The sequence below is a fragment of the Aotus nancymaae genome, unplaced genomic scaffold (assembly GCF_030222135.1).
Source record: "Aotus nancymaae isolate 86718 unplaced genomic scaffold, 86718_ANA_hifiasm-v0.15.2.pri h1tg000007l, whole genome shotgun sequence".
Classification (NCBI taxonomy): domain Eukaryota; kingdom Metazoa; phylum Chordata; class Mammalia; order Primates; family Aotidae; genus Aotus; species Aotus nancymaae.
The window spans coordinates 339,079-406,301 of NW_026988418.1; the positions used below are offsets into that span (position 1 = coordinate 339,079).

At 47.6% G+C, this 67,223-nt stretch overlaps 1 pseudogene; it reads left to right on the plus strand.

Moving 5' to 3' along the window:
- Window positions 1–37,993: 37,993 nt before the first annotated feature.
- On the plus strand, window positions 37,994–38,998 carry LOC105708126 (glyceraldehyde-3-phosphate dehydrogenase-like; annotated as a pseudogene).
- The last annotated feature ends 28,225 nt before the right edge of the window (window positions 38,999–67,223 follow it).

Here is a 67,223-nt window from a genome sequence, read left to right on the forward strand (position 1 = left end):
AAGGAAAGCTTACAGGAAAGCCACTGTAAGCCAAAAATATCAGTAAGTATCTGACTCACTGTAACAGTAGTAGGCCAATGGCTTCCTTGAATGGTATAAAGGACAGGCCAGGGGCCCCCAGTGCCTGCTGACCAGTGTCCTGGGCTCCAACCCACCCTTGTTTCTGAATCTCCCCCTTTGCTTTGGAGAGAACCTGGCCCATTTGGGATTTGCATTCGCTGCCTGACCACCACCCCACCCCATTTCTATTCCCGCCTCTCCCCTTGCCCTCCCTTTCTCATCTTCCCTCCATCCGTCTTGCTCACTGATGGATGTGTTTCCGTTGCTGCCAACATTCACATTAAAACTCTCTGACCTTTATGTCACTTTTCTTCTGTTCTTTCCAGAGAACTTTTACTTACATGAATGCTTCTTCAACTGAATACACACAAGCCTTGGCGCCTCCCACCCGTGGGCCAGGGAGGACACAGAGCCACATGACAAACACAGCCCATCTTGCTGGTATAGAAATGACCCAATGGTAAGTAACTTAAAACACCATCTTCATGTTAAAAGAAACAACATGGACACATTATGGAGCAGAATGCAAAATGCACATGAATTTTTAAGCTATAGTAAGACTTCAAATAAATTCTGAGCTTGTGGCGATCTGCTTTAAGCTACACCCTCAAACCCCCAGGATACCAGCTTATACTCTCTTTTGCCATTAGGTTTTGTTTTAGTGGAAAAGTTGGAGAAGCTCTCCAGTTTTATCACATAAAATTCTCAAAATAGGCTGGGCGTGGTGGCTCACACCTGTAATCCCAGCACTTTGGTAGGCCAAGGCAGGTGGATCACCTGAGGTCAGGAGTTCAAGCCAACATAGCGAAACCCCATCTCTACTAAAACACAAAAATTAGCCGGGCATGGGGGGCACCTGTGGTCCCAGCTACTCAGGAAGCTGAGGCAGGAGAATCACTTGAACCTGGGAGGCAGAGGCTACAGTGAACGGAGATCGCGCCATTGCACTCTAGCCTGGGTGACAGAGTGAGACTCTGTCTCAGAAATAAAAGAAAAAAGAAAGATAAAGAAAGAACTGCACCGGGCAAGAGAAGGTAGGCTGGCCCCGGGGACCCTTCCTGCCCTTGCAGCAATGCATCTGACTGGCGGATAGGAGGGCCGCCCATGCACCGCCACCCCTTTTTCTGGCTCTTGGTATGTCAGACTTAGATGGCTGCCCAGAGTCATCTGCCACTTCCTGTCTTTCCAAGACCCAAGGATTGAGTGGGAAAAGCGTCCATGAGAAATCTCCAAGGCCCACGCCCTCCTCAGCACCCCCTCCCAGGTGCCATTCCTCAGCCACCCAACCCCCAAGTCCCACAGCTGAGCATTCATTCAACAATGATTTCATGAGCATCTACTCTGGCCCAGACATTGGCTGGGGCATGGAGGATAGCAGGGTGAGCAAAAGCAGCCACAGTTCCCGTACTCACAGACTCAGAGTCTAGAGGACAGACAATAAACAAATACAGTGGGATGACGGGCAGTGATAGTACACTCTCAGGGTAAACGAGGGGAAGGGGAGGGGAGGGGAGGGGAGAGATGGTTTAGATAAGATGGTTAGGGGAAGCCTCACTAATAAGAAATAGGAAAATATGTCTTATTTATAAATAACGCTAATGTTATAACTTTATAAATAATATTTAATATTATACATGATATTTATTAAGAAATAAAGAAGCTGCCTGTAGGATTATCTGAGTGAACGGTATTCCTGGAAGAGGGACCAGCGCATTCAAAGGCCATGAGAATGGAACAGGCTGAGGACTTTGGCTTTTATTCTCAGTGTGAGAGGTAGATTGCTCTTTCCAGCAGACAGAATAGATGTCAATTGCCGTATGAAATTCAAACATGATAATCCAGAGTGCAAAGGAGTCCAGAGTGTCCAAGGTCGCTGACCACCCCAAAGTCCCTTCCAACTCTATTGAGATAGGAAAAAAAAAAAAAAAACAATAGATTGCACAGTAGCCCAAAGGATGTTAAAAGCTCTATTTTTATTATTAGAAAGAAAAAAACAAAAAGCCTGAATGAATGAACACTGCCCCCTCCTCACACTGAACAGTTGTATTTAATGTACAGATCACAGAGCCAGGTAACTCATACATGGTTAGTAGCAAATGGAGAAATCAAAGCAAAGTAAGTTAAAAAGAGACACAGGAAAGAGGAGAATGTTCCCCCCAAATCAGCCTTTTTAAACTGCTGCAGGGCACCCTGGAGGGTCCCCTGAAATGCCAGGCACATGCTTGCCAGGATTTCTGATGCAGGTGTGGTCCCACCAGGGGCATCCATGGGTTCGCCTCTGCCTCCTGGGAGCTTAAATTATCACAACTCAGAGATGGGCCACTCATGAAGTGCTTACCATGAGCTGGGCGTCACACTACATACCTCATCTGCGTTATCTTAATTCCCAAAAAATTCTGGGAAGTAGGGATTATTTTCCCCACTTTAAAGATAAGAATACTGAGTCCCAGGGAATTTAAGAAGCTTGCCTGGGCCAGGCACAGTGGCTCACACCTGTAATCCCAGCACTTTGGGAGGCTGAGGCGGGCGGATCACGAGGTCAAGAGATCGAGACCAGCCTGGCCAACACAGTGAAACCCTATCTCTACTAAAAATACAAAAAAATTAGCCGGGCATGGTGGCACACGCCTGTGGTCCCAGCTACTCAGGAGGCTGAGGTGGAAGAATCGCTTGAACCTCAGAGGCGGAGGTTGCAGTGAGCCAAGATTGCGCCACTGCACTCAAGCCTGGTGACAGAGCGAGACTCTGTCTCAAAAAATAAAAAAAATAAATAAATATACAAATATACATATATTTATATATACAGGTTTTTATATATTTATATATAAACATATTTATAAATACATAAATATATATTTGTATATATATTTATAAATATACAAATATATTTATATTTATATATTTTATATATATTATATATATTTTATATATATAATATATATTTATATATATATTTATAAATATACAAATATATTTATATACTTATAAATATGTAAAAATATAAATATATAAAATATATATATATATAAAGAAGCTTGTCTGAAGATATGCAGTTTAAGGTAACTCAAAACCTGGCCATTTCAGAAGACTTTGTAAGATCTTGGTTAAAAGCGAAAAGATCAGCCCTGAAATGGGAGATTGGGAATGTGGAGGCCAAGCTTTGAAGAGAGGAAGTGAGAAGAGAAGCAAAACATTCCCTGAGCACTTACTATGGGCTGGGTGCGAAACACGGCACCTTTCTACCGGGTCCTGTTCAGTCCTCACAGTTATGCTGTAAGACGAGGACTACTCGTTTTACCGGAAGGGTGAGGACACTGAAGCTCAGAGGGGAGGTAGTGATGCACTTGCCCAAGGTTGCCAGCTGGTAAGCATCAGAGCCCAGATCTGAGCCAGGTGCATCCGGTTCCAGAACCCATGGCTACGGCTGCAGCTGGTCACAGTACCAGCCTGTGAGCTGGAACCGGCCTGTCCCAGGAATCCCAGTGTCTGGGATGTGACCCCAGCTTTTCCAGTGACTTGCTATGTGACTTTGGGCCCATTACTTCCCTCTCTGGGTCTCAGTTTCCTCATCCATAAAATGAAGGGGTGAACTCCAATGGCCCCTTGATAGTGAGCCTCTGAGTCTATGAGGGTCCAAAAAGAAAACACACCTTTTCCTTTTGCTTCGCTGCACTTCTGAAAGCAAGGCAGGTCACCAGCAGCTCTACTGGAGCCACCAACAAAAATTCAGCCAGGGTTGTTGCTCTTGTCACATTGCTCAAACCAGCTGGGTCTGGTCCAGAAATACAGCCTCCATGTGTGCAGCTGTTTCTGCTGGAGGAGTTGGAGAATATAGGTAGGCTTCATGAAGCTGGGCTTGAGTAGATTAGCCAAGGCACCCACTCCAGGAAATAAACCATGCCAGTTCTTTGTACATAGATTTTTTTTTTTTTTTTGAGATGGAGTCTTGCTCTGTCACCCAGGATGGAGTACAGTGACGTGATCTCAGTTCACTGTAACCTCTGCCTCCTGGGTTCAAGAAATTCTCCTGCCTCAGCCTCCCGAGCAGCTGGGACTACAGGTGCACACCACCACACCCAGCTAATTTTTTGTATTTTTAGTAGAGATGGGATTTCACCATATTGGCTAGGCTGGTCTCAAACTCCTGACCTTGTGATCCACCCGCCTTGGCCTCCCAAAATAATGGGATTACAGGCATGAGCCACTGTGCCCAGCCACAAAATAATTTTTTTAAAAAAAGCAAAACACAAACCAAGACTGGCCATTTGCTGACTCCTACCACCCCAGGTAGAGCATGAGAGAGAACAGCAAAATCCCTGCTGCCCTGTCACTGGAACACCAATCAGCAATCTCTCAGTTCAAGGAGCCTCCCATACTAGAAAATCAAAAATCTGTCCTGCCTGGATCCCTCCATCCCTCTCTCTGCCTCCAACATCGGCTCAGTCACCGAAACCAGTCCACTCTATCTCACTATGTCCTCATATATTGGCCCTATTTTCTCTACCCTCAAGGCATGTGCCTGGGTTCCAATCCTTCACTCTCTCCCTAGAGCCATGCGGACCCATGAGCCTGGTCCACCGGCCCCAGGCTCCTCCCTTCAACCATCTTCCATGTGAGTGGCAAGAGGGATCGCATCTTTTGCATGCTCCAAATCCTTCAAAGTCTCCCTAAGGCCAACAGAATAAATCCCTTAGCATGACATTTAAAGCCCTCCTAGACTTGGTCCTAATCAGCCCAAATTGATTAACTGCCATCCACCACTCTCCTCCTCACCCTCACCCACATGTCTGTCATGAGTTCTGCTTTTCCATCTAACTGCCAATCTAGGCTGGTCTTCTAGTCTGGAATTTCCAGCCCTCTCCACTCCACACCTTCCTTCAAATGCTCTCCTCCCTAAAACCCCAGGGAGGTCACAATTCATCCCTTCTCTCCATTCCCATGCGGCACTTTGCACAGACCGTGATTTATTCGATTCCATATCTCTGGCGCCTGGCGCCGAGCCTGGATGGATGTAGATGCATATTTGATGGATGAAGCGAAGTTTGGCATCTCATTCCCTCATGGCCCAGGAATTTTTTTCATCTAGAATGTCAAGTTGCCCAAGAAAGCCCGGGCATCGCCCCAGCTCTGCTGCCCACTCAAGTAACGCCTCCCAATGTCCCCCTCGCCTACGCCCAGTCATCCTGCCAGCTGGGTGCTTGGAATACTCTCTCATTATCCCACTCCCCTGCTCAGTGAAGACATTGAGCCTCTCCCTCCTCTCTTTGTCCATCTCGAACCCTGGAGACCCCTATCCAGGGACAGTTCAGAGAGGAGGAGGATGAAACGTGTGGGGCTGGAGGACATGAGTAGTTTCCATACCAAGCTCCTTGAAACACATACATCTGTATTTTAGATCCAATAAGATCTAAATAAACAACGATGCATCCAAAAATGGAAGCCCGTACACCATGGAATGACAAGGTATATCGACAGATACTGCTGGGACAATCACAGTCTGTTGCAAAGTGAGAAGTTAGGATGGAATCCAGTTTGTATGATCTGACACCATTCTGGCAAACAGGGAAAGTCTGAATGACTGCACACTCAAATGCCATGGGGCCTATTTCTGGATGGTGGGGAGTATAGATTATTTTTACATCTGTCTTTCAACTATTATACTGTCTGGGGTTTTTCTTACAAAGAGCATGAACTTTTATGTTCAGAAAAACAATATTTCCATATTGAAAGAAGAGAAGGAGGAAGAAGAGAGCAGAGAGGAGAACAGAAGGAGAAAGAAAAGCTAAATCAGAAACATGAAGATGAAGATAACAAGATGCTCTGAGCTGCTCCTCCAACCTGGAATCTGTAAGCCCTTATCCATGCCTACTGCCCCAGAGAGACCCCTGACTGTGATTCCAGGACTCACCTCAGACTCTGCTCTCCTGCCTGCGGCTCACTCCCCTAGGACCCCAGCTTCCTTCTGGTGTCTAAGGCTCAGTTAAACCTCTGGATCACAATCCCACCCTGCCTCTGGCTGAAGGGTAGAGTAACCATCAAGGCTCTTGGCTCAGACCAACCTCTTTCACTCATCTTTCTTTGAACAAAACACCAAGGCAAGAACCCAATCCCTTACTCCTGGTCCCTGTAAGGGGAGACTCACGCAGAAACACTACACCAATGGCCAGCTTGGTGCCATCTGCAAACAGATTTCTTTAAGGCAACTGATGAGAACCCACCATGGAGGGTTTGAATTGGTTAAAGCCTCTGTGTGAATCTATAGAGCACTGGGCTTCCATACAGCAAGGCGACATGACCAGTGCAGATCCTGACCCGCTTGCTGGTAGCAGCATCACCTTGGCCTCATTACTTAACTTCCTTGCACCTCTCTTTCCTCACCTATGAAGTGGGAGTGCTGATCATTGTAATACAAATGTTGCAGGACTATCAAGAAGACCAAACCAGGTCACCAACGTAAAATACTGAGCACAGTGCCTGGCACGCAGTGGGCGCTCGAGAAATAAGAACTTTTTCATTGCTGGCAGAATTGTTCTGATCGTGCAGCGGCAGGTCACAGACACAGCCAGGGCCATCAGCAGTCCCACTAACAACAGGAGCCCAGTGTGTCCTCAGCGGTTACCATTAGGAGGCTGGCAACGCCTGAGGGATTCTGATGACGGGAAAATCGATTGGGGTTCATGTACAGGGGAAAGAGCTGTATTTGTCAGGGGAGGATTTTTGCACAAGAGAAATGTGAAGGGCGTCTTTCAGCTCATCCTCTTTCCTCCTCGTGAACATCTAGTCTTATTAAGGATATAACAAAGAGGGTGGTTCTCACCTTCATCAGGGCTGGCTAGGGAGAGAAGATGCCAAGGCAAAAGAGAAGAAGGAGGAAGTCATCTGTCTGTTGGGGCCAAGACCGCAGGACACCCCTAAGGAGCTCCAAGGACAGAAACCCATGCATGTGCATGTGAAAATCAGCAAGAGTGCTCCAGCCTGTGCTCAGCTGCAGGAGGCCCACGTCAGCCCCAGACGACAGGGTTTCCAAGCTCTCCACCATCTTTTGGTTCCAGACTCCTTTTCTCCCTCATGTCCCAGCTCATGGCTCTTAACTCATAGTCACACTCATGTTTTCAGCCCACATTGGACAGTCCCATCCATGGGTCAGGACCCGATTCTTCATCCAGTCTACAAGTCTGCGCAGTTGACTGCTGTGTGCTGGGAGAGATAGAGGTGAAACCGATGTAGACCCTGAGGGGAGTCAGAGATCGGGATGCACACGTCCTCTAGGCAGTGAGATGTGGCACGTGCACAAATAAACCTAAGTCATATCAATCCGTCATGTCATTCTTCTGCTGAACAACCTTCAGGGGCTCCCTACAACCTGTGTGATAGTGTTCAAATCCCCGAGCATAGCATCCAGGTCCTCTCCCCATCAGCCATAACTGACCTGCTCCATCTCACTGCTGCCCCATTTATCCTTCTCTCCCATCACTCTGCCTTCTCCATTCCAGCCATTCTGAACATCAGCGTGTTCATGCCTCTGGGTCTTTGCCCATACTCTGAATTCTTCCCCATTTGACAGACTCCTACATTTCCCTCAGTACCCTGTTCAAATGCCCATTCCTCCACCTATCTTTTTAAGCAACCCCAGAAATTTTTGGTCTTTTTGATTTCTGTGTTCCCAGAACAGTGGCTGCAAATGTGTATTTCAGCAATTATGATATTTCATATATTTTTATATGTTCATCTTTCCATTAAGCATTGAGGGCAAGGTCCGTGTCTTAGTAATATGTCAATTATATAACAGTACCTGGCACACAGTAAGGGCTTAACAAATGTTTGTCTAATAAAATATAGTTGGACACCAACCCAAATGCCCATCAGTGATAGACTGGATAAAGAAAATATGGTACACATACACCATAGAATACTTTGCAGCCATAAAAAAGGAATGAGATCATGTCCTTTGCAGGGACATGGATGAAGCTGGAAGCCATTATCCTTAGCAAACTAACAGGAAGAGAAAACCAGACACCTCATGTTCTCACTCATAAGTGGGAACTGAACGTTGAGAACGCATGGACACAGAGAGAGGAACAACACACACCACAGCCTGTTGGGGGGTGGGGGGCAAGGAGAGGAAACTTAGAAGATGGGTCAATAGGTACAGCAAACCACCATGGCGCACGTATACCTGTGAACAAAACCTGCACGTTCTGCACATGGATCCTGTTTTCTTTTTTTAGAAAAAGAAAAACAGATATATATATATATATATATATATATATTTGGACTATATATATATGGACAAAAAATACAAGAAAATAATTGTTGTCCATCTCTCTATGCTCCCAATGCTCAACTTCCCTAGTAGTAAGGGAAATTCAAACTACAACAATGGTAAGGTGTCATGAAACCCACTGGATTAGCAAAAAGTATAAAAGATTGATAATATTCTGTTTTGAGGAAGATGTAAAGGCATGAACCGGTGAAAATAGGAATTGCTAACATTTTTGGAAGGAAATATCATGCCATCTGTTAATAGAATACATATACCTGTTGACTCTTCAATCCCACTGTTATGAATTTTTCCTATAGAAATAAAAGCACCAGCATACAAGATATATTAGTAATCTATTGTTGCTTAATAAATCACACCAGGCCTGGCGTGGTGGCTCACACCTGTAATTCCATCACTTTGGAGACTGAGGCGGGAGGATCACTTGAGCACAGGAGTTTGCGACCAGCCTGGGCAACATAGTGAAACCCTGTCTCTACCCAAAAAAATACAAAAATTAGCCAGGCATGGTGGCAGATGCCTGTAGTCCCAGCTATCTGGGAGGCCGAGGTGGGAGGATCTCTTGAACCTAGGAGGAAGAGGTTGAAGTGAGTCGAGATCACACCACCGCACTCCAGCCTGGGTGACAGAGTGAGACTCTATCACACACACATGGAAAAAAAACGCACAAAGCTTGGCAGCTTGGAACAACACACATTTATTATCTCCTGGCTTCTGTGGGTAAGGAATCTAGGAACAACTTAGCTGAGTCCCCTGGCTCAGGGTCTCTCACAGGCTGCATTCAACATGTCTGCTGGGACTGCAGTCATCTGAAGGCTGGAATGGGGAAGGATCTGATTCCAAGCTCACTCGTGTGGTTGTTGGCAGGATTCAGCTCCTCAAGGGCCTTTGGATGGAAGTACTCAGTTCCTTGCTGATGGTTGGCTTGGGGACCCCCTCAGCTCCACGCCAAGTAGCCCTCTCTGTCAGAGTAAGCACATGAGAAGAGCCAGGGAGAAGATACCAAGATGACAGAAGTCACAGTTTTTTGTAACCTAATCACCGTGGTGATATCCTGTCAATTTTGCAGTGTTCGGCTCATCAGAAGCAAGTTACTAGGTCCAGCTTACATGCATGAAGAGGAGATAACACAAGGGAATGGATACCAGGAGGTGGGGATCACTAGGAGCAATCAGAGGCTGCTGGCCACTGTGTGTGTGTCCACAAGCGTGTGCACATGCATGTGAATCATGGAGAAAGATATGTAAGAAACACTCAAAATCCTTAATAAGGGTACCGGGGACTTGGGTGAGGTGTGGGGAATTGAAGAGGCAGGAAAAGTGGGAGGAGAAAATGTATTGTATAAATCTCTATTTTGTTTGACTTTTTTAATAAGTAGGCATTAATTTTATAACTTAAAAACATAGGTAGATTTGAGGTCACAAATACCCAAAGTGTAGTCTCCTAAGAACTGATAGAAGGAAGAAACCTATCCCAGTCTGGGTAGAGAGGTAGGGAAATCAGGGAAGACCTTCACAGTGGAGACTGTTTGAAGTGGGTCTTAAAATATGAGCGGATTAGGACGCGCAGAAATGGCAGGAATGATCTGGAAGGGAAGAGCACACCAGATGGCAAGCTCACTGTCCCAGGGCCAAAGAAGCTGACAGAGCACAGGCATTCAGGCAAGGTGTCCAGAGCAACCTGGGGTGTGCCTACCTGGCTTTCTCCAGACCCATGTAAGACCCATGTAAGAGGGGCTGTAGGGGAGGAGTCAGCTGCAACTGAGCCCTCAGGGTCTCTGGCAGAAAGTTCTAGACCTTTGCAGCTCTTCACACTGCTTCCAAACTCCAGAGTCACAAGCACAAGTCCCATTCTAAGGTCCAGGGCAACCAGGAGCCTGAGCCCCGCCCAGCTGAGTCTACCCAGAGGCAATGGGAGGAGAAACACCAACATTTCCTTTCTCTCCCCACGCTCCACTGAAGGGGGCCCTCCATTCGTCACAGAGACACAGAGTCCACACTCCAGTTGTACTGTGGAGCAAAGCCCTTTATATCTCCCTGGCCATTAACTTCTCTAAATTTACCCCAATCCATCTCCAGAAAAAACTGGCTTCATCAGAGCCACAGGGCTGGGGCTGGCCTTAGCTCAGCGGTCCCTCCAACAAAATGAAAATTAGAACTACGGGGCAGAACCCAACAAGGTTTTTGGTAAGTATGTAAACATAAACCTCAAGAAAATTAGTCCTTCAAAGGCTCTCCATGATCATCTCCTCTAGGTTGGCTCCAAGCTGGGGAAGGGAAGAGGCTTAGACCCAGCTCCCTGCCTTGGAGCAGCCCCTGGCCAAGTGGGGATCAAGAGATCTGTATCGGACCATTCCAGAACAGGATAGTATGGGGCCTAAGGGAGGTGGAGAATGGTTTCACAAAGAGGAGGAGACACATGGACTGGGTTTTGAAGAGTGAGTAGGAGTTTGATGAAAAGGGAGGACAGGCATTTTAAGCAGAGGCAACAGCACGTGCAAAGACACAGCATCTGGAACAGCAGTTCGAGGTAGCTGGAACTTGAAGGAGGAGGAGGAGAAGGGAGGGGACAGGATTGGCAGGAGGTGAGAGAGGAAAGGTAGGCCAGGGCCAGAGGTGAGGGAGTTTATGAGGTAAAGTGTAGCAAGGTTCTCTGACAGTCACCAAGGGGTTTGTGGCTCATTAAAGATGATTTAAGAAGTGTAACCTCTGGAGAGGCATGCAGAGAGAGGTGGGTGGATAAGAAAAGACAAGACGGGGGTGAGACTTTTACTTATGTCCTCCGGGTATCTTTTACAGCAAGTCTGTACTTTTATTATAATATAGTTTTTAGTATTTTAAGGCATCTCTCTTGGCAAGGCTCATAAATCACTGACAAGAGCTGCCATTTACTGAACACTTACTCTAAAGGCTTCAAACAGGTTATCTCATTTAATCTCGCACAAACCCTCCGGGAAAGGTAGCATTACCCCCATTTCCCAGACGACGAACTGAAGGCCCGGGGTCATACACACAAAGAGGTGGGCAAGCCAAAATCTGAACTAGGGTCTGCCTGACCCCAAAGCCCATGCTCCTAACCACTGTGCCCTGCGGCCTTCTGGTTAGCACAGATGACAGGGAGGCAAGTTCATCACTTTCACAGATGCCATGAGGCTGGAAGATAAAGCAAATACTCAGGACAGTCGAGCTGATTCAAGCCATCTGGATAGGCTGGTGCCCTGGGCATGGGGCCAGCATGCCAGGGCAGAATGTATCAGGCACAGATGTGAAGTCCTGGACTTGGGAGAAAAGCCTTGCCCAAAGACAGGCAGGAAATGTGTGGCTTACCCAGGGTCTTGAGCACTCTGCGGCTTCCAGAGCCTGGGCCTGCCCGCCCTGGCCCTGGGCCAGGAGAATGAGGTTAATAAGTCCTCATCCCACCTGGGGGCTGGGCAGCTGGGAACTGGAGATGAATTCCAGGCTGATTTCAGCCTGTAGCCTTGAAGGACTGTTGTTCTCCTGTCTCTTCTGTCCTCATCGCTGTCCCCACTCCTGTCTCCCCTAGTGGTCCCGATGAAGCCGGAACCAGCCCTTAACCATCCCAACCAAGAGGCAAGGTTCAAGTGAGGCTGGGGCCCACAGGGAAGTGGGAGAGGACACTGTGTAACTTCCTAAAAGTGCCCTCGGCCAGCGTTTTTACATTTTCTTAAGCTGCTGACCCTTTTCTTTCATTTATATCTTACATAGAACCCAGTGTATGAAATAGGTAAGGTAGGAGCGTCTCTGGTTGAAACCAGGTGGGGGTTGGACTCTCACTGGTCTTCCAGCACCCCCCAGGGAGTCTGTGAGAGGTCTGTAAGGTGTCATCTGAACACAGTGTGAAACCCACCCGGCTAGATCACTTCAAAAGGCCCCAGTAGACTGAATGGTTTACACAGAGGCCTCATAAATGGGATCAGTGCCCTTATAAAAGGGACCCTACAGAGCTCCCTACCCCTTCCACCATGTGAAGACACAGCAAGAGGGTGGCATCTAGAAACCAGGAGGCAGGCCCTCACCCAACACTGAATCTGCCAACACCTTGATCTTGGACCTCGCAGCCTCCAGAACTGTGAGAAATAAACATCTGTTGACTATAAGCCACCCCGTCCAGGGTACAGGCAGTTCCCAACTTACAAGGGTACAACTTACTATTTTTTGACTTTACAGTGGCACAAAAGCAATATGCATTCAGTAGAAACTCTACTTGAGTACCTGTACAACCATTCTGGTTTTCACTTTCAGTGCAGTATTCAATAAATTACATGAGATATTCGATACTTTTTAATAAAATCGGCTTTGTGTTAGATGATTTTGTTCTACTATAGGCAAACGTAAATGTTCTGAGCACGTTTAAGGTTGGCTGGGCTAAGCGGTGCTGTTCAGTAGGTTGGGGTATTAAATGCATTTTCAACTTATTATATTTTCAACTTACAATGGATTTATCAGGATATAACCCTATCATAAGTCAAGGAGTGTCTGTTATAGCAGCCTGAACAGACTAAAACAGGCCCCCAGCTCAGAAATGCTGTGACCCTTTAATTCCTACCAAACAATCATAGAAGAAACTAACACGTATTGAGTATTAACTATGCACCAGGCACTAAACTAAGAGCTTTATACAAATTCCCTCCTTTAATCCTCCTCACAAACCTACAAAGTAGGTTTTATTACATGGCAGAGACTGACAGCTGCCCACCAAATGCTACTCTCTCCTTCCTTTAATGACAATTAAAGCTGGACACATGACTACATTTCCCAGCTTCCTTTGCAGTGTGGTGAGGCCACGTAACCAAGTTCTGCCCAAAGCGTGTGAGCAAGCGTGATGTGTACCACTTCCAGGCAAGGGCAGCTGAGAGCGTGGGTGAATTCCCCACCCTCTAACCTCCTGCCCTCTGGCTGGGACTGCAACCGTTAGAGCTACTGTGGAAGCCTGAAGCTGAAACGCAGGCCGTGGGTCCCTGAATTGACCCAGTGTGGGCAGTGCCCCCTGCTGACCTGGAGCCCACCCCACCTGTACTATCACCTGAGACAGAAAAAATGTCCATCAGGCTTGAGCCACCTCAGTGTAGGTGTCTGTGCAACGCCAATGTAGCCTTATCATATCCCTATTTTTCAGAGGAAGGAAGTCAAAAGGATTAAGTAACTCCCTAGATCACCCAGCTAGTGGCACAGGCAGAGTGTGAAGACATTCAGTCTGATTCTAAAGTCCCTGCCCTCAACCAGGACACTGGCCTGCCAGATGTTATAAAATTAATAACGACAAAACTTGGAGCAGTCAATATGTCCTTTGGCATGAAGGGATAAATAAACCATGGTATATCCATACAGTGGAATATTATTCAGTAGTAGAGACAAAGGAACTAGTGAACCATGAAAAGACATGGAGGAATCTTAAATGCACACTGCTAAGTGAAAGAAGTCAGTCCCAACCAGCTACATACCGTATGATTCCAACTCTATGGCATTCTGGAAAAGGCAAAACTATAAGACAGTAGAAAGATCAATGGTTGCCAAGGGTTACAAGGGTTGGAGGCAAGGAGGAATGAATAGGTAGAACACAGAGGATTGTTTTTCTTATTTTTCTTTTTTTCCTTATTTTTTTAGTCTGCCTGGATTTACAAAGGACACGGAGGATGTTTAAGGCAGTGAAACCTTAATGGTAGAGACATGGCATTATGCATTTGTCAAAACCTGTAGAATGGGCAACGCGAAGAGTGAACCCTGGTGTAAACTAAGCACTTGAGTTAATAACTGGGTATCAATCTTGGTTCATCAATTGTAACAAATGTACTACACTAACATGAGATGTGAATAACAGGAGAAACTGGTGGGGAGGGGATATATGAGAACTCTCCTTACTTTCTGATCAATTTGTCTGTAAACCTAAAAGCATTCTAAACAAGAAAGCCTATTAATTCCTAATTAATTCATATTAATTCATATATATATGAATATATATAGTTTCAATTAAAAAACTCATACATGGAAAAAATTAATAATGTTTTTCCACTTGCCAGACTTCCATCAGCACTCACTTAATCTTCCTAACAACCAAGATGTAGGGACTAGTGATATCCCATTTTCAGATGGGGAAACTGAGGTACGAAGAGGCCATGTAATTTGCCAGAGCCAAGAGAAAGCTCACATTTGTTTTACTTCCTTCCACTCCCCCTCCCCAGGACCAGCTTCTTCGTCTACCTTCCCTGAATGTTTGCCCTCACCAAGGAAGGGTGACTGATTCCCCAGCCCAGAACAGCCAGCAGGGAACCGTATGGCAGACACCTCTGCACATGAGCCATGACAAAGATGGCTCACAACAGCCCTATGGGAGGCTGCAAGGTCACTGACCCAGCAAACCAGATTCCCTGTGTAGTGCACCCTCCTCTGCAGAGCACTCACCAGGAATAGATCAGTCCCAATGCCACTACACCCCCCAATGCACACACAAGCTTGCAAACACACGCATTTGTGTGTACACATGTGCATACACATACACAAGAACACACTCATGTACATTTATTAACACAGTCACACACACATATACACACAGACAGGGATGTACACACACACACACGCTTCTATTTTGTCGTTTGACCCTCAGACAGGCTTTGCACTTCCCTTCAGCACTTAGACAAGTTAGCAATTTTCACCAAAAACCGAGGGTCATTTAGGGACATTTTTTTTTTCTTGGAGATCGTCAAGAGCTCCTTCAAAATGCATAACCACACCTGCACATTAACATAAGGCATCACTTTCTCTGCTCTCTGTAACCCCTAGAGGGGAACTGAAGGAATGTATCAAATTCTTAATTTAAGAAAAAATCCCCGGCACCAGCGTGTGGTGAAAGGGCCATTTCACATGTTGGAGGATTATGAAGAAAGTGCTGCCTGAGAGACTCGTCTGACTGCAGTTCCTTAGGATGCTGGGCCTCCCCATGAAAGAAATAGGACCTCATCCAGCTCTGGCATTTAGAGGACTTAAACAAGGTTCAGGGATGGCATGACGTCTGACTGTCAGGCCTGTGGACTATCCATTATCTGACGACAGGGCAAGATGATTCAAAACCCGCAGTGTTTTAGTAAATGCACTGACTCCATCCTACTGTAAGTGGCAAGGACAGCGCTGGAGCCCAATGAGCAGACCCAAAAGCTGTTGATGCCTTCGAGAGTGAGACACCAGGTCTTCAGTCCCTTTCCTCTAGAAGGGTCCACCAAGATTCTGGAATCAGACAGGCCCCACCATGTCCCGGTTGTGTCATCCTAGGTGTGTCACCTAACATCTCTGAGCTGTCACTGTCTCCTCTGAAAAAAGATGGGCAAATTATTACAGGATTCAGTGAGATAAGGCAGGTAAACACATACATAGCACGTGGAAACATTCAATAATCACAAATGATTTTGTGATGATGCTCACTTGAGCACTAGCCAGGTTCTTATAGATTTATCTCATGCAAACCCTTCATTATCCAGATGGGAAAACGGAAGCTCAGAGAGAGGAAGGGACTTTCCCAGGATCACACAACGAGCTGAAAGATCAGGGACTAGAACCCATGTCCGTGTTCCTCGGACCAAGGTTTTCTTCATGCACCCACCAGTCACATTCCAAGAATAGCTTAGAAATGTAAAAAGTATTCCAATCGCCTTGTGAGTTATATTAAGAAAACCAGTCCTGGAATAAGCAAAGCCTGGGATATCCTATTCCACAGCTGACCTGGAGTTCCTGCTCAGTTGCCCTAAGGGCTGGGATCTGCCTCAGCCCCTCTGTAGAAGGAAGTGGTTACTAGGAAGTAGGACGTGTGGGAAGGAATCATTGCTGCCTTTTGTCAGACACCTCCATTCCCCAGCAGGAGAAGATCTGGGTGGGTCATCGGCTCTGCAACTCAACCCTACTCAGCAAATAAGACAGTCGCCACCTTCTTAAAGTGGCCAGCCCTTTTCTACTCAGGCCTCCCAGTAGGTGCCTCTGGTTTTCAGGACTAAATCAGGCATCGGGCCTTTGCAGGTGTTCTGCACAGACACTGGAAGACAGACACTGGAAGACCACAGCCACGAGCCTACCAGAAAGTCCCTGTCTGCAGGGGTGAATATGCTCAGGATTTCCTGGAATCACTGCTCCACATCCCCTTCTGAGGCCTGGGGGTACCCCACCTGATCCTTCTCAGCTCTGCTACCATCCTATCTTGGGAGCATGGAAGTGTTCAGGCCCTATCTCTGTCAGCAGAAAGGGAGAAGGAACCAGGATGTGCCCTGGCTATTTGGTGGGTTTTGGAGTGCGTGCTTGGCCTTGGTTCCTTTACTAAAAGTGTTCATCATCATTGGCCTCCCATGCTTCTACTGAGTGGGACCAGCTATGTTCTGTATCACATGATATCATCACCACCTAGCCACAGCTATCTGGTCAGAGAGGAAACACCTGACTCCACCAGCCAGCCAGCCATCCTAGGAGGTGGCCACAGTCATCTCTGGGGGAATTTGAACTTGGTGATTAAAAGGGCATTTAGAGCCAAGTGCAGTGGCTCACACCTGTAACTCCAGCTCTTTGGGGGTTTGAGGCAGGAGAATTGCCTGAAGCCAGGAGTTAGAGACCAACTTGGGCAACATAGCAAGAACTTGTCTCTACCTATTAAAAAAAAAAAAACCTTTGTAATTAGCTAGGTGTGTGGTGCATACCTGTAGTCCTAGCTACATGGAAGACTGGCGCAGGAGGATTGCTAGAGCCCAGGAGTTTAAGGCTGCCGTGAACTATGATTACGCAATTGCACTCCATCCTGGGTGACAGAGCAAGACTCTGTCTCTATTTTTTTTAATTTGAGGGTGGGATTTGGGGGTACATTCTGGAGCCAAAAGGCTCTGTGTTGGGGAGAGAGGTTAAAAAAGAAGGCAGCATTAGAGTCTTGTGATCTCGGAAGGCTGAAAGAAGACAGGAGCATGAGTGAGCCTTCTTCAGGAAAGAATTCACAGGGGTAATGGAGTGCTGGTGCTGATGGAGGGGGAGAGAATCCCAGAGGCACCACCAGAGAGTATGGAGACAGGAATACAGGCCAGATGCTCAGATGACTGGAAGGGGTTTTCAGTTAGGGTGACTCTCCCTAGGATGATGGGAAGACTCCAGAAAAAGTCCAGAAAGAGACTTGACTTGGTGTCATACATTCTATGGGTTTGGACCCAAAGAGAGACTCCAGAAAGAGAAATAATAAGGCCACAATGGCACCCAAAGGTAACGAAAGCTAAGTGTACTCATACCTGAGGCTGACAATCCCTAGAAAAGGAAGTCCCCACTATGCACCTGATGTAAGAGGAGTGGGCCCCTGAGATTGAGAATTGGTGGAAATAAAAGAAACTCTCTCAAACTCTGGAGCAGAGCCTACCCGTGGGCTCAAGGCCACTTCCTCCTCACCTGTGGCAGCTGCTTTAGAGCACCTGAATGGGTATTTTTTTCTTGTGGATAGTAGCAGAGACTTGGAAGTTGGATTTCTGAAAATGCATCAAAAGGCAGGAGAAAACCGTAGCATCTTTACTGTGTTTAGAAGGAAGACCGGCGGAACAGTCTCGGCTGAAACAAGAGAGAGTGGGGGGTGGTGTGGGAGGAGGTTTTATTGAAAAGCTGCTGTGGACGATCAGGCTGCATAGAAGGCCAGGAGAGCCTCCTCCGTTCTCACTGCTAATGGCATTAATTGGGGAGGAGGGCAGAAAGGAGCTGGCATAATGGCTTGGAAAGAAAGAGAGTCAGCAAGAAGGCCTGGCCCAGGCCTTGGCATAGGGGTTCATATAGCTTCGCCCATCCATTGAGGTCCTATCCACATGGCTCCTGGGAGTGGAAATATCCGAGCTCATCCCCAAGAGCTAAGCCACAGGGTCCAACATAGAGCAGGATCAGCCTAGGAGCACCACGCCTCAGCCCCAAACTCCACAGTCAAGATGGGGAGGGCATGGAGATGTCCTGCAGCCACTAACGAAGAATCTGCTCAGTGAGCAGCCTGGTTACTCTTCCCTCAGACTGGTAGGGCCCTGAGACAATTGGGAGATCAGCGTGGAAGAGAGGCTGTGCTCTGCAGGGCCAGAGAGGGGAGACGCACAAGCATCACAGTTTCTACTGTGAACACCTGCTCCCCATCCCTCTACAAAGGGGGTCTGGGGCAGGAGACGGGAGCAAGGGAAGAGGCAGACACAGCTGCTGACAGCTGGCAGGATCCCCGGAGCAGGTGCAGGGATAGGAGAGGCCCCTGCAGAGTTCCTGAGTGCAGGGAGAGAGCTGGACACCCTGCTTGAGTACTTCTTTCATTTCCCAAACAGTGGGTGCCACACTCTGTAGAAGGTCATCCTGGTCCTTCATGCCTCACCCCCTGCCCACCCTTTCACTTGAGTCTCCAAAGTCCATTGTATCATTCTGACGCTTTGGGTTCAGTGTATACTGCTTGGGTAATGGATGCACCAAAATCTCAGATATCACCACTAAATAACTTACCCATGAAACCAAATAACCACCTGTTCCTTAGAAATGTATGGAAACAAAAAAGTTTAAGAATTCATGATGCAAATGTATAATAACATAAATAAGATTTTAAAATACAATTTAGGAAAATACGGGAAAAAAAAATAGGTCATCCTGGGAAGAAGAGAGGACAACCCCTGCTCTTGTTCTTCATGCGTCTCATCTGGGAAATGCCAGCCCTGGTGCCAGAGTTTCTCCCAAACCTGAGGAGTGAATGCATGCTTGGTGAGGCAGGCAGGGCTAGAACCATGCTGCATGAGTGGATCCTGAGCTGTGCCTGAGCAAAGCGCCCACTTGGAGAGGGATTAGCGACCAGCAGGTGCAGATTAAGGAGATGCTGAGTAATAGGATTATTCGTGATCTCCCTCCAGCTGTGTAAATGGGAACGCACTCTGGAGAGGCCCAGAGGTCCACATAGTGAGGGCTGTGGCACGTATGCCCCACTGAGTAGCGCCCATGAGGGGTCAGTAACAAGATAGCTGAGCCCCATGGCACCCTGACACTCATGAGATCATCCTCCATTGTGTGAGCAGAATCCCATTCTTTTTTTTAAATAGAGACAGGGTCTTGTTCTGTCACCCAGGCTGGAGTGCAGTGGTGCAATTATGGCTCACTGCAGCCTCAACCTCCTGGGCTGAAGCCATCTTCCTGCCTCAGCCTCCTGAGTAGCTGAGACCACAGGCATATGCCACCATGCCCAGCCCAGGATCCCATTCTTGACCCACGTGCTGTCTCACTTGGTCCTCCCTCTCGTGCCTCAGCCTTAGGCTTGCGTGCAACCTGTCTCTGAACTTCCCAGCAGCCCCGCTCCTACTTCCAGAGGGTCTGACCTTCCCCTTTTCAGAAGCCATTTTGACTTGTTCATGTTTTTCCAAGTTTCTGCCTTTTCCACATCGCTAATTCCACTCATCTTGGATAGAATTAGACCAGAGTCACAGTTCCTCCTGGCCACTCCCTCTCCTCTCAGAGAAACTAAAAACAGCAAGACCTCTTCAGGCCTCTCTGTCCAACCAAATGAGATGTCCAGCAAGTGTCCAGGTCTTTGCTGTTCCCATCTTCTGGTCACTCACCTTTGGGCTTGTGTGATGATTTGCACCAGGACACATCCTTCATCTTCCCCAGGAGGCTGGGACCTACCATTCAGCCATGGTCCCTCAGCATCTTCCCCCTGCCTTCTAATGACAGCAGGAAAAAAAAAAAAAAAGCCATCACTGATGGAAGGGCTGGGACAGGACAGGCACCCTGCAGAGTGTTTCAAATAAATATCTCAGAAAATCATCCCAATTACCCAGAAAGTGAGTACTTCCCCCATTTTACAGGTGAGAAAACTGTGGCTCACGGATTTGTCAAAAGTCACACAGCTAAAAACTGACAGAACAAGGATTCTCACTCATGACTGTTTAACTCTGAAGGCAGGACTGAGAACACTTGGCTAGATGCCCATCAATGCCCTAAGCTCCCAAGAGAAGGTGTGGACATTTCCATGGGTCTGGAGCCTCCTGCTCTGTCAGACCTTTCATTTCAGTCAAAGTGGACCTTCCCTGCTCATCACTGAGTGTCAGTGCCCACATACAGGAGCAGCGGTGTCTCTGCACGTAGCCGAGAACAAATGCAGGAAAGGGTTTGTGAAGCCTGTGTTTACGTCCCAAGTTCACCTGTGTATCCCAACCCCCTCAATGCTAAGAGAACTGGACCCTGCTCCCTTTGTAGATGCTTGTCCTGGGGTCTTCTCTCTGGGCACCATTCTCCTGCCATGCCAGCATTTCTCCAGCATTCCTCTGTAACTTTTCAGGTGTTTCCCCCTTTGAACATGTGACTTGGGCACTTAAAACACTACAACGGCCGGGCACGGTGGCTCATGCCTGTAATCCCAGCACTTTGGAAGGCTGAGGCAGGTGGATCACCTGAGGTCAAGAGTTCAAGACCAGACTGACCAACGTAGTGAAATCCCATCTCTACTAAAAATACAAAAATTAGCTGGGTGTGGTGGCATATGCCTGTAATCGCAGCTATTGGGAGGCTGAGGCAGGAGAATCTCTTGAACTCAGGAGGCAGAGGTTGCAGTGAGCCAAGATCTCACCATTGCACTCCAGCCTGGGTGACAGAGACAGACTCCATCTCAAAAAATAAAAATAAAAATATAAAAAGAGAAAAAAACTCTACTGCATGGCAGCCTCTAGGAAATCGAAGATAAACCACAAACCATAATGCCCTCCTGGAGCTCACAGTGCAATTGGCAGTGGGGGAGCCCTGGACGTGGTAACAGTAACTCATCCCAAACCAGGATCAGCACCTAGAGTGAAGCCCAGACACGCTGTGGGAGGAGGAGCTGTCAGGCCAGGATGTAGGCCAGAGTCTGGTCCTGAAATCAAAGCCCTGCCTTCATCACAAAACCTCAACCAGGCACTTGCTTGCCACAATCTCTTTTTCTCCTTCAGTTCCAAGCAAAGGTGGAAACCTCAATAACTCCCCCATGTCCTCCCCTAAGCATGGTGCCAGAGATGGCTTGGCTGTGTGTCCCCACTCAAATCTCATTTTGAATTGTAACCCATAATTCCACCTGTGGGAAATAAACGAATCATGGAGGCAGTTCCCCCATACTGTTCTCATGGTAGTGGAGAAGTCTCACGAGATCTGATGGTTTGATAAGGGGAAACCTGTTTCATGTGGCTCTCATTCTCTCTCTTGCCACCACCATGTGAGACATGCCTTTCACCTTCTGCCGTGATTGTCAGGCCTCCCCATCCACATGGAACTGTAAGTCCAATAAACTTTCTTTAGTAAATTGCCCAGGCTCAGATAGGTAGGTCTTTATCAGCAGCGTGAAAATGGACTAATATGGTGCCCAAGATGTCACAGGACAAGTTTCCAAGAAAAGCTCAGAGGGTTAGGAGACTCTGAGCTCAGAGTGTAGAGACAAACAGCTAGAACCCTAAGGCTGTATTAACAGAAGTATAGGCCCACTCATGCAAGGTGATTATTCCTCGACTAGATGTTGAAAGTCAAATGCCCAAGTGCCAAGCAGCACGTAGAGCACATGAGTAAAGGGTCTGGTGTAAGGGGTTGGGAAGTCAGCACAGCTAGGCCCAGTCTAGATTAGAAAAGGCTAGAGGGCACAACTCTACCCCAATAGGGGCCACCTCTACTCAGCCAGCCAAGAGCTCTGTCTCATGGGAATGTCCAGTGTGGCCCAATCTTCTTACTTTTAAGAGAAACCAGAAATCCAGATGTGTATGTGAATCTCTAGAGTTTTAAACATTGAAAACAAATGCAAATTATTTTCAACCATTATTCATGTTAACAGTGTGTGCTAAATAAAACATATCTGTGGGCTTGACACGGCCTCAAGCCATCAGTTTACAAACTCTGCTCTGGACTGTGCTGCTCTAGCACACACTCCTTAGAGGCTCGTGTTCCTTCTGCAGGCCCCACGTTAAGGCAAATCGATGAGGCCCAGGACCCAAGGCCAATTCACCAGGGCAGAGGGGATCAGAAAGCTCGCCATGTGGGAAGTAGCTAAAGAAAATACTCCCGTGCTATTCAGGCTGGTGAAGAGGAGACACGGAGTTTGGGCAGCTATGTGTTGGCTGTTGTTATTTTTTAAGACTTATTTTTTTAGATTCACAGCCAGGTTGAGAGGAAGGTGCAGCGATTTCCCATATGCCCTCTGCCCCAACACACGCATGGCCTCTTCGATTATCAACGCCCCTCACCAGGGTACCGGGGGTTAGGAGACTCTGGGCTCAGTAAGTACACTGCAAATAGCTCAGAAGGAAACAAACATTGCACAAGGCAATGGTGAACAAATGGGTTAGTGAATCCTTGTGAATGGTGAATAAATGTGAACAGAAATGGCGAATGAATGGGTTAATGAATCCTTGTGAATGGTGAATGAATGTGAATTGCAATGGTGAATGAATGGGTTAGTGAATCCTTGTGAATGGTGAATAAATGTGAACAGAAATGGCGAATGAATGGGTTAATGAATCCTTGTGAATGGTGAATGAATGTGACAAAAATAGTGAATGAATGGGTTATTGAATCCTTGTGTTGACATCCAAGGTTCACCTGTGTATCTTGTCCTCCCCAAAGCTAAGAGGACTGGACCCAACTCTTTCTGCAGATGCTTTTCCTAGGACCCTCTCTCTGGGCACCTTTCTCCTCTGTTAGGCCAGCATTCCTCTGTAACTCATTTGGTATAGAGGAATTTGATTTGTTGCCATTGATGAACCTACAAGGATACATCATTACCACCAAGAGTCCACAGTCCATAGTTTGCATCACAGTTCACTCTGGGTGTTGTACCATTATCGTATCATATGGAGCATTTTCACTACCCTAAAGATCTTCTACGCTCTACCGACTCATTCCTTCCCACCCTCATCCCTGAACCCCTGGCAAACATTAATCTTTTCACTGTCTCTTTAGTTTTACCTGAGAAACTATTTTTTAAACTAGAAAATTAGAGCATATGACCTCACCAAGTATGAGTGTTTAGTTATCTACTGCTGTGTAACGATGCACCCCAAAATTTAGTGGCCTAAAACTACACTGAGGGTACCTGGGTAGCATAGCTAGACTCCCTCCCATCTCTACAAAATAAAATAAAATAAAAAGCTAGGCTTGGTGGCACACATCTGTAGTCCTAGCTACTCAGGAGGCTGAGGTGGGAGAATCGCTTGAACCCAGGAGTTGGAGGTTACAGTGAGCTATGATCCTGCCACTGCACTCCAGCCTAGGTGACAGAGTGAGACCCTGTCTCAAAAAAAAATGGGAAAAAAACCCCTACTCTAAGGGGAGGGGAAATGGGGAATTGTTGTGTAATAGCTACAGAGTTTCCATCTGAAATGATGAAAAAGTTCTGGAGATAGACAGCAATGATGGTTATACAACAATGTGACTGTACCTAATGCCACTGACCTGCACACCTCAAAGCAGCTAAAATGGTCAATTGTATGCTGTCTATATTTTACCATTATAAAAAGGCAGTGAATTTTATTTTGTGTAACTTAATAAAGCTAATAAATATCTTCAAATTTAGATTATTCTAATGTGGTTACACTAAACTTTACTTAGTGTATTTTCACTGACTATGCAATGGAATAGAATGGCAGATCAACGAATTAATAGAAAAATATTTCCTCAACCTAAAAAAAAATGCCTACAGTGAGTTATTTTTTCACAATTGTTTGTATTGACCAGGGCTCTTCCACTCTTCTCCACGTAGCTTCTCAGCCTCTGCTAAGCTGGGCCTTTTCACAGCACAATGTGGCCTCAGGACAGGAAAAACTGCAAGGTCTTTTAAGGCCTAGTTTTGAAGTCACATGACATCACTTGTGCCAGGGTTCCGCCAGGGAAGCAGAATCCAAATTCAGACCTAGAATTTGCACAGTTGAGGGAAGCTGAGGAAGCAAAGGTCCGGAAGGTCAGTTGGAGGCCCAAGGGAGCCACTAACCCATCACTTAGAGAAGCCAAGCACACCCAGTGTCAAAGGAGGACCATGAAACGGGTGCTGGCAGAGAGGGTCGCGAAGAGCTGGTGCCTCTGCAAGGCTCCCAGCTCCGTGTGTCTGCAGCCACGCACCTGGTGATGAGCATGAGCCACCATTGGCCAACAGGGTAGGTATCCAGGGAGAAGAGCTGGAGACAAAGGGAGGAATGAGGACAAACTGGGACCCACGGGGTATCTCTTCATCTGTCACTCCATCTGACTGTGGCGACCTCAGAGACGGATGGCTGCTGCTTCCCTCCCACCTTCCAATCCTCTCTGGCTGGCTCTAACCTGAGTCTATACAGGAAAGGAGAACTGCAGATTAACCAAGATGACTCAGTGCAAACCACCACAGTCGGAGTACTTATGGGACAACATGGCAGGAGATTTGAAATCAGGACTGTCCTGACAACAGTGGCATGTATGCTCTCTGGATATGGCAGAAAGTGGGGGTAAGGAGGCTCTATCCTATAGAGCAAACTTGTTTCCAGCAGCTCCAAAACAGAAGACCTAGGAAAGCCAACATGGGGTCTTAGAAAATAAGACAGACCTGGGTTTAATCCCAGCCCATTCGCTTACTAGCTGTGTGAGTTTGGACAAGTTGTCCAACCTCTCTGAATCTTAATTTCTCCATCCTAAAATATGGAACAATAACCTCAGCTTCATGGAGTTGTGCCTGCTCTCGTGCCTGGCTCCAGAGCTGGTACCTATTAGACTCAGTTTCCCTATGCCCCATCTCCAATGAGTGGGTGCACCCAACATTGAGCTAGGCTGGGTGCACAATGGAGGAGCACAGTAAATATCTGTTTAATTGTGCAAGCTATAGGGAAGCATACTTTGGCTGAACTAAAGAAGGGCATAACCATCCAATTCTAGCAGGGGCTCCCTTGGAGTCAAGAGTTTCCCCTTACAAGAGGCATGCGAGCCCACTGGAAAATCAGTTGGACGAGGTAAATTCTAAGGACTCCTATAGTTCCAATAAATTGACTTTACAGAAAAGCCCAATGAGTTTTTGAAGAAGCATTTTCCCATTAATTTCAGAAATGTTCCATATTTATTATAATATGCCCACCACTATTCACTGCTGATGGGATTATAAATTGATACAACCTTTCTGAAGGGCAGTTTGGCATGACGTATCAAGATTCTTAAAAATATCCACACCATTTGACCCTGTAGGAATTTGTCCTGAGGAAATAATCTGAAATGTGCCAGAGATATAAGTACAAGAATGTGCCCCGTTATTTATAATAGCAAAAAAGTGGAAATAATTGAACTGTCCAACAATAGAGAAACGATTAAATAAATTAGGATGCAGCCACAAGATGGAAAGCCATGCTTCCATTAATCTTGTCTTTAAAAATACATCACGTATTTCCAAACGTAACATGGGGATTTTTCCCACAATCATCTTAGAAAAAGGAAAATCTCTTTAAATTCAAATTCTTACAATGACTTTCCTATTAAGCATACTCTTTCTTACTTTATTTTAAACAACAAAGTACTGTTTGGGGAAATCACATTAGCCGCACCTGACCTCAATCAGTGCTAGTCTGGGATGTTTATAGAGGTTACCTGCCGGAATTGGTTAAAAGGAGGCAAAGGAATTTAACAGAGATTTAGTAATTATTCTCAGGGTTACAACCTCACAATTGCAAGTGTTGGCTGTGGTTGTAAACAAGCCTTTAAAGATCACTTTTAGAAGCGATCCAGTAAGCAGTTATGTTGTGGGTATCACTGATACACACTTATGGAACGAATGAAAAGACTGTCCTAATGTTATGCAAATAGGTACTCGTAGCTTAAAATACAATTGCCAGAGGCAACATTGTACACAAATTTATAAAGTATTGCGTCCTAATCTCGAGCAAGTTAGACAAAGGGGAAAACGGTGTGCTCTGGACAGCTATGTTGGGGAATTCATAAAGCAGCCGCAGGGAAGAGGGAAGCACAGATGTCAAAGACACTAGCAGAGTTGGTGAAATGTGAAATGGAAAAAATGAATCTTTCTCAATTTAATATATTCTATATGTGGTTTTAAATGTCTATGTGTAACTGAATTTGTCAATTAAACATTGTCAGTTAGCATTTGATGATTTCATCTCGGCCCCTAAATATTCATATATTTAAGTTGGCCTTAACACTTTTCATTAAATCTTCCAGATGGGAAAATTGGGCCCTTATATGCTTGGCTGCCAGATATTTGGGCCCATATGATATACAGCTGTCTGGGAAAACATCTATGAAATAATGGTGAGTAGAAAACACAAATTACAAATGTTATGGTGTGGTTCTAATTTGTTTAAATACACACACAAGCACACAAAAAAAAGTGAATATAGAAAATAGAATGTTGACGATGTCGTAGTGGTGAGATTATGAGATACACATGGTTTTTCCAGGAGGCGGGTTAAAGGTACATTAATGTTTTCACCAGGGAAAATAATTTTTAAAGACTTTTATAAAAGTGATTTCTTTCTTAGATTGTCCCTTGAAGCCTAAGAAAATCTGTGGCCCCTTTTTGTTCCTTGAATCTTCTGAGAATGGCAGTATATATGGGGGTGGGGGTGATTTTGATAGAAATATCTGTATTAAGATGTGCCTGACACAATAATGGTGGGGGGGAGCACATTACTAAGCAATGTCAATAATATGTTTGTAGTATGATCCCTCTCTGAAAGAAGAGAAAGGGGAGAGAGAGAAAGCGGGAGAAAGAAGGAAAGAGAGAGGAAGAGAAAGGAGGAAGGAGGGAAGGGAAGGAGGGAGGGGAAGGAGGGAGGGGAAAAGAGGGAGGAACAGAAGCATGGTGATTGCATATGACATACGTTTGCATACATGTAAGGGTAGGTCTCAAGGGAATGCATCAAACTGTCAACAACCTCCCAAGGTGGAGGAATCTATAACCTTCTGTAGTGTTCATTTTTTCATTTGTGCAGTACATGTTTACAATAAGATGTAATTGGCTTTTTGCTGATTCTACTGAAATGGAGAAATGCTGAGGGCAAGGCCCATCCATTTGCTGTGGCTTCACTGCTCTGCAAAAGAAAAAACGTTTTTCTAACTACCCAATATTTCCTAGCCAAACCCCAAGCCTTTGGGGTACAAAGGAGTTTACAATCACAGCAACGAGCAGCATCCCTCTGGCCCTAACTTTCATCTGCTGCTGTGGGGCTGTCAGTCTCTAAGAGGACACAGAGAAACAACTGAGCTTGAAGAGGCTTCAACCCTTGTTCACTGAGGGTTTTCTACATCCCAGGCACATTGCCAAGTGCTTTCACATGCATTCGCTTGTTAATCCTGAATCCAATCCTCTGTCCACTTTACAGATGAAGAGACTATGAATGGCAGTATATACGGGGGTGGGGTGATTTTGATAGAAATATATCTATCAAATAGAGATATCTATCAGAGAGGATAGGGTTACACAGCTGGTCAGAGACAGAGCTGAGTAAGACTGACCCCAGACAGCCTGGGCACCCCATGGGCGACTCACATGTGCCTACAAACACACCCTCTCGGCTGCCACCTTACAGCTGCCATTTGCCACCTTTCCTGACCTGATCCCATCAGTGAGCACTGCCATCGCACCTCTGCTGCCCACGCTCCTGTGACCATGACCAATATCCACTACAGAGGGAAGAGATATGGGGGCTGAGAATGCTGCTGCCCCAGGTTCCCAAGGCTGCCAGCACCCTCTACCACCACTGGGTTGGGGTTTTATGACTGGAGTGCTCCTGAGATTGAATTGTTAGGATGACACCTAAGCCAGTCCAGAATTCCCAAATCCTGCCTTGGCCCGGTTACTTCCCTCTGAAAGGTCCTTAGGGAAAAGAGATGTACCAAGGAAGACCCAGGGCCAGCACCTTCCTAGGGCTCCAGTCCCAACCCCTAAAGCAAGTGCATTGGGCCGGACCCACCCAGGACCCCTTTCCCTAAATTAGGCTAAGTCACTGCTTCCCAACCTGACCTCAGACCTCACTACTATGAGACAAGACCTGGCTCCAGCACAGGCCCCACCCTCATCCTGCCCTCAAGGACCAGAGGGAAAGCAGCAGTGAGATGGGGGTAAGGAAGAGTGCCCCCACTCCACCCCCATAAGAGCTGCTAGTTGGGAGAGTGGAGGGAAGAGAAACAGAGGCAGAGAACCGGACCGTCCACTGGAAACAGCACTCCATCCTATCTCCTTCGAGAGAGAAGAGGGCTGTGGCCTCCAGGGGCTCCTTCACTGAAGCGACAAGCATCCTTCCTCCTTTGGAGGCAGCAGAGGGGGCACAGTTTCTTGCCCTCAATGCTGACCCATCTTAGGGAGAAGTATGGTGGGCAATGGGGGGAAAGGGGAGAGGTCTCCTTGAGTCCCACCTGAGCTGCTTCAGCGCCCCCCCAGCTGCTGCAGGTGAGGGCCTGTCACCATCAAGCCATCAGTGGGACAAACAACCTGGGCCCTCAACCCACCAGCGCTGCTCTGCATTCTCTGAAGCCCTCAAGATAAGCTGGGGACCACGGCACCCACACTGTCAGACACAGATTACATAAGTGGACTGTCCTGCGCCTAAGAGATTTTACCAAAATGCCTCAATATGCTTTGGCCATGTGCCCACCCAAATCTCATCTTGAATTGTAATTCCCATAATCCCCACGTGTTGAGGGAGGGACCCAGTGGGAGGTGATTGGGTCATAGGGGCTGTTTCCCCCACGCTGTTCTCATGATAGTGAGGGATTTTTCACAAAATCTGATAGTTGTATAAGCCAGTTTTCCCTGCCCTTGCTAGCTCTCTTGCCTGCCACCATGTAAGACATGCCTCTTCCCCTTCCACAGTGATTGTAAGTTTCCTGAGGCCACTGTAGCCATATGGAACTGTGAGTCAGTTAAACCTCTTTTCTTTATAAATTATCCAGTCTCGGGTACATCTTTATAGCGGTGTGAAAATGGACTAACACACACTTCCTTGTTTCTCTTTTCAGGCATCTCCCCCATCACTTTCCCAGGACTCAGACAGGAACTCAGGTGAGCACCCAGAATTGCCCCTCCCCTAAGAGCAAGGTGGCAGACCCCACGCTCCCCTCCCTTGGGATGCTTTCCCACCCTGGAAATGCCTCCAGATTCCCTCCAGCCAGCCCTCCACCCCTCTATTCCCCAAGCCCTTGCCTGAACACATCAATCCCAGGTTAACTCAAGGTAGAAAGAGCCCTCCGTTGCTCGTCCCCATCTTCATCTCCACCTCCCTCTACTGACGCTTGCTTAGAAGATAACAGCTGTCCACCAAACCCCCGTCAGAGAGAGGTCCCATCTCGCTCAACTTGTTCCTGAATCGGCAACGCTGTGCTGGCTTCCCAATGACATAAGAAAAGGTCAGAGGAATCTGCAGGAATACGCCTCAAGGAAAGCAGACTTCCCAGGGGCTGGGGCTTCAGGTCTGTGACCCCCTTTGGAAATAGGAGAAGGACCTAAGAGCCTCTGGAAACTAACATTCATTTCTCCCCTCAGATTTTATCTGCTCCTTGGTCTTCCTTTTGATCTTATTTTCAAGCCAGAGATGAGCATTTCTACGTTGACTCCGGCTGATTATAACTGACTCTGAACCTTTCTAGTGATTAAAGTAGCCACGAGGCTATGTTCTCCAGAGATCCGTACTGCAGGTTGAATAATTCAAGGCAGCCTTTCCGAAAGGCTGAGAAATCTCGGAGAAAAAAATCAGAGAGAAGAAAAAAATTTTTGTTTTTTAAAGAAAAGAGTAATTTCCCTCATGCTGGCTACACAATAAGCACTCGATAAACATCGGTTAATTCTGATTGACGTAAACACTGGGACAGAAATTGAATAGAGAGACTAGCAGTGCCCGGGCAGGGCTGAGCTAGGGCAGGACACCGGATGCTTCCAGTGAGTGCAGCAGCTCCGGTGATCACCTCTTCCCTCCCCACCGCTGGCTGATCTGCCTCGGAGCGTCTAATGTTTTTCTGAATTGGAAGGAAGTTTGAGAAGACAGCAGAGGCATGGGGTGAGACGGCATCTGTTGCCCTAGCCCCATCTGCTTGGCTGAGGTTGAATTCAGTGGAGAGGGGGGACGACCCAGAAGATGAAGGATCTGTTTTCATGAAGGACTGTGTGAAACTTTGGGCCCAGGTTGGGCTGCTTTGGTGCCCATGCAGCGAGATTTGACACGGGAGGAAGAGGAGAGGTGGGCCTTCTCTCCACCGCAGCCCTGGTGCCCTGCGGCAGGGTCTAAGGGACATGGAGCAGGGGTGAAGCAGAAGCAGGGCCAGTTGTGCCAGGCAGAGTGCCCTGGAAGTGATCTCCGCACTGAGAAGGGAGCCACAGTAGCAGTGGCCAATTACCACCTGCAAATGGCAGTGCACAGAAGGCTTCTCCAGGAAGAACAGAGTTAAAGAAAATGCATAGATTGGAGAGCCTGCTGCCCCCAGCAACCTAACAGAGCAATCTTGTCCAACTAGGAGAGACTTCAGGGGGAAGGGGAGCCCTCCCCAAAAGCAGATAGAGCTTGTGGCTCTTAGAACCAAAAACTAATGATAGGGTGGCTGTGTTCTCCAGCTGGTACAGTCTGGATGGTTCGGGTTTTGGAACCTCCTCCACATGACTGGTCTGATGTTTGGCATCTCCATCTCATGGGAAGCCCTAGCCTGAGAAGGCTCTGGAATCCTCCCACCCAACTCCTCAGCTTGTAGAAACTGAAGCCCCAAGAGTTTAGGCTACCCAAGGTCACACAGCTAGTTAGCTAGAGAGCAATGAGAGCCAGGATCCCTCATGCCCAGTTCCCAGGACTGTATGTGTGTGTGTTGGGGGCTGGGGGTAGGGGGCGGGGAGGAGAAACAGAGAGAGATCATGATCTGGGCCCATTGCATGAGACCAAGAGACCATGCCATGCCTGTGCCAGCGAGTCTGTCCAATGTGTTGTCAGCACCTCACGGAGCTGGAATCCCAGCTGCTGCCGCCACCTCCCTAAGGTTGCACAGTCAGCATCCACAGAGCCAATTCATCTACCTGTGGTTTAATGAGCATCAGATGCTGTGACCAGGGACCTGGAGGCCTAGAAAAATTCCAATTTCAAGCCCACTCTTTATAGTTAATTAGCATCACAACCCCACACCCTGGAGAGGCCAGGAGCACAGGAGCCACGGAGCCAGTGGCTTACGGTGGCTCCCCAAACATAAGCCCTGACTCTCGGGACACAGAGTCCCAGTGTCTGAACGTCGGAAATGTCTCCAGTCCTCGAAAATGAGCAAATAATGAGCAACTGCGATCTAATGTTGATGTAGAATGAGAGAAGTCTCAACTTCTCTAGGCAGGACAGATCTTCGGGGAATGACGTACCCTCTGCTTCCAGACCTCCTCCTCCAAAACCACTTCAGGTTGGTGAATTAGACTTTATGAACTCAGTAACAGCCCAGGGGGCGGGGGTTCAGATAGGGGAGCTATGCCACACCTACTGGGTCCTCTCTCCAGTCCCATTTCCAGTTGCACCGATGAGTCCCTTCCCTGAGGACTGTGGGAAACTAGAGGTGGAGTGGTGTGGAGACCAAGTCCCACTGGGCACCTGGAGCTCAGAAACTGTGGGACGGGGCCTCTTCCACCTGCCCCGTAGACCACAGAAGCAAAGGACTTCCAGCTTCAGAGAAAGCAGCATGGAGCAGAAGGAACAGAGGTGAGTTCAGAGAAATCCCAAATCAGACTCACTGTCGCACCCTTCGCTGGTCCTCTGGGGCAGACCCCTTGCTCTGTTTCTGCTAACTTGTTTCTCTTCTGGTTTGAACACTCAGGTTCTTTAACTTCCCCTTCTGGCTATGATTTGGAAGGCGACCCCCAAGTGAAACAGCCCCCATTGTGTCTCTGGACCCTTTGGAGGAGAGCAGTGGAGCACAGAGAGGCGCACTGAGCTCAAGAGCTAGAAGTGGCCAGTGACAAGAAAGAAGGTACCAGCACCTCCCCCTCCTCTGTTTATGAGAGTTCCCTCTGCCTCTCACTCGGCTGGATCACACAAAGCTCACAGTCTACTAAGGCCCCTGTGTTTTTTCACAGTTGTTTTTGTAAAGCCACATTTTTCTCATGTTCCTTCATTTCACTAGGGTGAGTCTCTCGGGATGCTGCCTTCTCATCGCCTGTTCCTCTCCATCAGCTCACTCCCCTTCTTCCCTGGTGTCCTGCCTCCACTCTGCCTCCTAGCACACCACACTGATGCCAAGGTGTGCTGCCTAAAACACAGATCTGTGACCCCAGGGAAACCCTTATGTGGCTCCCCAGACCTATCAGAAAGTCAAACTCTTGGGAGCAGCAAGAGTCCCCTAGGCACTGCCCAGACCTGTCTCACCAGCCTGTCTCCCTCCTCCTCCTCCTCCGTACCCAGAAGATGACATCATACCACACCCCAGCACTTGTTCTCCTAGTGGTGCCACACTGCTCCTTCCTCATGGCAGGTGGCTTGGGAGTCAGACAGAGTTGGAATCTAGTGGTCTATAACCTGGAGAAACCCCATTCTCTCCCTGGGCTTCTGTTGCCCCAACTATAAATGGGTAATAAAAGTACCCACTTAGCAGCACAGTCAAGAGGATTTGAAATAACTTGGGTCAGGTATCAAGCACATGCCTCAAGTTACCCATAATGTACTTACTAGGACTCTACGCCCACATGCGTGTCACTAGAAAATTCCTATTCATATATCAAAACCCAGTTCAAGAGCTGCCACATCCATGAACCCTTCTCGGATTCCTCACCCAGTCTCAGACTCCAAAAGAGCTCCTGCCTCTGACCTCACAGCCCCTTCAACCTGCCTCTGATCAACTCCACGTGCCCGACAGTGTCATCGTCTGCATCCAGGTCTGCCTCCCCAAACTCATGGCTGAGACCCGCCAGGGCAAGGACCAGGTCTGACTTCTCTCTCCTCCGTGCAAGGCCTGGCACACAGACAAAGTTTATAGATGTTTATTTAATTGAATCACGTTGAATTATTCATACCTTATTGAATTCTGTCACCCAGCGTATTCCCCATCCCTCCCACCTGGTAGAAGTTGGACTTGCTCCTTCATCAATAACAATAATAATAGTGAAACCTTATTGATTGCTTCTCCTGTGCCAGGCACTTCTAGGTGCGTATCTCATAATTAGCTCAGTTAATCCTTACAACAACCCTACTGAGAGACGCACTGTTTCCAAATGAGGAAAAATAGGCCTTTGTTTCCTCATGAGGAAACTGAGGCTCACAGAGTTGCATTTCGTGTCTAAAGTCTAACAGCCAGAAAGTGGAGGGGCTGGATTTGATCCCACGTGTATTAGTTCAGAACACTAGCCCTTTTTTAGCTTTTTATTTTGAAATAATTTTAAGTTTATGGAAAAGTTGCAAAGGTGGGGCAGAGAGTTCTCATATGCTTTTCACCCTCTTCCTCTAATATTCAGCTCTCATCTAGCCCTGGTATTTCATCAAAATTTTTTAAAAAAAAATTTTTTTTGAAACAGTCTCACTCTGTCACCCAGGCCAGAGTGTAGTGGCGCGATCTCTGCTCACTATGACCTCAGCCTCCCAGGTTCAAGTGAGTGCCTCCCAAATAGCTGGGATTACAGGTGCTTGCCACCATCCCCGGCTAATTTTTTTATGTGTTTTTAATAGAGACAAGGTTTCACCATATTGGCCAGGCTGGTCTTGAACTCCTGACCTCGTGATCCACCTGCCTCGGCCTCCCAAAGTGCTGGGATTACAGGTGTGAGCCACCGTGCCCGGCAAAATTTAAAAATTAACATGCTACACTGTTATCAACCAAATTACAGATATTGTTATGATTTTCCCAGTGTTTCCACTCACATCCTTTTTCTGTTTCAGGACCTAATCCAGCATCCCGCATTGCATTTAGTCATCATGTCTCTTTGCCTCCTCTGATCTGTGACCATTTCTCAGTCTTTCATTGTCTTTCATGACCTTGACACTTTTTTTTTTTTTTTTAACAGAGTTTCGCTCTTGTCTCTGCGATCTCGGCTCACTGCAACCTCCGCCTCCTGGGTTCAGGTGATTCTCCTGCCTCAGCCTCCAGAATAGCTGGGGTTACAGGCATGCGCCACCATGCCTGGCTAATTTTGTTTTTTGTTTTTGTTTTGTTTTTTTTTAGTAGAGACAAGGTCTCACCATGTTGGTCGGGTTGATCTCAAACTTCTGACCTTAGGTGATCCGCCCACTTGGGTCTCCTGAAGTGCTGGAATTACAGGCGTGAGTCACCACGCCCAGCCACCCTAACACTTTTTTTTTTTTTTTGAGACGGAGTTTCGCTCTCGTTACCCAGGCTAGAGTGCAATGGCGCGATCTCGGCTCACCGCAACCTCTGCCTCCTGGGTTCAGGCAATTCTCCTGCCTCAGCCTCCTGAGTAGATGGGATTACAGGCACGCACCACCATGCCCAGCTAATTTTTTGTATTAGTAGAGACGGGGTTTCACCATGTTGACCAGGATGGTCTCAATATCTTGACCTCGTGATCCACCCGCCTCGGCCTCCCGAAGTGCTGGGATTACAGGCGTGAGCCACCGCGTCCGGCCCCCTGACACTTTTAAAGAGCAGCATCAGGTATTTTACAGGATATTCCTCCCTCTAGGTTTGATGGATATGTCCTCATGAATAGTCTGAGGTTACAGATTTAGGGAAGCCTACCACAGAGGTGAGGAGCCCTTCTCCTCACATCATACCAGGGGCCACATGACACCAGCGTGACTTGTCACCGTGACCGCGTGGTTAAGCTGGCATTTCCAGGTCTCTCCACTGAGGCGTTACTGACTGCATTTGCTTTTAACTGCCACACTCTAATGACTCTCAGTCAGTGTCGCTGATGTGGAAAAGAATGATGCCTGGCTGAACAGGGGGTTTCAGCCCAGAGCCGAGCAAAAGGATTCTGGAGCTAAAGGACCAGTGCCCCCACTAGGGCACCCAGAGCATCAGGAAAGGCATTCTCCCTACAGCTTGAGCCGTCAAGAAAGGCTTCCCAGAGATGGCGGGACTAAGGAGGGATCTGTATAGGTGACAGGGAGGGACAGCTACTCCAGGGGACCCAGCACCAGCATAGACACGCTCACAAGGAGACAAAAGCATGGACAAGGTCTAGATCAGAAGGCAGCGGCTGGACTAAAATCACACAAAGGTCGTCAGCCATCTCCCTGTCTCCAGGCAGAATAACTCTAAAACCTTTCCAGTCCCTTGGAAACACCTCCACATCTGTAACCTAGAAACTCAGAGCAGTGATTTCCAGATAGGGCAAGATCAAGCCAGCAGAGCATCCCACACTTCTCCCCCACCGTCTCCCGATCTGTGTTCCCACTGCACTTAGACGCTCTGCCTGGTATTTATCACAGCGGCCTCTGCTACTGGATGCCGGCATGCTTGTCTGAGTTCCTCAATAGACTGCAGCAAGGGTGGGGCCCTGCCCCATCCTCCTTTGCCTCCCATTCCCCTCCGCCTCCAGGCACTGAGCTCAGAGCCTGCCACACAGTAGGGGCTTAGCAAATGCTTGTGGAAAGGCAGAAAGAAAACAGATTCACTTCTGCAAGAAGCTTTGAGAAGAATATTCTGAAGACATTTTGTGGCTTGCACTGACTTCCAAAGTGCAGAAAATCATTTTAAAAACTGATGACTGTGAAATTTCAATTATATTCACAAGGAGAGCCAGAGTAAGCTGCAAGAAGCACAAAACAGCAGCTTTGCATTTGACAAGCCAAAGAGCCTGGAAGAAGAGCAAGCAGGATGGGGACCAGCCTTGAAGCCAGATCCAGCTGTTTTCAGAGACGAACTGCACATGAGTAAACTTGAATTCATAGCCCTTGAAAGAGAGGACAGTTCTGGCCAGGTGCAGTGGTTCATGCCTGTAATCCCAGCTCTTTAGGAGGCTGAGACAGGTGGATCACAAGGTCAAGAGATCAAGACCATCCTGGCCAACATGGTGAAACCCCATCTCTACTAAAATACAAAAATTAGCTGGGCATGGTGGCACGTGCCTGTAGTCCCAGCTACTTGGGAGGCTGAGGCAGGAGAATTGCTTGAACTTGGGAGGCAGAGGTTGCAGTGAGCCAAGACTGTGACACTGCACTCCAGCCTGATGACAGAGCAAGACTCCATCTCAAAAAAGGAAAGCGAGGACAGTTCCAGGGACATCAGACATCTGTAAGGATACCTGAGTCAATCCCATGAAACTACTACCAAAAATAATTTAGTGTTCAGAGGCTGTGTTCATAGAAGTACAGCACCTACACAAAAGAAGGTAATAGATCTGTTCAGTACACAGAAAATCACACAATCAAAGAACTAGGTTCAGAAAGACAAACTGGATTTTGTGCAGAGGTCTTAAGAATGGAGAAAGGCAAGAGTTAGCCAATGAAAGGGCAAGAAAAGTGTTCCAGACCACAGGAAAATATATGTAAAGCATCTGCAGGACAAACGCTACCTCTTTCTAAAGACCTGTGAAAAAGGCCAGCATGACTTGAGGAGAGAAAGCAAACTGTAGCCAGACTTCAGGCTGGAGAAGTGGGTAATAACCAAGCCCATAGCGGGTTTTGGGTCATACAGAGTTTGGGTTTTACCTCTAAAAGCAATGGGAAGTCCTAATCTGTCCTTGCATATTGGGCAGACACCCACACTGGGCTAAAGTCCTAGACACAGACACACACAGACATATACCAACACACACGAGAGAGAGAGAGAGAGAGAGAGAGAGGGAGGGAGGGAGGGGGGGGAGGGAGGGAGGGAGGGAGAGGGAGGGAGGGAGGGAGGGAGGGAGGGGGAGAGAGAGAGAGAGAGAGAGAGAGAGAGAGAGAGAGAGAGAGAGAGAGAGAGAGCTCTTCCATGTCCAGTAGGAACACTGCATTGGAAGAGCTTCAAAGGAGCAAGAGCAGGAAGTGGGGATCCCCTGAGCCTTGACCCTGGCTACAGGGACCAGCGGAGAACTTGGCCAAAGCTGCCACTGAAAAACCTGCCTTCCCTTTTAGACCAGGCCCTCAGGGACCTCAGAGAACCAGCAGCTGGCAGAAAAAGCTTTCTGCAGCAGAATTACATGATTTCTACTTTTTTTGCCTCACCCTGCAGTAAACTGGGACCAGAACTCATCTCTTTCCTGCTATACTTCTCTTAAAGTCAAAGAAGTAACCACTTGCTTTACTCTTCCTACAGAGTACATTACCAAGTCTCTGGCCACCCCATGGTGGGTGCACATCTGGGTTCCTAGGGATAACTTCTTAAGTGCCTCACTGCAGCAAAACACAGATGTGACTCTGTCATCCCTGGGTGTGGAGGAGAGTCCCACTGGCCTCTACCCCACACTACTACCAGCAGCCCTGATTTTCATATTTCCATATTTCAGGTTTCCTAGCACTTCCTCCATGGATGCCTCTAGAAACAAGTTGCCGCTGCTGCTTTTGCTGCCATCTCACGGGAGTGACTTCTGTAGGTACCTACTTCTTGACTCCCTAGTCAAAGTCTAAGATGGGTTTATCTGCTAAGCAGAGCCAAGGTTCCAAGCCTAGGCCCCAACTTCAAAGAAGGTTGGGAACGTGAGTTCTCAGATTCTCTGCTGAGGCTGTCTGGTTCCCACCAAGAATCAAAAGCTGGCTCTCTGCTCCTCCTGTTCAACAGACAGCCGCATCTTGTCTCCCATCGCCAGCCACATCCCTGAGACACCATGGGGAAGGTGAAGGTCAGAGTCAACGGATTTGGTCGTATTGGGCGCCTGGTCACCAGGGCTGCTTTTAACTCTGGTAAAGTGGATATTGTCACGATCAATGATCCCTTCATTGACCTCAACTACATGGTCTACATGTTCCAGTATGATTCCACCCATGGCAAATTCCATGGCATTGTCAAGGCTGAGAACGGGAAGCTTGTCATCAATGGAAATCCCATCACCATCTTCCAGGAGCGAGATCCCTCCAAAATCAAGTGGGGCGATGCTGGCGTTGAGTACGTGGTGGAGTCCACTGGTGTCTTCACCACCATGGAGAAGGCTGGGGCTCACTTGCAGGGGGGAGCCAAAAGGGTCATCATATCTGCCCCCTCTGCTGATGCCCCCATGTTCGTGATGGGCGTGAACCATGAGAAGTATGACAACACTCAAGATCATCAGCAATGCCTCCTACACCACCAACTGCTTAGCGCCCCTGGCCAAGGTCATCCATGACAACTTTGGTATTGTGGAAGGACTCGTGACCACCGTCCACGCCATCACTGCCACCCAGAAGACTGTGGATGGCCCCTCCGGGAAACTGAGGCATGATGGCTGTGGGGCTCTCCAGAACATCATCCCGGCCTCTACTAGCATTGCCAAGGCCGTGGGCAAGGTCATCCCTGAGCTGAACAGGAAGCTCACTGGCATGGCCTTCCGTGTCCCCACTGCCAATGTGTCAGTGGTGGACCTGACCTGCCATCTGGAAAAACCTGCCAAATATGATGACATCAAAAAGGTGGTGTAGCAGGCATCGGAGGGCCCCCTCAAGGCATCCTGGGCTACACTGAGTACCAGGTAGTGTCCTCTGACTTCAACAGCGACACCCATTCTTCCACCTTCGATGCTGGGGCTGGCATTGCCCTCAACGACCACTTCGTCAAGCTCATTTCCTGGTACGACAATGAATTTGGCTACAGCAACAGGGTTGTGGACCTCATGTCTCACATGGCCTCCAAGGAGTAAGACCCCTGGACCACCAGCCCCAGCGAGAGCACGAGAGGAAGACAGGCCCTTACTGCTGGGAAGTCCCTGTCACACTGAGTCCCCCACCACACTGAATTGCCCCTCCTCACAGTTTCCATGCAGACCCCTTGAAGAGGGAGGGGCCTAGGGAGCCCCACCTTGTCATGTACCATCAATAAAGTCCCCTGTGCTCAGCCAAAAAAAAAAAAAAGAGAGAGAATCAAAAGCTAGGAGAATCCTCAAACATGGTGTGATGATTAATACTGAGTATCAACTTGATTGGATTGAGAGACACAGAGTATTAATCCTGGTGTCTGTGTGGGTATTGCCAAAAGAGATTAACATTTGAGTCAGTGGGCTACGGAAGGCAGATCCACCTTTAATCTGGCGGGCACAATCTAATCAGCTGCCAGAAAATACAAAGCAGGCAGAAAAAACATGAAAAGGAGAGACTGCCTACATCTTTTCTCCTGGGCTGGATGCTTCCTGCCCTCAAACATTGGACTAGTGTTGGGACTCAGACTGGCTCTCCTTGCTCCTCAGCTTGTAAACAGCCTATTGTGGGACCCTGTGATCATGTGAATTAATACTTAATAAACTTTATATATATGCTAAGGACTCTACTTTTAATAGTACAGAGAACACTTATAGTCCTTGGTGTAAATGGTTTAGAGAATTTTATGTATATTACATATATATATGTATGTATGTATGTATGTATGTTCTGTTAGTTCTGTCCCTCTAAGAGAACTTAATACAGATTTTGGTACCAGGAGTGATTCTAGAGAAACAGAATATTAAGAATGAAGTTCTTTCATTGGTTTTGGGTTTCTGGAGGCAACTGCTTAATATGATTAGACCCAAAAATGCTAAGGACTCTACTTTTAATAGTACAGAGAACACTTATAGTCCTTGGTGTAAATGGTTTAGAGAATTAGGCAAAATAAATGCATTTGACACTCCTGATTCACCATTCGTGAGAGGCAAAGAGTTCAGTGACTCTATACATAATACCTTTAACCCTATGTGAAGAACCAAAGAAAATAATGAAGCTGGTTGGTTGCTCCTAAGTTCAGTGGACAAAGCGATGAAAGAAAATGACGATCTCAGAGATTCTGGCTTCAAAAGCAGATACTGAGCCTCAAATCTGCTAAGGTTGCCCTTAGTGAGAGTCTTATCTCCTGTAGAGAAAGAGTTGAAATTTTGGAAAAACAGACACAAGCTCTTATCATGGGAACGGCTCACCTGCAATGAAAGATGCATGCACAGCCTCTCCAGGTGCCTACTGTTAAAGTGAGGGCATTGATTGGAAGAGAATGGGAACCTGCAACTTGGAATGGGGATACATGGGAAGACCCTGATGAAGCTGGAGACACTGAGTTTATAAACGCCGATGAACCTTTTTAGCCAGAAGGAACAGCTTCCTCATCCTCAGTAGTGGCCACATCCCCACCCGGACCAATGCTGCCATCAGCTTTTCCACCTTTGCCTGAGGAGATAAACCCTGTGCTGCCTGAGGCAACAGTGATGGCCTCCCCTGAGGCAGTTGCCGGGCAAAATAATGTTGATTCTTCTCAGGGGCCACCCCCAACACCCCTGTTTGTTTCTAGACCTATAACTAAAGTCCCAGCAGGCCCCTGGAGGTGAGGTTGAGAGTGTGACCCATGAGTAAATGCACTACACTCAAAAAGAACTGTTTGAGCTCCCTAATTTATATAAACAGCAATCTGGAGAACAGGCATGGGAATGGATGTTAAGGGTATGTGATAATGGTGGAAGAAACAGAGTTGGATCAGGCTGAATTTATTGATTTGGGCCCACTAGGCAGGGACTCAGCATTTAATGTTGCAGCTTGGGGAATTAAAAAAAGGTTCTAATAGTTTATTTGCTTGGTTAGCTGAAATATAGATTAAAAGATGGCCCACTGTGAGCGAGGTTGGAAATGCCTGATCTCCTTTAATATAGAGGAAGGGATCCAAAGGCTTAGGGAGATTGAAATGGTGGAGTGGATGAGTCGCTTTAGACCTACTCATCCCAGCTGGGAGGATCCAGAAGATACACCCTGGACCATTGCCTTGCAAAATAAATTTGTGAGGCAGCAACTGCATCTTTGAAGAGCCCTGTAATTGCTCTTCTTTGTATGTTAGATCTAACCATGGGAACCGCAGTCACTCAACTACAAAATTTAAATACAATGGGAATAATTAGATCCTGAGGTGGCAGGGGCCAAGTGGCAGCACTCAACCATCAAAGGATAGCTATCATAATGAGAGCAGAGGCAAAGCAGCAATCAGAATAATATGACTCGTGTAGAGCTCTGGCACTGGCTAATTAATCATGGTGTTCCTATAAGTGAAATTGATAGAAAGCCTACTGCATTTCTACTTAATTTATACAGGCAGAAAAATTCTAGGTTGAATGGAAAAAAGACTAATTTTAATTATAGAAACAGAGAATCATGGTCCCTCAATCAATTTCCAGACTTGAGCCCGTTTAGAGACCCAGAACACCTTGAATGAAGGCGAGGCTGGGTCCCCTTGAGGAAGGACTCCACTGCATTACTGACAATTAATGCAGTGAATCTTTCTCCCATCCTTCCCCAAGAACAACTCCAGCCTCTTACCAGGGTAACTGTGCATTGGGAAAAGGGAAACAATCAGACTTTTCAGGGACTACAGGACACTGGCTCTGAGCTGACATTGATTCCAGAGGACCCAAAACATCACTGTGGTCCTCCCGTTAAAGTAGGGGCTTATGGAGGTCAGGTAATTAATGGAATTTTAGCTCAGGTCCAACTTACAGTGGGTCCAGTGGGTCCCCAGACTCATCCTGTGGTCATTTCCCCAGTGCCAGAATGCATAATTGGCATAGATATACTTAGCAGCTGGCAGAACCCCCACATTGGCTCCCTGACTGGTAGGGTGAGAGCTATCATGATGGGAAAGGCCAAATGGAAGCCATTAGAGCTGCCTCTACCTAGAAAAATAGTGAATCAAAAACAATATCACATCCTTGCAGGGATTGTGGAGATTAGTGCCACCATCAAGGACTTGAAGGATGCAGGGGTGGCGATTCCCACTACATCCCCATTCAGCTCTCCCATTTGGCCTGTGCAGAAGACAGACGGATCTTGGAGAATGACAGTGGATTATCATAAGCTTAACGAAGTGGTGACTCCAATTGCAGCTGCTGTACCAGATGTGCTTTCATTACTTGAGCAAATTAACACATCTCCTGGTGCCTGGTATGCAGCCATTGACTTGGCAAATGGCTTTTTCTCCATTCCTGTCCATAAGGCCCACCAGAAGCAATTTGTCTTCAGCTGGTAAGGCCAACAGTATACCTTACCATCCTACCTCAGGGGTATATCAACTTCCTGGCTTTGTGTCATAATCTTATTCAGAGAGGCTGTGATCACTCTTCACTTATGTAAGATATTACATTGGCCTACTATATTTATGATATTTTGCTGATGGCATTCAGTGAGCAAGAAGTAGCAAACAAACCAGACTTACTGGTGAGATATCTGTGTGCCACAAAATGGGAAATAAATCTGACTAAAATTCAAGGAGCTTCTACCTCAGTAAAATTTCTAGGGTCCAGTGGTGCAGGGCCTGTTGAGGTATTCCTTCTAAGGTAAAGGATAAGTTGCTGCATTTAGCCCCTCCTACACCAATAAAAAGGCACAATGCCCAGTGGGCATATCTGGATTCTGGAAGCAACACATTCCTCATTTGGGTGTGTTACTCTTGCCCATTTATCGAGTGACCTGGAAGGCTGCCAGTTTTAAGTGGGTCCAGAACAGGAGAAGTTTCCACAATAGATCCGGGCTGCTCTGCCACTTGGGGAATATGATCCAGCATACCCAATGGTGCTTGAGGTGTCAGTGGGAGGTACGCATGCTGTTTGGAGTCTTTGCCAGGATTCCATAGGTGAATCACAGCAGAGGCCTCTAGGTTTTGGAGCAAAGCCCTGCCATCTTCTGCAGATAACTACTCTCCTTTTGAGAGACAGCTCTTGTGCTGTTACTGGGCTTTGGTGGAAACTGAATGTTTGACTATGGATCATCAAGTTACCATGGGACCTGAACTGCCCATCATAAACTGGGTGCTTTCTGATCCATCTAACCATAAAGTGGGTCCTGCACAGCAACATTCCATCACCAAGTGGAAGTGGTATATACATGATCAGGCTCAAGCAGGTGCTGAAGGCACAAGTAAGTTACATGAGAAAGTGACTCAAATGCCCATGGTCTCCACTCTTGCCAACCTGCCTTCTCTTTCCCAGCGTGCACCAATCGCCTCATGGGGAGTTCCCTATGATCACCTACAGAGGAAGAGAAGAATAGGGCTGGTTCACAGATGGTTCTGCATGATATGCAGGCACCACCCAAAAGTGGACAGCTGCAGCACTACAGCCTCTTGCTAGGACATCCCTGAAGGATACCAGTGAAGAGAAATCTTCCCAGTGGGTAGAACTTCAAACAGTGCACCTGGTTGTGCACTTTGCATGGAAGGAGAAACAGCCAGGTGTGCAATTCTGTACTGATTCCTGGGCTATAGCCAGTGGTTTGGCTGGATGGTCAAGGAGTCAGAAGAAGCGTGTTTGGAAAATTGGTGACAAAGAAATTTGAAAAAGAGGTATGTGGATGGACCTCTCTGAATGGTCAAAATGAAGATATTTGTATCCCATGTGAGTGCTCACCAACGGGGGACCTCAGTGGAGGAGTTTAATAACCAAGTGGATGAGATGACTCGTTCTGTAGACACCACTCAACCTCTTTCCCCGGCTACCCGTCATTGCCCAGTGGGCCCATGAACAAAGTGGCCATGGTGGCAGGTTACACATGGAGGTTAAACACGGGCTTAGCAACATGGACCTCCACTCACCAAGGCCGACCTGGCTACAGCCGCTGCTGAGTGCCCAATTTGCCAGCAGCAGAGACCAACACGGAGCCCTTGGCATGGCACCATTCCTTGGGGTGATCAGCCAGCCACCTGGTGGCAGGTTGATTATATAGGACATCTTCCATCACAGAAAAGGCAGAGATTTGTCCTCACTGGCACAGACACTTACTCCAGATATAGGTTTGCCTATCCTGCATGCAATGCTTTTGTCAAGACTACCGTCTGATGACTCATGGAATGTCTTATCCACCATCATAACACTACACAGCATTGCCTCTGACCAAGGCACTCACTTTATGGCTAAAGAAGTGCAGCAGTGTGCTGGTGCCCATGGAATTTGCTGTTCTTACCATGTTCCCTATTATCCTGAAGCAGCTGGATTGATAGAATGGTGGAATGGCCTTTTCAAGTCACAAATACAACACCAACTAGGTGACAATATTTTAGAGGGCTGGGGCAAAGTTCTCCAGAAGGCCATGTACGCTCAAAGTGTCCAATATATGGTACTATTTCTCCCATAGCCAGGATTCACGGGTCCAGGAATCAAGGGGTGAAGTGGAAGTGGCACCACTCAGCATCACCCCTAGTGGTCCACTAGCAAGATTTTAGCTTCCTGTTCTGTGACATTACGTTCTGCTGGCCTAGAGGTCTTAGTTCCAGAGGGAGGAACACTGCCACCAGGAGACACAACGATTCCATTAAACTGGAAGATTGCCACCTGGACACTTTGGGCTCCTCCTACCTTGAAGTCAACAGGCTAAGAGGGGAATTACAGTGTTGGCTGGGGTGACTGACCCAGACTATCAAGATGAAATCAGTTTACTACTCCACAGTGGAGGTAAGGAAGAGCATGCGTGGAATACAGGAGATCCATTAGTGCATCTCTTAGTATTACCATGCCCTGTGATTAAGATCAATGGGAAACTACAGCAGCCCAATCCAGGCAGGACTACAAATGGCCCAGACCCTTCAGGAATGAAGGTTTAGGTCACTCCACCAGGAAAAAAAAAACACAACCTGCTGAGGTGCTTGCTGAAGGCAAAGGGAATACAGAATGGGGAGTAGAAGAAGGGAGTCACCAATACCAGCTACGACCACATGACCAGCTGCAGAAATGAGGACTGTAACTGTCGTATTTCCTTTATTTTGTTTAAAAATGTATGTGCATGTATACACTTGTAATAAAAAAAAAAATTTTATCATTTGACATAAGATTTATTGACTTCATATCAGCATTTAAGTATTGCTGACTTTATGTAATAGCATTTGGGTTGGAGACTGGCACGTTTCCAGTTGTATGAAGGAAGTTGTATTATGTTAGCCATAATTATGACCTTATTGTCTTTATTTGAAGATTATGTATGATCTCAGAGGTGTGTATGAGTTCAAGTTGACAAGGGGTGGACTTGTGCCAGTTAATACTGAGCGTCAACTTGATTGGATTGAGGGATACAAAGTATTGATTCTGGGTGTGTCTGTGTGGGTGTTGCCAGAAGAGATTAAGATTTGAGTCAGTGGGCTGGGGAAGGCAGATCCACCCTTAATCTGGTGGGCACCATCTAATTAGCTTCCAGCAAATATAAAGCAGGCAGAAAAATGTGAAAATCCCAGCCTGCATCTTTCTCCCATGCTGGATGCTTCCTGCTCTCAAACATCAGAGTCCAAGTTCTTCAGTTCTGGGACTCGGACTGGCTCTCCTTGCTCCTCAGCTTGCAGACAGCCTACTGTGGGACCTTGTGATCATGTAAGTTAATATTTAACAAACTCCCGTTTATATAAATATATACACACACACAGACACACACACACACACACACACATACACATATATATACAATAGGATGTAGACATATCCTATTATTTCTGTCCCTCTAAGAGAACCCCGACTAATACGGGAAGGTCATTCTGACGCTAAAAGACAAGTATGGTGCATGCCCACTGCAGGTGGTTTCATATAACCCAGCTCTGGTACCAACTTCTATCCTTGTCAAGGCTCTCTCAGCTTTAGGAAGCAGTAAACTCAAGACCAGGAGTGATAGGGGTTGGACCCAGGATCCTCATAAACTCCCGCCAGCAGCAAAGAGTGAGACATGAGGGTCCCACCTGGGTACACCCTCCACACTCACTCCCAATGGAGACAGAAAGTCAAAGCCATCAGCAGAATCCAAGTGATGAGCTGAGCTGTCTCCCTTCCCTCAGGATGGCCAGTCTTGCAGGGGCTGAAGACAAAAGTTGCAAAGACTTTGTCTCAAAGAATAAGCAGGCAAAGAGAGACTGGCCCCCACCCCCACCAGCCTACCCCCGGCATATCCTGGAAGCTCCTACTTCTTTACGTGAAGTCCTACATCAAGACTTCTGGGAGGCAACCACAAGTTCCCCACGATGAAGCCAGACTTCATCCTCTTCCTCGGGTCCTAGGTTCCTAACTCCTTAGAGGCTGTCTATCTGCACTCCTGGATCCTTCCAAGATGGAAAACCACACAAAGAGGCCAGTCCATCTGTCTCCTGAGAAACTCCTACACCTTATAAAATCCTCTCCTGACACTCCAAGCCCCAAAAAGCCCACTTGGCAGGAGAGTACAGAGGCCAATTTCTGTCTCTGAGCCAGCCAGGGAGTGGGTGGCATCTGCCAGTCAACACTCTCTCTTTCTTTCCAGGCTTGTAATTACCTAAGACTAGGTAGAGGATGGGAAGGAGGGCTACCCCAGGGAAACACGCTAAAATTAAACCACAATGAGAGCAGGATGACTAAAGCTTCCCCTCGTCGATTAATTTGGACACACCACACTGGCCATCTCTTCTCAGAAATTAGACGAAACCTTTAGGGAAAAGGAGTGCTGTGTGCTACATAACCACACACTTGAGATATCAACCCCCCACCCTCCACCCCCTCCCCTTTCGCCTAGGGAAGAAAATAACAATAATAATTAAGCTGGTCTATTTATGGTTCTGGAAATCAGCCGTTCTGGGCCACACCTGCCAGGGTTGAGCTGAGCTGTGGAAGGACTCTGTGAGACGTCCCTAAGTCTGCCCAACTGTAGCGGGCGAGACGAGGGAGCTGCCAACATCTCTCCTTCGGGGAGAACACAAGGGCCATTTAGAACAGCTCGTTGGTGGGGTCAAGGAGAGGAAGCTAGAGACTCTGAAGGGCATTTCATGTCGTGAAATCCAGCCGGCAGCTCGGGCTCATTGCTCAGTGTAAGCCATACAGATTTATTTATATTTTGCACGAAAGAGGGAAATTACTTAGCCGTAGGGATCAATTCTTCAATCCAATGTTTCTAACATGGCAATAAATTTATTTCACCATCTCCTTTTTTCTTTTTCCTCTTCTCAAGCTTAAAGAAATAAGCCACCCTCTGGGGAGGCAAAGGGAGAGAGGACATTCAAAGCAAATCAGTACCCTGAGAAACCAGGTGTCCAACCAGGAAGCCACTCACTGAGGCAGCTGGCTTTGTGGCTCGAGCAGTGGAGGTTGGAGTCAGGAGACCCAAGTTCAGACCCTGGGTCTGCCCCTTTTCTGCAACATAAGAAACCCTGAGCAAGTCAATGCTCCATTTTGCAATCCCTGAAATGGGGATAGCTATTCCAGGCCCCGCTAGGTTGATGTCAGAAGTAAGACCGACCAGGTATATTCAGGCTTCCAGGTCAGCTCCAGATACAACATCAACATAAATGATTGAAGACGGATTTTAATCAGATTGGATGGTGTGATCCATAGCCTCTCTCTATCCAAGTTGCATAGATTGTGATGCTGCAGAGATGTCAAAGCTGAAGCAAGGAAATATCAGGGGCCATTTCCCAAGGCCAGAGAGTACTTGCAGCTCCCTTCCCTCACAGGGACAAAGTGAATGTGGGATGTTTATGACAGGTCTGGCCTAGGACACCAAAACCCAGGAGAGCCTCCAGCAGCTGGACAGGTGTGATGAATGATCCCCCCTGGCACGACTCACCTCTTCACTGGAGACAGGCTTGGGCTGATGTACGGTCCAGGTAAATGCAGCTTCTGGTTAACGTGATGCTGTGATGAAAAAACATTAGCATGAGATCGGCTTGGAGGAAACCATGTCACAGGGATGAGGGCCAGGGAAGTGACAGGAAGCTTTCTTCCTGGGAGATGCTTGAAGCGGGGGGGGTAAGGATGATCTGGACAGAGGCAACAACTGGACCAAGGCAAGAAGATGAGCAGGAAAGGGGACGCTGGGGAAATCACAGAAAAGTTCATCCAGGCCAGGGGCAGCAGCTCATGCCTGTAATCCCAGTACTTTGGGAGGCTGAGAGGGGAAGATTGTTTGAGTCTAGGAGTTCAAGACCAGCCTGGGCAACATAGTGAAACCCTGTCTCATCTGTCAAGACCTGTGCCAAGCATCTCCTCTTCCAGGAATTCTCACCTAGGGCTGTGTCCTTGCTCCAGAGAAACAATTGATCATACTCCTGGAAGGATCTTACTCCTTTATGGCAGCATTCAAGACCTCCACATCCGGCCCCAGCCTACCTTCATTCTTCTAGACTTTCATTCTCCAAACCCAGTCCTGACCACCCATTCCAGGCCTTTGCTCCAGACATTTCCTCCACGTGGAATGCCTCCCCTCCTCCATTTTCACCTATCAAGACTCTAAGGATCTCATTAAGTCCAATTCAAATGCCCCGCTTTTCTAGAATACCACCCTAGACCACCCAACCCCCTGAACTCCTGTCATCCTGCCACCCTGAATCCACAGAGCACTTTGTCCTTTGGATGGGGCTCCTTATGTAGCTTACCATGTTGCACTGATATTCATTCAAAAACAAATATTTATTAAAGGTGGATACACAAGCATGACATAGGCATACAATGGAATAACACTCCACAATAAAAAGGGAACAAATTACTAATACGCACAACATGGATCTCGAAAATATTATGTGGAGTCAAAGAAACCAAACACATGAGCTCTTCATAAGTAAGTTCAAGAACAGGAAAAACTAATCTGTGGTGATAGAAATCAGAAAAGCAGTTGCATCTGGCAACGAGGGGATTGACTCAAAAGGGGCCTGCAGAAATGGGAATTTTCTGGGATAATGAAAAGGTTCTGGTTCTGTGTTGTCCAATGCAGTAGGCATTAGCCACATGTGGCTATTCAGCACTGGAAATGTCGCTAGTCTGAACTGAAATGTGCTGTTAAGCATAAAACCTGGTTTCCAAAGACTTAGGATAGACAGAAGAATGTAAAACATCTCATTCATAAATTTTATATTGATTACACATTGAAATAACCATATTTTGGACATATTAGGTTAGGTAAGCATATTATTAATTTCACCTGTTTCTTTTTACTTTTTTTTTTGAGATGGTGTCTCACTTTGTCACCCACGCTGCAGTGCAGTGGCACAATCTAGGCTCACTGCAACCTCCGACTACTAGGTTCAAGTGATTCTCCTGCCTCAGCCTCCTGAGTAGCTGGGATTACAGGTGTGTGCCAACACCCCAGTTAATTTTTATATTTTTAGTAGAGATGGGGTCTCACCATGGTGGCCAGACTGGTCTCGAACTCCTGACCTAAACATGATTCTCCTGCCTTGGCCTCCCAAAGTGCTAGGATTACAGGCACGAGCCACCACACCCGGTCTCTTTTTACTTTTTTAATGAGGCTGCTAGAAAAATTTTAATTACCTGTGTGGCTCACATTATATTTCAGTGGGACAGTGCTACTCTAGATCTTGATTAGAATGTTGGTTGCATTAGGGTATGGGTTACGCATTTGCCAGAATTCATCAGAACTTTATGGTGCATATGGTGCATTTCATCATACGTAGATCATACCTTAATTATAAAACAAATTTTAGTGAGCACCTACCAAGTGCTGCCAGACGTTTGTATTAGGCATTGGTAATGCCACGCTGTAGAAAAAATACACCCAGTCCTGCTCAATCTACTCAGAGAAACTGACTGATTAATTCCTCTAAAAATGAATGTATTGTCTTGCCAAGCTGAAGAACGTTGAGGCCAAAACTGCATTTAGACACCTTTGCCACCCATCACTGCCTACCCGAGGGTGGGGTACATATTAGATGCTCAGCAAATTCTGATGCACTGGGTTGAACTATGGAACTAGTTAAAGTTCATTTTCTGAAACAGGCAGCTCAACAGAGGGTATCTGGAGAACGTTTCTGCCTTTGAGCCAGACCAACTAATGTAAGACAAAAGAGCTTTTTTCTTTCTGTAAAATTTCCAGGGGATAGAAGGGTCCAGTCTATCCCATTTTTGGCCTGCTCTTTGGAGATATAATCCTAAAGTATTAGTCATAAAATTTTTTGGTTAAATACTCTGAGCCTCATGAGTAAATAGTGTGAGAACCAGGGTAGTCAAAATTAGCCCCTCAAAAAAGTAGATTTGCTTATTTAAATTTGAGGGTGTATGTACAGGCTGCTTTTGCTTTCCAGAGACTTTGAAGTACAATGTTAGGAAACATCCCCACAGAACAGGTGTTCCCACCACAGTGGGTTTATTCATGTTTGTTAGTTTTTTAGGAAAGGTTTGTAAACAGGCTCCAGCTGGCTTTCCTGCCCAGTTCTTCAAGCCCTGGTAGAGGAGTTGCTCCTTGCCTCAGAGCTCGCTCTCTCCCCACAATATCCACTTCCACGCATCTTGGAACCAAAGGGGAACCACTCAAGCAGTCCCTCTTTGCTGATGAGGTTTTAAAGGAAGCCACTCCACGACCTGGTAGAAGTCACTTAAGTGTCTGGATCCATTAGAGACCACTGAAGTGAAAATCCAACTTGTAGCAGCTGTAGAAGGACCCTTTATATTAATTCACTTCAGGGTGGTTATTGACTTCTGTTCTGAGCTGAGCCTACACAGAGTACAGGGGCCCAGGAGACATATAGAAGGAACTAGGTCTCTGCCCTCAAGAATCCCAAATCTAGCAGTAGGAGTATAATGAGCACCGTTACCACCAAGTCACAGGTAAAAGGGCCCAAAGAGAGAATTGAGGCATACAGGGAAGGGTGGGTTCATTACAGCTATGGAGGACTGAACAACAGCTCCTGAGCACTTTCTGTGCCAGGCACTGTGCTGGGCTCTGAGTCTGGACACATGGCTTAGGGTGGTCTCTTGCTTCCTCCATACACCTTACCCTCCTCACAGCAGCCAGAGAGATCAACTGCAATCATAAATCAGATCATGTCACTCTTCTAGTTAAACACTTTCAATGACGTTCCATTGTACTTAGAATAAAGCTCAAATTTCTCAATGTTGTTGTCTTAGTCAGCTACTACTGTGTAACAAAATATCCCCAAAACAAGCCACAGTGGGCTAACAACATTAACACATTATCACACGTCCATCTGTTAGCTGGATCAGCTGATTTAGGCTAACAACCGTTCCGTATGCTTTGGACCAGCACATTAGCCTTGATGTGTTTTGCTGGTGATGCTGGCAGAAACAACATAGCAATTTAAAAGGTATGAATCCTAGTCCAGGCGCGGTGGCTCATGCCTGTAATCCCAGCACTTTGGGAGACCAAGGTGGGTGGATCACAAGGTCAGGAGTTCAAGACCAGCCTGGCCAACATGGTGAAACCCTGTCTCTACTAAAAATACAAAAATTAGCCAGGCATGGTGCAGGTGCCCATAATTCCAGCTATTCAGGAGGCTGAGGCAGGAGAATTGCTTGAAGCCGGGAGGCGGAGGTTGCAGTGAGCCAAGACCACGCCACTGCACTCCAGCCTGGGTGACAGAGCAAGACTCTGTATCAAAAAAAAAAAAAAAAAAAAAAAAAAGTGTGTATATATATATATATATATATATATGAATCCTCTTAAGGCCTAGGCTGGAACTTCTGCAGGAATATCAGTTGGCCAAAGTAAATCCTGTGGCCAAGCCCCAAGGCAAAGGACAGATGTCTTTACCCACAAAGACACTGAGGCAAGGCTGTGGATGCAGGGAGGGGTTGAGTTGGGGCCAGCAATGTCATCTGTAACCTGTCCTCTGCCTACATCTCCAGACCCACCTCGTATCATGTCCTTCTCTTCCTTTGTCCAATCACACCGGCCTTTCTGCACTCCCTCAAACACAACACACTTTCCTACTCCAGGGCTTTTGCACAATTCTTCCCTCTGCCTGAAAGAATCTTTTCCTTGTTCTTTGCAGGATGGCTTTCTCTCATCCTTCCGATCTCAGCTTAATGTCTCTCCTTAGAGACACTTTTCCTAACCTCCCAACTAGAGTGGACTCCACTTTTAATTTTCTCACAATGCCCTTCATCATACCCATCACAATTCGTACTTATATTTTTTAATCGTTCATTGTCTTTGTCCACATCAGACCGAAAGCTTCACAAGGAATGACGATGTGTCTGTTTCTTACACCAAATTGTATCCTCAATGCCTTTACAGTGTCTGGCACATAGTAGGTGCCCAGTTCATAAAGTGCCATTGAGGTTGCATTTGAGCTGATCTTTGCAAAATGGCTGTAATTTAAAAGGCAGGTGGAGAACAGGCATTCCAGGTATAAGAAACAGCCTTGGCCAGGCACTGTGGCTCACGCCTGTAATTCCAGCACTTTGGGAAGCCGAGGCGGGCAGATAACCTGAGGTCGGGAGTTCGAGACCAGCCTGACCAACACAGAGAAACCCTGTCTTTAAAGAAAAAAAGAAAGAAACAGCTTTAAGCCAGTGGTTCTCAATGTGTGGTCCACAGATCAGCACATGGGCATCAGCATCACCTAGGAACTTGTTAGAAACGCACATTCTTAGGCTCTGCTACTGATCTTTTAAATCAGGATCTCTGGGGGTGGAGCCCAACAATCTTTGTTTTAACCAGCTCTTTAGATGATTCTGATGTAGACTAAAGTTCAAGAACCACTGACCCAAACCAGACTTCAGCAAACTTTTTTCCTACAAAGGACAAGATTGTAAACATTTTAAGCTTTGTGGGTCAGATGGTCCCCGTTGCAGCCTCTGAACGCTGCAGTTGTCTTGTGAAAGCAGGCACAGATGATATGCAAACAAATGGGTGTAGTGAAATGAAATGACTTACAAAACACGCGCAGGTGTGGCTTGTGAGCTGTAGTTTTCCCGCTCCTGACCTCAGCAGAGCTACCCATGTCACAACATGTGCTTTTTAAGCTCACAATTCACATCTCTAGCTAACAGATGTAAAAGTTCAGAGCTAAACAAATTTCTTTTTTATAAAAATTCCATTTATTCAACAAATTAGTAAATGCCTCCTCGGCATTCAATATACAGAAATGAAAAAGATGTTATCAGCAACCTTCCAAAAAAGGCACACAAATTAGCTGAGCGCCTGTTATCAGCCAGCGACTGCACGTGCGCTGTACCATTTATTCCTCGCACAACCCTACCGCGATGCTGCTATCCTCCCCATTTGACAGTTAAGGAGACTGAGGCTCAGAAGGGCAAAGTGGCTTGCCCTAGGTCACACAGCCAGGATTCAGATCCAGTTCTGACCGATTGCAAAGCCAGGAATGTCTCCTAAGGGAAGGACTGGACAGTCAGTGCAGACTGGGCTTGTTTCATGAAAACCACTGTGGTGCATGTGTTTTTGTGACAGGGGGTACCTTCACACCATCAGGCCTGACCAGCAGCCCCACTGCCCTCCCTTCCTAATCCTGCCACCAGTACCTTCTCCTTCTGCCTTCAGGAAAATCAGCCAAGCGCAGTTGCTCATGCCTGTAATCCCAGCACTTAGGAAGTCTGAGGCAGGAGGATCATTTGAGCCCAGGAGACTGGCCTGGACAATATAGTGAGACCCCATCTCCACAAAAAACAAAAACTTAGCTGGGCATGGTGGTACATGCCTGTAGTCCCCAGCTTGGGAGGCTGAGGCAGGAGGATTACTTGAGCCCAACAGCTCGAGGCTGCAGTGAGCTGATTGCACCACTACACTCCAGCAACAGAGCGAGACCCTGTCTCAAAAAAATAAATAAAAGGAAAGTCAAATGCCACTTGTCCCATCTGCCAAAAGAGCTGTGAAATGAATCTGAAAGAAAGTGAAAAAATAAATCACAACTTTCCAATGTGTTGTGTGCCTCTTCTCAAAATGCAAGCTGGGGCTCCCTGGGAGATGGGGAGTGTCACTACTACTTAATAATATGCAAAGTAATATTTTAGGAAGAATGTGCTTTTTTGGATGAACACTGATTGAATCCCATCTTTCTGACCAGAGAGCTAAATCAAGCCTTTCAGGCAGGTGATTGAAACGATGCTAGAAGTCGATTGATTTCACTCAAACCCGCCCTTGTGAGAAGGGAACTAAGAGCTTTCCGCTATCTCAAGAATCATCAGATTAAGGAGAAGCTGGAGCTAATAAGGAACCAGAGAGGCTTGGCTGTTTCTGGTTCTGAAGAGGCTGGGATGGGGCCAGGAGCAGTGACTTCCCACCTCTCCCACCCAGAAACTTTCTCCTTCCGGCCAATATAATGTTTTTGTTTCAGGTTAGCTTTGCAGGAATAAATGCACGCATTTTCTGCAGTTAACTGGGGCGTGAAAGTGGCCATGGCTTTGGAGAAGCGACCAGTCTGCACGGCACTGTGCCAGGAAGGGACCCAGACTCCTGGGAGGCTGCTTAGTGAAACAGGAGGAGCTATGGAAATGTCCTCATCCTGGCTCTGTCTCTGCACAGCAACCACTAGTGCACTCTTGTGCCCTTGCGGCCTCTCCTGGCCCATCTGAGACCTGGTCCCAGGGAATTCTCCCTGGGAAGGCTCTGCCTTCCCCAGAATGGGAGGAACAGAGGACTTTCCAAAATGCTGCAGACATTCCAAATTATCTTTTTGGAGCGGTGGATCCTCGGGGACAGCTGACGATGCTCTTCCATCAGCCTCTTTCCAGAGCTATCACCTGTCTATCTTTACAAGGCCCCGACTGATACACTCTCTCTTTTCTCTCTTGCTGCCTAGCTCCTCCCCAGGGCCACTTCTTCCTCTTCCCCAAAGACAATGTCAAAACACCTCAGAGATGCTGGTCCGATGGTAGTGGGTTATCAGAACTTATTAACATTAGTGTTACTAAAGTTGGTATACAACCCCCCACTGCTAAATTTGACTGGCTTAAAAAAAAAAAAAAAACACCTCAGATTAACTGAAAGCTGTATCCAGAATATAATCAGTTTAGCTCAGCCAGAAGCCTCCTGCACCCCCTTCCACCATCACAGCCCCCGTGACAAAGACACTTTGCCAAATGGGCAGGAGAACCAGAGGGCAAGGCCCCAGAGCAGCGGCCTGGCAGGCCCAGAATGGCCTCCTTCACAGGGAACAGAATTACCCTGAGAACTTTGAAGAGCCACCCACATGTGGGTCTAGAAGGCAACCTTCTTGGAAACAAGTGACCTGCCTGGAAACAGGTGACCTCCCTGGTGACACCTGCGCTGCTTTGCCTGGACTGTGATGTGGGTATGGCCTGGCCCACGCCCACAGCAGCTTGCAATAGGCAAAAGCATCCCCACTGCTCCCCCCAAAACTGGATTAACCAAAAGCGAGACGGACGTGGGGCCTGATGGCCGCAAAAAAAATGCAGAAAGAGAATGTGACTAGATTGGATGTACCTGCCCAGAAAGGGGGTAAGACCTCATTTATCTTTTAACCCCAATAGCCTCCTCTGTGCCTGGCTCTGTGCAAGGAAGGGGAGAAAGGGAGAGGTGAAAAGAGACAGGAAATCAGGAAGGAAAAGAACTTCTTGGAAAGCACCTTGAGCCAGAGCTCAGAAAACTGAATCACAGGACAATGCAGATTCCTCAGGCACCAGACAAAAGGATCCTGGATCAGGTCTGGACTCAGGGGGCCAGCCAGCCCCTGGAGAGAAGCAAGATGCCAAAAAGTGTGCTGCTGACCTAGGAAATCCCCAGAAGGAAGATGGGGAGGAAGGTAGAGACACCAGAATGTGCATCCAGACCTGGTGGCAACAGTGGGGCTGGCAGGTGGGCAGGGGGCACAGTAAGGCTGCCACGTCCCCTTCCCACCCTCCCTCTGAACGCCACATCTAAAACCAGTCCTCTCGTGTTCATCTCTCTTGCTAGTTAGTACATCCTGTTCTTTTTCCTCATAGCACCCATCCCAATTTGTTTTCATTTTAATTATTTCAAAAACAACCATTTATTTAGAAAACAACAGAGTACTTATATGTGCCAGGCACTGTTCTAAGTGTTTTACAAATATTAATTCCCTTAATCCTCATAACCCAACCCTCTGAGATAAGTGCTATGGTTCATCCCATTTTACAGATGAGCAAACTGAGACACAGGAAATGAAGGAACTTGCCCAAGATCACCACAGCGAAAAAGCAGCAGAGCCAGGATTCAAACCCATGTGCTTCCTAAGGGCAGGGCTTAGATCTGTTTCATTCACAGTCTGGCAGGTAGGAGGTGCCAGATAAATTTACTGAATACAGAATCGAATGCTAGGACGCCGATAAGCTGACACAGGCGCAACTGCCTCTGAAGAGACATCTGGGGCCAGACAGGAGCCTGCTCCCACAGCTGTAGGATATTAGAAATGGGACAGAGTCTGCTCCCTGCCTGGTCCTTCTGCACCCTGAGCCAGGGTTGGCCTGGGCCCTAAGCCATGATGAGACCTCAAGAGGATCCCAGAGTCTGGCTCGACCCCTTCCTGGGGTCTGTGGGAACAGGAGCTTCTGCCTTCCTGTGGCTTCCTCTGCCCCCCTCCACCTCCTCCAATTAATTATGCTGTGTAATTAGATAAAGAATATTCATTTTTCATTAATGACAGTAAACCCTTGCTCTGTGGCTGAGTTCCTTATGTTTTAATTAAGCGGGGCTCCTGAAAGCCACGTGGCTCCTCTGCGAGTGCCCCCTCTTCTAATGAACAGTCACTTAGAATTTTAAGAAGTGAAGGATTCCTTCCCCAAGTTAATTACCTCAAAATTAGCTTAATCACAGCTCATTTAAACTTATCTAAACAACAGCGCAAGGAGTTCCAGGAAACAGAGGTTCTGACTTTCCTTGTTAGAGTCGAAAAAAAAAGTAATAAAAGTCCCCTCTAGTGGGTCACGGTGACCCCTTGGCCCATCAGCTGCAGCTTGCTCAGAGCAGGAATGTTTACAGTGTCAGTGGATTGACCCAGGGCTGGGGACATTTGGCCTCTTTCAAGGCCAATGGTCCATCTGTGACTGTCTGGGTTCCCGGGGGTGGGGGATAAGGGGTGCTAAGGACCCCCTCCTGTGGCTCTGAGAGAGAGGGAAAGCCCCAGGACTTGGGCTATCACTGCCCCTCCCATCCCCAAACACCCTTGCCTTTCCATACACTCTTAGGGCAGGTCATAACCAGAGTTGTGGCCTGGCCTGGCCCCTCCTACTGGGCTTGTACAGACCACAGTGTCTGTGCAGAGGAGGGGACAAGGAGCTGGAGAAGCACAGACCAGGAATTCCATCTCAACTCTCTGCAGACAAGGCCCTCACCAGCGCAATGCCTGACATCATAGAAAACCAATATGCATTAACTGAATGAATAAATTAATGAATGACCAACTGCATGGCCCTAGGATGCAGAGCCAGGATCAATAGAGGAAATTCCAGATTTTAGCTCACTACAAGCAAAGAACGATCTTCCAGGAAAATCTGCTTGGGCTGCTTTGGAAGAACATGTATGGAGGCCTCATTGTGTGGCAGGCACTGGGTTAAGTCCTTAACATCAAGTCTTGGACAGTCCTCACAACAGCCCTATGGCGTAAGGATGAGTATTATTATCATCTTCATGTCACAGGTGAAAAACTGAGGCACAAAGAGGTGACAGAACTTGCCCAAGGTCACACTGATAACAAATGGTGGCCATGTGCGGTGGCTCATGCCTGTAACCCCAGCACTTTGGGAGGCCAAGGCAGGAGTTCAAGACCAGCCTGGCCAAAATGGCAAAACCCCGTCTCTACTAAAAATGCAAAAATTAGCCAGGTGTGTTGGCATGTGCCTATAATCCCAGCTACTTGGGAGACTGAGGCACGAGAATTGCTTGAACCCAGGAGGCAGAGGTTGCAGTGAGCCGAGACTGCACCACTGCACTCTAGCCTGGGCAACAGAGCGACACTCCGCCTCAAAAACTAATAATAATAATAATAAATGGCAGGATTTAAGCCCTAACAGTCGGGCTCCAGAGCCTCTTAGATAAGGAGTAAGTTCCCTGAGCTGGGGGTTGTAAAAGCAGAGACTGTGGGACCAGACCGCAGATCTGGAGGATGCTCTAGAGGGGCCCTGGTTGTTGGAAGGAAAAAGAGGAGAATAGGCCACTCATGAACCCCCATTCTGTTGCAGATTGGAAGGATTTGAGGCATCCTGCATTTCCACCTGCCATGGGAATGCTGCTTAATCTCATCCTGTGGTTTGGAATGGTGAGACTGGAGCAAGACCTGCAGATAAGCACCAGCCCGCCCCACGGGGACCAGGCAGGCCAGCAGGAGGTACAGCTTCCCTTCCTCAGAGAACAGCCAAGTGGAGGCGGCTGTGCTCCTGTGCGGAGGGGGCTCGGAGATTATTTATCTGCATCCTCTGTTCCACACAGTTGGCTTTTCTCTGCCAACTCCCTGTAGGGGTGGCAATGCTAAAAAAGCCTAGAAGGGGCGGTGAGCCGTCTTAAAAGGCTTCTGAAAATAAGAGGCTGCCTTCCTGGTAGAGATAAATGGCTGTGGTAGCCCCATGCTCCCTGCCCCTTCTGCCCAATCCCAGGTCACCCTGGCTCACCAAAGGACTCTGTAGCTCCTGGCAAGGATCCAGAACTTGCCAGCCATTACCTGTCCCCTCCTCCAACACCCCCTCCAAGAGGCAGCACCACTGCGGAGACACTGTGTAATTCCAGCTGTCACTGCCCTAATTACACCCCACGGTCCTCCTCCCGCCGGCACCGTGCACCCCGCACCGCCTGCATAATGGGCCTTTTTTTAAAAGACACTCTCTCCTTTTCACGGAGGCCTTTTGAAGGCGAACAATCTCACACAATGTCGCTTAATCACAGCACTGCCTAGCTCTCCAGCAATTCCCAACCCCCAATCCCCAGTCCCCTTCCCTCTCTCACTCTCTTTTTTATTTTTTTACTTGAAAATCATCATAATTGTCATAATCACCCTGGAGTTAAGAGAAGGTACCTGGGACATTTCAATCAGTTATAAAGTGACCTAATAAAAGGTCAGGATGGTCTGCGGAGCAGGAGCCTGCAGGGAGGGAGAGAAAGACACACAATCACACAGGCGTGAGTACAGTGATGCGCATGCACACACACACCCCACACGGGCACACAGGCCACACACATGCACACGCCACCCCGAAGGCTGACAGCAAGGGAGTCAGAGACCCAGGCCGTTTCCTCCCGATGCTTCAGAACAAAGAGGGTCAGATCCTCTGGGAGAGATCCACCGGCCCCACCCACCCCAAGCCCTATAGAAAGCTCTCTTGCCTGTCCAAAGCACCCCGCAGGGAGCCTCACAGCAGTGATCAGGACTACAGGTATTGGAGGCCAGTCCCCTGCATCGGAGTTACTGCTTGGCCCCTTTCTGGCTCCCTATTTAATCTCTCAAAGCCTCACCATGCTCATCTGGGAAATGGAATAGCAAACAAACCCACCATAAAGTTCTGGAGAGGACTGAATGTCATGACCAAATTACCTACAACAATCTCTCTCTCGTCTGAACACGGTGCCTCATGCCTGTAATCCCAACACTTTGGGAGGCTGAGGAGGGAAGACTTCTTGAACTCAGGAGTTTGAGACCAGCCTGGGCAACACAGCAAGACTTCGTCTCCACTAAAAAAAGAAAAAAAAAATAGTCTTGCATGGTGACATGCACCTGTAGTCCCAGTTACCTGGGAGCCGGAGGCGGGAGAATTGCTTAAACCCAGAAATTCAAGACTGCAGTGAGCCGTGATCACACCACTGCACTGCAGCCTGGGCAACAGAGCAAGACACTAACTCAAAAATAAAAAATAAAATAAAATTATTCCTCTCTAGGTTCAGTGTATTAATGTATTTCCTTCATGGCATTAACAATCTGAAATACATTTTATAGATATATAAAGCTGCTTAATACACACACCTCCTCCCACGCGGCTATCACATCCTTGAGGGAAGCTTTAGTCACATCTAGTGCATATGAGATCAAAGAGCACAAACACCAGAGCTCAACTTGCCAAGTTCAAATCCTGATGCCAACACCTACCAGCTGTGTGATCTTGGGTTAATTACTCAACCTCTCTGTGTCTCAGTTTTCCACAGCTGTAAAATCAGGATAATAATAGTACCTACCTTTAGGGCCGTTGTGAGGATTAAAGAAGGTATTATACATTAAGTGCTTGGAATGGTGCCGGCTCATAGTAAACACTGTTTACTAAAGTTGTGGCATTATCCCAAACGCTTCTAACAATGCCTGCCATCAGGCAGACACTCAATAAAGATCTGTTGAGTGGATAACGCGTGCACAGCTCTTAGCACTGAGTTTATACATGGCAAGCATTCAATACATGTCAGCTATTATTATCATGTTCATCACCATTATTATCATTACTGGGCATGGCTCTCGCCCTCCCCCCTTCCCCCGGGACCACTGTCCCCACTGTTCAGATGAGCAGTTGAGGCCAGGAACAGCTTGCCACAAAAGTCCTCCCAGACTGGGGCAGTCAGGACCCAACCCCTGTTCTCCAGGCCTCAGCGCTTTCCCTGCACAGAAGCCCCACCTGAGCTGCTGGTGCCAGAGGTGTTTAATAAACACATGTCCCTCCTGAAGACATTCGCCTCTTGGCCGCTAAAGCCTGAAGTCCTGTCTGCTTTTGATGTGTCGGGAACTCCTAGGAATGGTCTCTTCCATTTAGAGGCTGGGCCATCTGCCACCAGCCCAGAGCTGCTGAGAGTCAGCGAGGAGCAGGAGCAGGGTGTGAAAGGATTTTGTGCTCCTTGAAGCAGCACAGGAGCGGGAGGAAGGGCACAGCCATGTCAGACCTCTTCCCCCACCCACCTGTAAGACCCCGTGGTGAGACAAGAGCTGTCAGCACCATGCCGGAAATAAACACCAAAGCCAGCACCTCCGGAGAGGCCAAGTCCAGGTCCTCAGCAGAAGGGGAGAGACCCCTGGCCAGAGCCTCATACCAGGACGGGAAAGCTCTGGATTGAGGGAGCCAGAAGTGGAACCCATAGGTCTCTCTAACCAAAACTAACACATCAGTTCTAAGCAGATAAGGTCAAGGTCAGATCTTTAAATGCCCTAAAAACTGAAAAGAATTTGGTACCATTCCCTTCTCCTTCCCTACTATAAATTTCAAAATAAAATTTGATTTTTTTTTGAAATGACACAAACGTTATAGGAATTACAAAAGCTACTGTAATCCCTGTGCAGTGATCACGGCTGTGGACTCGGGAGCCCGGCTGGCTTTGGGCAAGTCACTTGACCTTACTGTGCCTCAGTTTCCTCATCTTTAATGGAAATGATGACACCAGATTCCTTCTGCAGGTGTTTGTGAGGATTAATGATCATACAAATTAAGTACTGAGAACAAAATCTGTCACAGAGGGAAAGCCTATTAAATGTTATTATTATGACTCTTGAAATTAAAATACCCGCTTTCTAGGTTTTTAGATTGCAAAATTCTGGGTAAGTTTATTGACGCTGAGTGTTTAACCTTCTCTGGTGCCCCCGCTTGTGGCTGCCCTCCACATGGACTCAGGTTTGCCATGAGTAACCCAGCCCCCAGCAAGGAGCACAGAGAGGACTAAGGTCATATCCCCAGATAGCACCAGCGCCGCCACGACCCTCTGAGGCCAGCACCTGGCACCGTGCCAGCACCTGGCACCATGCCAGAGCCACAGCTACAAGGAGCACAGGTGGGGGAGCATTGGCAGAGCCCCCAGGGCCTGGAGTTAATGTGCGGTTACTGAGAAAAGGCAGGGAAAGGCAGGAACCGAGCCCCTCCTAGACACACTTTAGGGCCAGCAGGTCCACACCACAGGGCCGGGTCTGGATTCATTTGTCAGAAAAAAGCACAGAAGCAGCAAGGAAGAGAAAAGGACCCCGAGAGAGGCTCAAGTGGGCAAGGGCTTATATCCCTCCTGGCTGGGACCACACTTGTCGCCCAAGCCAGCAGTGTGAGGCTGAGAAGAGAAACGGCAGAGCTGAAGCCAAACAGGGCTCTGTTTTCTGCCTGCCACCTGGGTCCCCTTCAGAGTGGCAGATGAAACCCAGGGGACTTAGCTCTGTCTTCAAGTGCCGAGAAAATCAGATTTTGTAGAGTCACTCTTGATTGGGATAGTAATTAAGCACTCAAGAAAGGAGCGCTGTCTTGGGGAGCAGCCACCGGTTGCCCACGTCGCCCTGCAGTCTCTAAGGGCTCCTCTTCGCTGCCTGTCCTGGAGCTGCAGCTAGAGGCTCCCAGTGATCCCACCCACTCCACCTCACTAGCCACAGGGGTGGAGATTGGGGCACCTCATCCTGCCAGAGTCAATCAGCATCATCCTTCAAGAACTTGGGATTGGAACAGAGGGAGACATTCCACTCCTTCTGAGATAGTTGGTGTTATTCCACGTAGCCCCCAGAGCTGAAGGGGCTGAGTTCCCTGCCTCGTGGACCAGAGTAGCAAAGGAAGCTGGGCTGCAGAGAAGGAGAGAAGCAAGACACAGTTGTGAAGACAGGCAGTGAGGAACAGAGACAGAGGAGACAGCGCATCTCCAGCAGCCAGCTCGGCCCTTTCCCAAGGACCTGCCGCATCCCTCCAGGAAACACTCGGTGCCATTACAGCCAAGCTCCCCTTACGGCTGCATGACTTCGAGTGGTTTCCTATTCCTTCAACCGAGATGCTAACTGGTATGTTTCCTGCTGTCTCTGACACTCCTAATCCTAAATTCCATCATTCATTTACTAACAATGCGTACATCTGTTTCACATGCGTCCCATCTTCAGAAACGAAATGTGAAAGGGGCGGGGAGTATTCTTATTTTAATCCGGATGAACTCCTCTGCCCCATGTGGCCCAGTCTTGCCTTGGTACTACACTCAAAGCAACAGTCTGATGGCCAAAAGCAATTAAAAAGGAATTCCAACCTTCACCTGAATCTCTCTAAGCACTGTAAAAAGGACCCAGTTAAAACCCCGTAGACTCTTTTATAAAGACCCTTTCCTCTTTTCTCTTCCTTTCCCCAGAACCTCATATCCTCTAAACCTTAAAATTCTTGCCCCACTCACCCAGCATTTGGTTTCTTCCCCTCTCCTCTTTCTCAGCAATTCTTTATGTAAACGTTTGAGGTCTGGGGCGCTTTTGTTCCCTAATTTCCCCCTTACTTCCACTGTCCACAGCAAAAGCCAGCCCTGAAATGGACCCTGCAGCTAGAACCCCCACCCCTGTGTCACACTCCAGTCCTGTCTCTGCTTGGCTTCCCATTCTGGCTCGCAGAGTCCTGAAAACTAGGCTGGCCAGGACAGAGTGATTCCTTAGAGAGCACAGGAAGGGAAGCAGAGTGAGAAGAAAAATCCCTCTCAAAACTGGGGGTGGAGGGAGAGAGTGGGCAGGCTGAGAGTCTTCCAAGTCAGCCCATCTTGGCCCTGCTCCTTTCAGTTATGGAGATGTGATTCTGTGCCCCAGGGGCAGCTAACCCTGGCTTGCCATCACCTCCACCTGGGGCAAACAGATCCAAAGCCCCCAGCTCCCCTCTCCACCCCACATCCCCAAGACACTACTCGGTCCTGACTTTCAGTGACACAGTGACACCACCCTTGCTGCCATTTATATAAGATCAGGTCCTTACAACAGCCTGGTTCTCCTTCTCTGCAGCCACTGGCCACCAGTCCATAGGGTTCCTCCAGGTCTTCTCTGAATCCACTCTCATAGTCTCTGCCTAGACTGCTCATGACTGGGCCACAGCCTCCTGCCTAGCTGCTTCCTGCTGGTGCCATCTAAACTCCACTGAAAACCCTGCCATCTGCGGTGGCTCACGCCTGTAATTGCAGCACTTTGGGAGGCTAAGGTGGGTGGATCACTTGAGGTTAGGTGTTCAAGATCAGCCTGGCCAACATATGAGCCAAAATAGTCAAATGGTGGAAACGGCAAAATGTCCATCAGCAGATGAATGGATAAACACATTATGGTATAGCCTTCCAATGGAATATTACGCACCCATAAAAAGGGATGAAGGACTGACACATGCTGAACATGGATGAACCCGGAAAACATTCTGCTAAGCAAAAGAAGTGAGTCACAAAAGGTCACACACTGTATGATTCTATTTACAGGAAATATCCAGAATAGGCAAATCCATGGGGATAGGAAGCAGAGAAGTGGTTGCCAGAGACTGTGAGGAGGGGAGAATATGGAGAAACTGCTTAATGGGAATGGGATTTTCTTCTGGAGTGACTAACACGTGTTGGAATTAGACAGAAGTGATGGTTGTATGTTGTGAATATACAAAATGCCACTGAATCATTCATCTTAAAATAGTTAAGTTTATGTTGTGTGAGTTCCATCTCAATAAATTTTTAAAAAGGAAGGTCATCTATGGTGATGGGGAGCTGGGATTGGAGGGGAACTGGGCAGGAGCGTTTGTCAGTGGACTGTGGAGAGACAGCAAGAAAGAGACCACATGGCAAGAAGACAGGCAGGTAGAAGGACGTTCAGGGAAGCAAGGAGAACGTCCTTCTACATGTCTTCACCTGGGAAACCGAGCAAGGGGGAACAGAGCCTGGGGAGGAGAACCAGTCAGCTTTGCCCAGCATCAGAGAGGGTCAAGGAGAGTCTGTGCAGAGAGAACCTGTGGATCCAGAGGAGGCAATTATCACTCAAAGAGCAATGACAGGGTGTTCCTCACAATTCCCTTGTCTGGGCAGGCTTTGTCCTGAAAACACCAGTAAAAGGCAGGAACCTGGCTGGTCCCCAAAGGTAGGGTCAGATCCCAGCGCTCTGGAGTCTGGCCAGCGAGTCCCCAGCTGCTCAGACCAAGGCCAGGGCAAAAGCCCCAATTACATAGCCTTTTCCCATCCCCTTCTTTCCTTGAAAGGAATCCAGCTGCCCCAGCATCTGGATGGAAGGAACAAGCATCTCTCACATGGCTCAGGGAGAGATGAGTCTCCAGGAGCCTGAGCTTTCCCAGCATCGAGCCATGCAGCTCATGCTGACAGTCTGGTAGGTAGCTGCCTCCGCACTGGACTGTGAGTCCCTGATGGGCAGGGACTGTGTGTTGTTCATCTCCTGGTCCCCAACACCAGCACAAGTTCAACTCCATGTATGTTCAACATAGCTAAAAGTTCAGGCCCTGGAGCCAACCTGTCCGGGTTCAAATACAGACTCTACCTCTATTTGCTGTGTGACCCTAGGGTAGTAACTACACTTTTTTTTTTTTTTTTTTTTGAGACAGAGTTTTGCTCTTCTTGCCCAGGCTGGAGTGCAATGGTGCCATCTCAGCCTCCCAGGTTCAAGCGATTCTCCTGCATCAGCCTCCCAAGTAGCTGGGATTACAGGCATGTGCCACCATGCCTGGCTAATTTTTGTATTTTTAATAGAAACGGGGTTTCTCCATGTTTATCAGGCTGATCTCAAACTCCCGACCACAGGTGATCTGCTCACCTCAGCCTCCCAAAGTGCTGGGATTACAGGCGTGAATCACCACACCTGGCATAAATACACCTTTCTGAGTCCCAGTTTCTCGCCAGTAAAACAAAGCTAATAAAAGTACTCATCTTCTAGGATTGCTGTGAGGATTAAAAAAATATAGTGTATCTAAAATACTTAACACAGGATGCAGCACTTGATGAGTACTCAATACAGATTAGCTGTCATTATTATTACTACTATTATAGCAACCCGCATTGACCTCTGAACCGACTTCACAAAGTCATGGGGTCTTGCACCTGGAAGGACCTCAGTTTCAAATAAGGAAACAGGCTCAGAGAGGTTAAGAGACTTGTCCAAGGCCACACAGGTACTAAGAGACTAAACTGAGACTAAATTTCCCACAGCAGCATTATTACCTCTGCAAGAGTCCCTGAATCCTTTCTCATCTGCCCACTCATTCCAGCTTTGAATCACGCATCATTTTGTTTTATTGCTTAACTTCCTCATCTCGGAGTATGCAGGAGAATGTGTGTTTGTGTGTGTATGCATATGTATGCACACAGGTTTGAGAGCTTGTAGGTATTGTGTGTGTGTGTGTGTTTCTATGCATGCTCAGCTGTGTGCACTTATTTTCCTGTGTGGGGCGGGGTTTCCATGTGCATTTGTACATTGTGCAGGTGAGTGTGAGTACATGCCTGTGCACACGGGGTAAGTGTGGGTTCCTGCATTATATGTATGTCTGTGTGTATAACTGGGGTGAGTTTCCTCCCTAAAATGATGGTAAGATCATGGAGGGCAGAGCTGTGCCCCTCACTTCTTGGTATCCTCGCAGTGCCCAGCACAGTGCCTAGCACCAAGTAGGCCTCAATAAACATGAGTAGGGTGGCGTGGAATGAGGTGATGCCCCTTGGGAAAGCAGAGAGAATTTCCGCCTCTTCAGCAGCCTCTTCTACCGAGCTCAGTAGTTCCAGGAGGGGTGCTACCTCGAGGCCCCATCCAGCTGGGCCATCCCTGCCTTCCCCTGAATCAGGAGTGAGTGCAGAACAGCTGACTAGAGTCCTCCCCAGGGGGTGAAACAAGTGGGTGCCCAGGGACATACCCCCAGCCTGAGGGTGGTTGCTTAAGCGGCAGTAAAGGAAACAAAAGATGAAATACATCAGCCATTGGCAGGTGTAAAAAGAGCAAAATCGCTCAGCAGAAAGCCGCGCGCTATCCATCACCCGGCCCTTCTCCACTTCAGCTGCCGACGCAAGAGAGTTTTTTAATGCCCTCCAATTCATTTGCATTCGTACAGCCACTCTTTTATGGTATAGGGGTTGCCAAGAAGATCTGAGCGGTTTTTTAAAGACGTTGATAAACCATTTCCGTCAGGGAATAAAAGTTTTTTTGGGAAGAGGGAAAAGAAAGTTTTCCGAAATAATGCATTCCGTCTGCAGAGTGACGGGTAAGTGATTCTGCAGATGCATTGGCCCCATAAAACTGAGCGAGGAGTTTGGCCCAAATGTGCTCTGTGCTGGTGAGATGAGCGGTTCATTCATTTTGCAGCTGAGTTGAGACCTAACACTTTGCAGAGAGTCACTGAGAAGAGCTTCAAAGGTAGCCTATATCTTTAATATGACCAGGACTCGTGACCCCTGAGACACATACACGCCATCAGGTTCCCTGAGCCTTACAGCCACCTTCAGAAACTCCCACTGGCTTTGAAAGTACAGCAGTAAGTCCTGTAACAGAGGGTGATATTCCTTCCCTTCCCTGTGTCCAAAAGCCTAAGCAATCAAGGTGATCCCTATCCTCTTCTCACA